The sequence below is a fragment of the Poecilia reticulata genome, chromosome 21, assembly GCF_904066995.2.
Source record: "Poecilia reticulata chromosome 21, P_reticulata-male-v2, whole genome shotgun sequence".
NCBI classification, from domain to species: Eukaryota; Metazoa; Chordata; class Actinopteri; order Cyprinodontiformes; family Poeciliidae; genus Poecilia; species Poecilia reticulata.
The window spans coordinates 8,402,828-8,471,097 of NC_088850.1; the positions used below are offsets into that span (position 1 = coordinate 8,402,828).

A 68,270-nucleotide genomic window follows, 5' to 3' on the forward strand; every position below is an offset into this window, starting at 1 on the left:
GTGCTTCTTGTGGATTTTTATGTTATAAATGCACACAGACCACTGAAGTGGACACTAATGCATCATAAAATGCACTACTGATGGCCATCAACTACTGGCCATCAGTAGTTGATGGCCAGTAGTTATTGCATTTACTTATTGCATCAGTAAATGCAATAAATTACTTTGTTAAATCCAATATGGCCGACAGACAAAAAAAGCATGCCAACCGGCCCGGTCCCTCCTTCTACTGTAGACGACTCTTGCAGGTAAAAAAAAATATTGACATCAGATCACCTCTAGAGAACAATAGTACTGATGTTAATTTTCAAATAACTTAGTATTTGGAGAAAATAACTGAACTAAAAAAAATTTAAAAAAATTGGAAAAAAAAATGTCAATATTGACTTCACTTTCAAGTGTGGGGAATACATTTGACCTCAAACCTGGAACCCTTTTCCAGTTATAAAGAAAAATAAGTGCAACAAAGAAACTGGCAGTATAAGAAACACAATACCCAAGATTTCTGTAAATCTTCCCAACTTCTCACCAGAAGAAGATGCTTTTAAAATCTAGTTAAAGTCAGTTTAAAATTCTCTGTCTTTACATTTTTATGTGAAATCAGGATTTCTAAGCACTTTTATCTGGTATAACCTCCACTTGTATCATAGGGCTCCCAAGATTTCTGTAACGAGCATTAAACTTTATCTGCATGCCGAGCAGTTATTTAGGAGTGATGCCAGTAAGCTGGCTTTAATCTGAAATAAAGAATAATTTGGAAAAGCACTGCTTTTTGCCCATGTAATCTCAGAGATCCTCAAGATATGAACCCTTTGAAATACCAGGACGATTTAAAATTCAGATTAAAGATTGTCAATGGGTCTCTCAGCAGCATATTAACCCAGACAACACAGTATCGGTTCAACAGACAAGGTTGCCCTCTCAAACCTAAATCCTGCTATAAGTGTGTGAAATGTTATAGGAGAAGAGTAAGTGCCATTCTACAGATAAAAGGGGATTGTACAAATTATTCACAGCAGGAGGACTGATAAGTGCCAGCAGTGACTTTGTTTTTCTTTCTTCCTGAATGAATGTATGAAGTCAAATCGATTTGTCTTTAAGAAAGTGTTGTCAGGAGACTCAAGTTCTCTGCAAAAAAAGAAAGCTCCCCCCCCCACCGCACCCAAAAAAATGTTAAAGAATTACTTTTAAAAACAGTTTCATATTACAGCATTTTATGAGATCAGTGAAAACTTGAGGCATGAACAGAAAATGCATAAAGATGCCTGACAGCATTTACAGGAGCTGCAGTTTCTGTGGAACTGTTTTTGCCGAGTGTTTCAGCTCAGTTTATGTGTCTTCACTGGCCGGCACCCTTCCTTCATTCAGCAGTCTCTCTCTTTCCGCATCGCTGCCTTCATCGTTCAGGTTCATCCTGGCGGCGCACCACGGTATCCTGGCCAGCAGGGGGCGGTGCAGTCCGTTGTAGAGCGCCGTGCCCGTCAGCAGGACCAAAAATCCCAGAACCTGCAGGCCGTGAAACTGCTCCCAGCCCAGGGCCAGGCTCACCACCCAGATGACCAGCGTACGCAGGCTGTCCAGCACCATCCGGGTGGTGGCGCTGATCTCCTTGGTGACGCTGATCCCGGCGAAGTTGAAGAAGGCAATGCTGACCGTGTTGCCCAGGAGAGCCAAGAGGATGAGGGGCTTGTATCCGATCTGACAGAAGGCGTCGAGCGCGTCCTCCAGGACCTGCCGAGGATTGTCGCTGAAGTCCCCGACGTGGATGAAGTACATGGGGATGAGCAGCAGGGAAAGGACGACAAAACCAAACAAACCTGACGGTAGAAAACACACATTTAACCAGCTGTTTAAGTGAAATCAAACCAATATCAGCTCAAATTTCACCTAATAAAAAAAAAAAAAAAAAAAGTTTTTGTGACTTGAGTGGTGCATACCAAAGTAACTTGTTACAGCTGCTGAGATCATTTCATCAGGATTTTAACATACAGAATTTATGAAATTAAAAGGAAATCATAAATGATTTTGCAATTTTCTAGCCTCTTTCCGTTTTTACCTCTAGCCATCAACTCTGATCAACTTTTCTAATGCCCTGCTTGGCCCGGCATTACAAACTCCTTACAGGGGCGGTAACCGAGAGTGCCAATTTTTCGGGGAGCCTCAAATGATTTTTTTCCCTTAGGGGTTTTGCAAATATTGCACATTACATAAAACTCACAGTATTAACATTTTGGGATTTTTATGATTATAAGCAATATTCCAGTATTTGAAAACTAGTGAGTTATGGTTGATTTCTTTGGGAACAACATGGAGTTATTGACTAGGGGACATATTAGACATATCATGCATCAGTTCATACCTGCTGATTTATAGGACTACCTGTTAATTTACATTAGGAAATCATCAACACAAGGTCACTGGACAGTGAAACAGAAGTGTGTTTGTTGCAACAGGCCTACTGATAGCTGAGAGAAGACCTTGAAGGTACATTTGTGCTCCGTTTCTCAGCTCTAAGATGATTATATTATTGCAAACAGTGGCTACATGAAATTCCATAAAGCTTACAAAATGCCGTCGGACAAACTAATACATCAAGTAACGGTTCAGACGCAGTCAATACCCAGTAAATGACTAATATAAGCTTAAAATGCAAATAATCATAAACAAGTCAATTTTAGTGATAGTTTTCCTTCAGGTATTTTTGCCACAAGTATCAGTAGATGACAGATTAATTGTCCCTTACCTGCCTGGTGTGTTTTTTTGGTATTCATGTCGCTGCCGAATTAGTGAACCTTTTTAAAGATTATTATAACATCACTTTTGTTGTTGTAGCTTACTTATCAACTTGTTTACCTTCAGTTCCAACGGCTCGAAGAGGATGCACATCGTGCTTGTAGACAAACTTTTCCTCCAGCACCATCTGCACCGAAACGATGATCTGAGCCATGATGATCAGGAGATCACCTGCAGAGCAGAAGGTGGACTTCAACTTTACTTTAAATCTAATTAAAAACATTTTGTCTTTATGCAAGGATTTTGCCTTAGAAAAAGTTTTTACCTGTGATGACATCAGTGAGCTTGTGGGAGTCATCTCTGTGGCCGCTAACAAAGTCGGCGAGTCCAACTACCACCAGGCCGAGGATGGTGATGAAGATGCCAAGCCACTGGCTGGGTGCGAGCCGACGACCCAGAAAAGCTACAGACAGGAGACCGGTGAAGATGATGACGGCGCCGCGAAGCATCTGGAAGCTGGAGGCGCTCGTCATGTTGAGAGCTAGAAGAGAAAAACAGTTCTGCAAACAAGACTCTAGAATTTAATGAATGCAGATCAACTGCAAAAAGTTATTTTATCCAATTAATGAAGAGAAATGAATTATTGATTTGTAATGTCCGATTGAAATTGTAGATTTCCAATCAGTCTCCTTGACTGAACCAGGAAACAAACCATACGAACCGCTCTGGTCGCTCTGCTGAACTTACCAACATACATGATGGACGTGGCCATCATGTCACACATTGCAGGAGGGAAGAAGAGTAGAGGGTTGAAGCTCTGGCCGACATTCATTCTCGGCTCTGGGCTGCGTTTGTCATGGAACAGCAAGATGTAGAAGACGGCGAGGCAGCTGAACTCGCCCAGAAACATTCCCACAGCCTGGAAAGAGAGAGACACATTCACCAGTGATTTAACTTAAATCTCACTTCTGCTGACAATGTTTCCCTGCACAGCAGTTTACTGAATGCTAATCTAATGCTAGCATTTTTCCACTACATTTTGATATGACTTGTTGATAGTTCTTAACATATTTCTTTGTGGTTTCCAGGCATTCCTTTGTGATAACACTTTAACAGAAGTTGTTCTCCTGCCTCATAAAATTACTACTTTATGAGGTCACACTAGTCAATTCAGTCTCGCTTTGACTGAACATAATTGCAAAAGGTGGAAAAGACCTACACTGCTCAGTAAAACACTGATTCTTCAGTGCAGGAGAATATAATAAGTTGAAAATACTTCAGATAGACAACCAGTTTATACATCACATGTGCCCTTTTCTGTGAACAAAATTTCTATCAGCTCCTTTACAAAATGTTGCCATTTAAAGCACATTACTGTACCTGTACAAACGGATGGGAGAAGGTGTGTTCAGGGTTACCATGGCAACCCTTTGCTGAGAACATGTCAGCCCATCTGTCAGAGAAAAAACACATCATGCAGATTGGTTACCGACACACAAGTAACCCGTAAAGCATGATAGCGGTGAATGTTTCGACTAGACTTCAAAAGACGTCAGGAAGCAAATACAGTAAAAATAATGTCTGACATACAAGTGTGAATGTCAGCAGGCCAGACTCACTGCAAACGCAGACAAAATGGTGATGACGTTGCATTTTACTTGTGTGGTTAATGAGTGCTTAGGTCATCATAAAGCCTTTGGCTAGTCACAAGAAGCATGACTGACACGCGAGAGTCGTGTCCTCGCATGTCAGTCAAGATTCAAATGCTCGCTTAAAATCCATCAGATCAAAATCTACAATAATCTGTTTTACAGCATCACTTTGCTTTTACATACGTTTCCACAGCACTTAAAACAAAATGCAAGCAGCCGCAGAATGACTGAGTTGCCATCTCTGCTGCCGGGAAGCAGCTCTGTGACAGGTGAGCCATCATGTGACTGTAGTGAAATCTAACCTGTAAGTAGCAGAGTTCCCCTCTGAGCAACATGACAGTGCAGGGATCATTATCATAATTTTTTCTTTTCTTTAGAAGCAAGTATTCTTTTTCAATAGAACCCGACACGAGGAAATGGAAGCGAGAGACAGGAAGGATAACGCTGACATCACAAAATATTGGAGAAGTTAAAAAAGCCAAATGTTGGGTTTCTCCAATGTGATGCACTTTCTATAGGCTCCTATAGAAAAAGATTATTTAATATTTAAAAATAGAATTGTTGATCATATGTACTTCACTTTCAGGCTGTTGCTCAAGAAAACCAGATTATTCTATGACTTTAGATGGAAAAAAGCACATCTGTGACATTTGAAAGTTTACAGTCAGACTGCAAATGAGGCGTTTCTAGTCAAGAGTTCCTCCTTCTTCAGCCTCAGATTTTAGTTTTAAGTCCAATCAAGACACATTTCAGTCCTGCTTCATAAACAAATAAAGCTAAAAGTTCACTTTTGTTTTAATTCATTTTCTTTAATAATGCTGAAATCAAAAATGTTATTTTTATAACAGTTCCCAAGAGAAGAGTTTAAGCTTAATGTGACAAATGATTAAGACGAAGAAACTGAAGGCATTACATAAGTTTCAGTAGAATATTTCATAGTTTGCTGTTTGAATAGATTGGAATTTATCATTTTGCCTCCGTTTTAATTTTTCTTTCAGTGAAAAATGTATTCTTGCTACATAAATCTTTAATGACAAAAGTAATTAAATATTCATCATTTTCTACTCTGGTTATTGGAAGTGATTTCTGATTAGGAATGTGCTAATTTCGCTTGGATGACGACAAAATGACTAAATAGGCTAAAAAACAAAGCATACTTGTCATTTATTAAAAATCAACACAAAAAAAACACTATAAAAATAAATTTTGGAAGGTAGTAAATATTACTCATTAAAACTTTAGTTAGATTTGTTTACGAATGTAATTTTTGATAATCTTTTAACTCCAACAGCATATTTTCTTATACAAATCAAACATTTTGATTTGTATTGAGCTGAAAATTTTGGTCTAGTTACAGTTTTTTTAAATTTGTCATGTATGCTGCCCAGCTGAGAACAGCGAATATGTTTATGTGGGTTGTAAATGTATTTATATGTCAACTTAGCCAAAGTCACAAGACTTGTAGTTGATAAAGTTTTTGTCTGGGAGGAAAAATATTGGTTTGTGTCCAACATTTAACTAGTATATTAACAACACTAATGCTGAAGCCAAACTTGCTAAAAACCTGAGCTTCTTAACTCGGAGGCTGCTGTTGCCAAGTAATTGTTGTTTCCAGGGGGGAATAAATTAAAAGTCTTGGTAAAGTTTAATTAATTCAAGAAGTCTGTAAAGAGGCAGATTAAGATATTTTAAATCGATGCCCTGATCCCTGAAATGCTGAACTGAATTAATTAGAGTGAAATTAGTTGAAATATAAACGCACTGTTGCTGGCAATTTTTCCCTTTTCTTTAAGAAAAATAAAATGCATTTATCTAAATGAATAAAGACCTGTAAAATTTACATAATTTCTGCTCAAAAATAATTAAAATCTAGCGAAATAAAACATAAATGCAAATTCTAGCAGTTTGTTTTATTGTTGGATATTAGGCTCGATACTGAGAATTTTACGACCAAATGGCAGCAAGTCATGCGTTGACCTCAGTGTACCATATAGTTAGCAAAGCAAGGCTATTCATTTGAAGCCCTGCGAAGTAATCGAGCTTCATTCAGCACAGGTGCCTTAAACCATCTTAGAAGAGATGACCAATGCTGACAAACGACCCAGTTTTTGCTCACCACAAGGTAAGCAAAAACTGGGTCGTTTGTTTCTCATTAGCAACAGTTTCCTGTCTAAACCTTATCAACAGGAACATCTGCGTCAATATTTCACTGACTGCTGATGCTTTTTACACGAACATCTAAATAGACGTTGTTTGGCACCTAGCTTGACAACAAGACAAAGTATTTTACTATCTGGCGTTAACTGCTAACGGCTAGCTACATCTGTGTTGTTGGGGGAAAAAAAACAGAAACACGACTTAATGTATGAAACTACTAATTCACGTAGATAAAACGGAAGAAAATAAGTGTTGAATTTATTATGTTGCACTAACCTGATTTAAGTTATTCAAGTATAATGTAACCAACTAACTATAAACACGTAACACTATTTAAAAATAAATAAAGTTAAATTTACTCACTTTGCGGATAAGGTGTTGATGGAGCCAGTGGTGAGCATCAGCCCCGCCAGGAACAGCTGATATTTTGTCCAAGCCATGTTGGAGGACAGAAACGAACCTGTAACACAACAACCACCGAGCTGTGTGCTCTCTTTAAAGGGAGCCCGGTTGTTTATTGATGCACTTTCCGCATACTCTCCGCTGTCTGTGAACACCACATGACAGCTCATAGTCAGCTGACCTAACGGCGTGCTGCCTTCACGGACATCCGGAAATGACGGTTAGCAGAAACTCACTTGATGTGACTGAAAACTGCAATTCTGATTATTGATTCTCATCAAGATGGACTCGTGTATTTTTTTTTTTTATATTTCACTACTAAATACTACAATTGAACACAATAAGTCCAAACTGTGGCAAACTACAAATCAGTCTTTTTAATACATGTGATTTTTTCAAGAACAGCTTTTTTTCAACATTCTTATTCATTATACTTAACATTCATGAGTCCAATTTGATTCTCACCAGAGTTGTAGACTTCTGCAGCTCCTCAAGAGTTACCACAGCCCTCTTGGTAACTTCTTTTATGATCTAATTGCCCAGCATGTTACATTAAACAGCCACCTCATGGTTGGTTTTCATGTATTAGTTTTTATTATATTATCTGCTCCTATTACTGATATTGTTAGGTTTCCTTGTCATTTATTGGACCAGAAAATAAACAAAATAAATAAATAAATAAAGACCTGAAACATGTCAGAACCTTACCTGACATGTTTCAGGTAAAGCCCTTGGGCCATGACTCTTTAGGTACACACCCATCATTAACCCATAACCTCAGTAAGAACTTTCTCACAACTGCTTTTTGCCTAGGTATTAAACTGTGAAACTAACAAATACAGAACATTGTTCCAATTCTTTAAGAATTTACAAACTGCTGACTGATATTTGCTATAGGCCTATATATACAAAAAAAAAAAAAGACTCCAGAAATCAAAACATTTTACTGACATGTTTTATGTTCCACTCACTTGTTTGGTGGGCTTTGGGGCGTCCTGTTTCTGAGGCAGATTAAATTAAATAATATGAAGAAGCAGAACAACAATAGCTGCTAACCGTGTTAGCCTGAAATGTGTTATTTTCCACAATTGATTTTAGTTTAAGTAATTGCCACTAAGACATTAATCCAGTGGAGGGCAACTCCAGGCCTCGAGGGCCAGACTCCTGCAACTTTTAGATGTGTCTCAACTTCAGCACACCTGAGTCAAATAATGAGGTCGTTAGCAGGACTCAGGAGAACCTGACTGCACTTAGGAGGTGATTCATCTGTTGGATTCAAGCTGTTGGACCAGGGAGACATCTAAGAGTTGCAGGACTCTGGCCCTCGATGGACCAGGATTGCCCAAATTTGAGTTTACATCATTCTTTAAATTTATTCTATAAAAGTTTGAATAGTTACAAATTTGCATTTGATGAAAAATTAAACACCATTGGGTTTGAGCTTAATATAATATTTTTTCGGTATTCAAGATGGGTTGATATTTTAATAGCTGATCCTATAAAACTAGATTTTAGACTTTTTTTTTTACACCTACATGCATCGACCGAACACTGCAGAGGAGGAAAATAAGGCTGCGTGGACAGCAGGTGGAGTCAAAGTCTAAGGATCCATCAGGTCTGAAAGTGGGACCACAGTATTTTCTTCCCCTGTGTGGCCTCACGTGGTTTAAAATTAGAACACAAATTCTACTTTCCATCTGGAAGTGGCATTTTATGAGGTCAGTCTGAGGCTTTCTGAACCACACAAAGTACAGGCTATCATTCAATAAGGGTTTAAGGCAATTCAGTAACTACTAGTAAATAAAAAGTCATTTAAATGGGTAGGAGGAAAAAGAAGTCGCTATATAAATAAAAAATTTAAAAAAAACAACCTTTGCCCGGATGCTTGACCTGCCCCTGTTTTGAATTCAACACTGACGTTGCTTTAGAGATATTTTCAGTTTTGTGCCTCTGGTGTTAGAGAGTGCTAAAAAGGACTCCTGGTGATTTCACAGACAACATATGAGAACAAGAAGTTATTGGCTGATACTTCATATGAAGTGTGTCATCTCTTCTCAGGAAACAGCACTAAAAGCTCAAGACACATTTCACTGTCACATTTAACAGTCGTAACTGTGATAAAAATGAAAATTAGCACATGACACCCAAAAGTTGGAGGGTTCCTGTTGGTCTACATGCTGTCGTATGAAATTGTAACATTAAAATCTGAGCCTCAGTTACTGTGATGCATTTTAACCAGAATGTGGAAGTTTCACCTTCAAGGGTTTTTCTGTTTGCTTTCTGCTCAGTAAACTGGAATACATCTTAGTTCAGTGGAAAGAGACACACAGCAACCTTTGTCAGTTCTTTACCATAGGAAAAATATTTCAGTAGAGTTTTTTTTTTAATGACGCTTTCCTGTTTTGATGAAATATAAACTAAAAAAACAAGTCCAATTTATTAAGTATCTTATGAAGAAATGTTCATGTATCAATGTTTAAAATATTTGTTTCATCTCTTGAAAAGAAAGGAACTGAATTGTACTTCAACAGCAAAATCAACCAGATTTTACACATTAAACAAAAGATATCAAAAATGTTTCGGTAGAAAAGAAATTAGGACATCCTATCCCATTTAGCTGAAATAAATCAGCTCCTTGTAGTTACCTACCACTCTCTGTCTGAGGAAACTTGATCTCACTGCTCACTTTCAGCTGTGAGATATTTGAGGCATTTCTTGCACCTAGAGCTGGTTTTGAGTTACCGCACAGCATCTCAATTAGACTGAGGGCCGGACTTTGACAACGCCCAACACTTTAGTTTCAGTTTCTTTATTTCTCTTAATTCTCAACCAGACCTTTTATATATTTGGGTCATTGTCGTGTTACATTGTTATTTCTTTGTTATTCTCATGCACCTTCCAATAAATAGTAAATGGTGAGCTGACCAGGTTCTGCAGCAGTAAACCATCCCCAAACCATGACATTTCCAACTCTGTGCTTCACAGTTGGCATGGTGTTCTAATTCTAGAGTTTATGCCAAATATATCCTCTGTTCTGGTGTCCAAATATTTTGAATCAATCCAGTAAAATGTTATTTGAGAACACCTGGTCATTATCTGCATTCTCACATGTAAAGTTGAATCTAGCCTTTATATGTTTTTAGTGAGCTAAGGTTTCCTCCACACAAATCTCCTTTTATAGTTATACTTATGCAGCAAGGCAATGCACATGGCCACATCGGAAACAATGTTGTATGTAGAGTGTGCCCCCTTGTGGATGACAAATGACACACATGTTGAGATTAAAAACAAAAATCAATGACTAAAAGTCAAAATAACTTCAGTACTATCTACTTTTATTATGTAAATATAACCACAAAAATGTTTTGTTCTGTTTTTTCAATATGATGCCACTCATAATGCATAAAGCACAAGGCAGGAAAGTAGCCAACAAGCAGCAAATTTCAATCTCACTTCAAGTCCATTGAAAAACGTTTTATGGAAAATCTGTTACCACGGCTACGACGAAGCATTACATGTAAACAGATAATGGCTGCATTATATCAAGTAGTTTCATGGTCTACTTGATATAATGTGGCTATCTGACTCCAATAGATAATGTCTTTGAGCAGAAGGTCACTGGAGTGATTTTGTTTTGATCAAAGATTGCATAAATCATATTCCAAGAGTCTTCACAAGAATCCGAACCACAATTAATAAATACCAAATCTAATATAAAGTCTTTAGAAAATAATCTTTTTGTCTCTGTGTTTTTTTTGTTTGTTTGTTTGTTTTGTTGTTTTTTTTTATAAATGCTTAACTATTAAGAGATATAAATGAAATGGTTTGCTCACAGGGACGTTGGAGGCAAAATGTAGACATTTCATCCTAAAATTAAAATGGTAGCATTTGTGCTACAAAAAAAAAATCTAAAAGAGTTTGCAGATGTATACCTTTAAGATAAGCAAAGTCTAACAAATGTTATCTAGTACTTTGCCAGAATTGGTTTGCAAGTTGAAATGTCATTCCTAACAAACGTCTGCGAAGGTTTGGAGGCAACATTTGACACCTACAGCTGATCTGATAGGCTGTTGTTCAGCCTCCAGGGGTAAAGTTCGGCTTAAACTCATCTTACATATTGACATGAGATGGGCCGCAGAGCGGAGTCTGTTTCTCCTAAAGATCCGCGGTCTCTCAAATGACTTTGTTGTTGAATTCGAGACACATATTAAAATTAAACAGGCACATCCCTGAGGAGCTAAAACATCTGGAGCTGTCATGCAAAATCCATGAGTCCCCAGAAGCATTAGAGTTTCATGTTCAACGATCTGAATGTGTTTGATTGACAGCCGGCCCTTGGTGGCATGAGGTCTTGAGAAGGGTAAAGTGGTCAGACAGAGTCTGATTTAAAGCCGCTGATATGTCACATGATCGGGTCAGACTGAAAAAGAAAACACATCTTGAGAAATCTATCTACCTTCCTGTTTACTGCCTAAAAACCTCCTGCTGACTATTACTTATTTATGCTGTTACCCTCCTGCTCTGAGTAATTTGTGTTGTTTTTTTAAAGTACCAGGTCGAAAGAAATCTCAATAAAATTTGTTTGTGCTCTAAATTTAGATTTATATGCAGTTATATCATACTGATCTTGCAGTGTAAAGAGAAAAACTGGCTGAGCAGCACTATATTTTGTCGTTTTTGCTCCATAATCCTCCCAAAGGGATAATCTATTGCAGTTGTACAATGAAATTTCAAGTACTTTCTGACAAATCCTCTTGAGGTTGATCATTTTATTAATTCACATGCATTAGTCCAAGAAATTCTGATGTTGTTATCTAAATTTTCTAAGCTGTACACAAAAAAAAAAAGAAAAAAAAACCCTCAGAAGATTTCACAGTGAAGCAGCTGTTGACATCACTGGGACATTTTTAGCATTTTTACTCTATTTGCATATATTCCTAATCTTTCTGGGGAAACGTTGTGGTTTAGTGAATCCAAAGGCAGAACCTTGGAGACAGAAGAGGTTAGATGAAGCATTTAGAATAAGAAAATGAGAGGTAAGTCCAGTGGTTTGGGTGCAGGTTGAAAGAGCATGTAGGGAAAACTGAAATGGAGGTGAAAAAGATAGCGGGAAATGAAAAAAAAATGTGTAAAGTCGGTTCATTAAACTTCTCAGGTAGGAACATTTTTTTCCTAGGCAATACTTTTGGGCTCATGTTTTCATCCAGATGAAAGAGAAATATGATCTTGTAAGAGCGAGCAGACAGGGGAACTTAAACGCCTCTACTGATGGATAGGTGAGAGTCAGTTGTCTTAAAGGACAGTCAGGGGTCAAGTAGGCATCCCAACACACAAAGAGAGGAAGGACACAGGAAGGTGACCCTAAAAAGAAAACTGAACGTCCAAACTCGTATCTCGGGCCGCAGGCTGTTTTAACAGGAGCTTATTCTCCTCATTAGATGATTTGGTCCTACCCACATGTGTCCTAATACAATCTGTTAGAAGCATCAATAATTTGGGGCTTATCTGTATTGTCACTTCTATGCATACTGAAGATACTGCCACACAGGGTCATCGACAATTTTGTTTTTTGCAGAGAGAACCATTTTTACATTGTAACTGTAAGGTTTTTTGACAGTGTGAAATGCCTTGTTTCAGAAAAGTGCTGTAATGATTGATTGATTTTCAGTTTAATAGCATTCCCTCGTCTCTGTGGCCTTAGACTCCTAATTACACGGTATGCTTTCACATTGATTTAATAAGGTACTGTACCTTTGCAGAAGTGATATTTTAGTATTATAGTGCATTTTCTTTTCAAACAAAGGTCACAAGACAGCTGGAGCCACGCTGATTGAGGGAAATCTAATTAATTATCCATTTGCATTGCAGATTAAGCGGTTGTGTAGAATCATCCAACTGAAAAGCAATGAGGAAAAGTAAATTGTTACAGGAGAAGAGAAAGGTAAATTAAAATAAAAGTCAATGCTGTATGAAGAATGAGTGTGGAGATCTGCGAAGTAAAGTTATTATTTGCTCCAATGGTGGAGTAATGGTCGCTGATCTAGCTCCGTTTTTCAAGAATAAGGGATGCAATCATTGTCAGGGAGTGATTGTAAGATATGAAACATCATTGTTCCCCCTAGTGTGGCCAAACTTTAAATTAATCTTCGTGCACTGCAGAGCTGGAGGAAAAGATCAACACTGCATGCTCTGGAATACATTCATGTCCTTCAAACAAAGCTCCCCTGTAAGAATGGACTGTAAATAGGAGACTCGTTGCTGCACATCTGACATTGTGCAGGACGTTGCAACAGCGATGCCAAACGTCACTGTAGAAAACAGCAGTAAGTGTTGTTTCAACACGGACAGATACTGTATGTTCCTATAAACTTTTTCCCTACCTGGAAATGAATATGATCAAGTGGAAAGAACATTAACTGGAAAGAGAAAGAGAAGGAGAGAGAGCAAGACAGAGGTAAGGTAAAACTGAGAAGTTAGGACTCATCTAAAACTTGGTGCAGTTGAAATGGTGAAGCAGAGGAAACAGGTCTGTGTCACATTGACAAAACAAATAGGTAATTACTATTAACAGATTATATTATTTAATATTCTTTGTCTAATAATGAAACACATGAAAGTGGGCATTTATTAGGTCAATAGAAAAACAATAATTTCCTAATTTTTTAAAAATAAAAAATTAGCCCAAGGCATGAACTGGTTCCTGTCTCTACAGCTCTTCACCCCTAAACAGAATGTGTATGAAAATGTTTGCAATCAGTACATATTGGACCGCATTTGGGCGCCCAAACAAAACAAGCTCATAATTTATTTGCATATTGCACAATAATCGCATATGACAAATCTGCTCTTATTGTAATAAGAAATTAACAATCATGTGTGCTTACCTTTAAAACCCTGCCTCGTTTTTTGTTGAAACTAGCTTTCAACAAAAAGCTAGTTTAGGATACCTGTCATCTGACTGTCAAGTTTCTAAGTGTATGGAAAAAGATACGTGTAGCTGTAATACAGCCCCTACAAGGACTGTATTGTAGTCCACTTTTATGTGGATTTGCTGATCTGAATTGACATGACGCCACCTGCCAATCATTCTAGTGCAGTGTTTCTCAACCTTTTTTGGGCCAGCGTCCCCCTAACCTTTATCCAGGTCCCTCACCGCCCCCCACCAAAGAATTTGTAGGCTACTTTGCACTGATTATAATTTATCATTAATATAACTATCAATATTGTAGATGTTTTAATTTTTGTGCTTGTTTCTGTATTTATCATCAAAAATAATTTCCCAGAGAACAAAAAAGTCATGGGAATAGAAATTATTTTCACAGGTGTCTACGAAAAAATGCAATGGACATTCAACTTAAAATCGGTAACAGCAGCCGATCAGAGTGGAAAAAATATTCTTATTCTTTGCCATTTTCTAATTGTTAAATATTCCACAAAATGACCAGATAAAAGATGTTCAACATGCCAGTTTAAACTTTGATCTATTTGCAAAACGACTGAGCTCTGCAACATTAAAACATGGATAGAACTGTAACTACATTAATCATAGCTCTTCTTCTCTTCAGTGTTTGCCAGTTTCTGGTGGTGCAGCTCTGTGCTGCCTTCAGGAGAATGGGACATCAGAGTATCATCCATAAAACTTCACCCACATGGCATTTATTGAGTAAACCAGAGCTTTCCGTAAACGCTGCCGTTCATTATTGCTACCGCTATGGTTAATAGCGGTCATAAAGATTTTCGGGAAAATAAAAGGAAGTCATGGATCCAACTATGTCAGTGGGAAACATGTAACTCCTACAACTGTTATCCAGAAAGCTTAGAGGGCAGAATACAATTTATTACATTTTCAAAACCCAAATGGAGCCTGGAATACTGCAAGAAATGGATAAAAACCTGCAGCTTATTTCATGTCCAGTTGAATGAAACTGTGATCAACACAACTACCACCTGCTCGTCTGTATCAAGGTAACTGGTTACAAACATAATTTTTTGTCATATTGACACTGTATGACAGTCAAATCAAAGATCAATAAGTAAATGTAGTTACTCTTGATTTTTTGTGTGTAAATTCCAATGTTAGCGTTCTACACAGCCTTCACACTCATCCAAAGAGACTCGGTGCCCCTCATTCTTCCTCTGACTGGTAAAGACTTGGGCTTTAAGTTGATTTATCCGTTGCACCCGCAAATAACCTTATAGACCTGATGTAGGACTCGGATAATTTTCTTGGCTGTCATCTTTACCTCAGTGTTGGCTGATAATATAAAAATGACTCGGATGTATTGAGTTTCACTACCTCTACCATTATAGCCACTGTTTGTTTGTCTGAGGTTTGCTCTACTTCCGCATGGGGATGGAGCCGGCGTCATGTGGGCAGACTTTCCAGGATGAGTTGTTCATTCAGTATTTGTTTTTCTTCTATGGGCCAAGATAATGAACATTTTTAATAGAATTTCAAGAATAATGGTAAGAAACAAGAATTGCAATTTTGCCATAATTCTAGACCGAAATCATTGTGCTCTGTGTGTTTCTGGAAGATCCGAAAAGATCTTGATTGAGTATGTTTTTTATTTTTTCACCCATGACTAAATTGGGATTGCACAAGAGGTTAGAAAACAACCATATTTGGACACTGTATTGCAGCCGGGATGTCCTCTTTGCTTGATGGAGGGAAGTTACTAAGCTTTAAATCTGCCTGAAGTGAAACTTTAAAAAACAAATCCTGGTTAGGATTTCGCTGCTGCTTTCTGGACCAGCAAGGAGAAGCTGCATTGCCTAATTTATCTAAGTGTAAAGAAACCTCAAAAATCTAGAACTTAAAACCATTGTGTATAGTCTTATTTTGCTTAATTAAGCAGTTTTATTTTTTTACTGCTAAACTGCTGTGCTTTTTAAAATGCAAAGCCATGTGATGGAAAAAACGCTGACCTGTGACCTGCTGTCATCCCTGTCTGCCCGTCTCCTCTCTAACTACTGTATCAGCAGCACAGCGGGACATTGGTTGTGATTATGCATCAGTCGCTGAGGGATGTTCTTGGTTATGCAATCGCAGTCCAGTGGTGCTCAGCATCTCAGGGGAAAGAACCTGAGCGCTTTTTATCCCTGGAGTGACCCTAAGAGTAAATAGAACTTGCTATGTACCTCACTGTGTGAAAACTTATAACACAGGATATTAATATTGGATTTTATATTTTTAGGTACTCAAATTTTGTATTAATCATTTCAAATATTCAAAAGTTTTACAAAGTTTTACAAATCAACTGAACAGTGCCTGAAAATGAAAACATTAACTTGTAAGTTCTCTCAGATATTATATATTGAACTTATTTTACCTATTTCAACCTCTTCAGAGTAATAAAACATTCAGCAGGCGTCCAAGATTAAATAAGGTCATTATTAAATCCAGCCATCCCGAGAGCAGCAGACTAACAGATTAAGCCCTGGTTTGTTTTGATGTTTGATTGTTAGCTCAATTTTGTCATAGAACAATAATATTATCAATGTACTACAAGATTACAAGGTTTTTGATCATGTACAGATGAAAGATATTTATAGTCAGCTCATCATTCACTGTCGAGATCTCATTTTCAGCAAGCTGTGCCTGCAAAGTCACAGACACATCAGCTCATATCTGGGCTGATTATCTAACCGTCAAGGAGCTTCTGCACCAGGGTGGCTGGGCTGTGCAGAGTACAGACACATTTTCCTGCAGTTCTTCTGGAGGGACACCGAATCACAAGTGACAGAGAGGCACAACTGGAAATTTGAAGGTAATTTATGTTGAAGTCAGGAACATTTCCAAGTCTTTCTTCCCCAGACAAGAAATAAAATATAATTGTGACATGATGCTGTATATTTTAGGCATTCACACACACCTTAAAGCTGCAGTATGTGACTTTTACATATACATATTTGTTGAAACTGTCTCTGTGTCATGGTAGTTTGGTATGAGACAGATAATCTTTGAAAAAAATCAAGCGCTAATCTCAGTGCTAACCGGAAACAACCAATCATAGCCAGTGCTGTAAATCATTCCTGTGTACACCGCTCATACACCCCTTGCTCTCCGCTGTATCTCAACTTTAGAGCCTGTTGTGAATGCTAAGTCTAGTTAGCATGGCCAACAAAGATGTGGATAAACTGTTTTCCTGTAATGGTAAGTTGTTTCTCTGCCATCACCACAATGAGCAGGGTGTACCCGAGGGTGATTGACAGCTCTGACACCTTCCTCCTGGCTCTGATTGTTTGTTTTTGCCATTTTTCCAGATGGCAATAGTAGCTCAGGGAGGAGGTGAAAGAGCTTGTTTTTTTTCCCCCATAAATAATCTGCCTCATATTATACTGTCACCATATTGTGACAATTTTAACAAATATGTAAAAAAAAAAGCAACTTTTTTAATTTATTTTTTTATAATAGTTACACACAGCAGCTTTAAAAGTGTATGGAGAATATTCTGACAAATATTGTTGAGTTTTTTGCATTTTGGGGCTCAGACAGTTTGTATGAATGCCACAAAATCAGAGAGAACAGAGTTGCGTCACTCCTAGAAGAAGCTTCAGAGGGGTTGGCTGCAGGTATGATGTCCACTTTGATGCTTTGTTGTCTCTTCCCTCTTTCCTGAGTGCTGACGTAGCAGCTGCATGTGTTCTTTTTGATGCGCTGTGGCTGTAAATATTTCCTTTGATTCTCTCTCTGCCGTGTTGTTCAATCAAATTAATCTGGGCAACAGCACCATTAGTCAGACCAAGTCTCACACAGACCTGCTGATGACGCAACACCTGATACTTTGATTAGCTGAACTCACATGAACCTGCATGTTACAAAAAATAAGAATGTCACCTTTTACATCACTAACACTACTACTACTACTACTGCTACTGCTACTTGTATTTATTTGACATAAAACCATAAAGTTAGGTGCAGGTTCTTGCAGAAACGTCAGCATGTATTGGCACCGCCAGTGAAGAAACTAAATTAATCTTTTATTAATCTGTGGGAAAGCTGTGGGGTGAGTTGAAGAGAAGAGAGCATGAGACCCAGTTATCAGATCATTGGCCAAAGTTTTCCTTGATTTCTAACACCATTGAAACGGAAGAAGACAAAATGATGTCCTTTTAGTATTAAGTACCAAATTGCACCGATAGGGGGCAGTGCTGAGCTGATCCCCATAGGTACAACGAGCAATAGAGGCTTTTCTACTCATTGAATAGGCTGAAAACAATTAGATAAATACAAAAATTACAGTCGTAATAGAACTCTTTCATAATCAATCTCCTCCTCGTTTCCATTGAAGAAGTCAGACTTCTAGTAATAAAGCCAAGCAAGGAAGATTTTACAACATTAAGAAGGATATGCACATTATGTACAAACAAAGCTAATATCATCAATGATTTTTAGTTTTAATTAAAAAAAGAAAGCTTGACAAAAAATAATAAAAGATTCTTATTTCACATTATGCAAAGTTTCTTTCTTGCAACTGTATTGATGATCATTACGAACTTTATTAAGGCATAAAGAAAAACTTTTAAAACAATTTTCTAAAAGGTCAAAATTGAAATTCCAAAATTCTGTTTTGGATTTTATATATTTGTTCATCCGATTACAGAGGAGTCAGAACCCGACCCTGAAAATCACCGGACGTCGGTGCTTTTGCGTGGGTGGCACCAGATTTGTGTCTTAAATGTATTTTTAAACTAATTCTCCTCGTGGCAAATCCTGGAACAATGTGTCTTTTCACATGTGACATCAACGTTAACATTAAGTCAAAATTACGCATGCCGACTCTGACCTTCTGGCTACGTTGATGTGCAAATCCCTCATAGAGCATCAGCGCTAGTTTAGTCCCAGACCAGAGTTCATAACCCAGACATGTACTTTCAACCAAGAAAGTTGTAAAATTAGTAACATGTGCTTCTGAGGTCATTCTGTGCTCCTGTTGTTCCCGTCTCTGCTGACAGCATAATCAGCCGTGATCAGAGGAATATCCCGGCGAGTGTCAGCCGACATCTTGCTTAGCCACAAAGCTGGGGTCACATCTGAATCCACGCAAGCAGAATGATTACATAGAAGATGGTGTGGTTGAAGGGGTGGGGAAGGATGACTGTAACAGAGTCAGCAGCAGCAGCAGCAAAGCCAGAGGTCACAGTTATGCAACAACCCTAAAGTTAGACCTTCACAATGGAGGAGACCTCAAACAGCAGCCTTGTTGCTGGCTGCTGTTATCTTTCAACAGAATTTCAAACACTTATTACAGCTTATTTAAACATGGAGAGTTTAGTATGTCAAACCAGAGTGACCAGTTGATTCATTTATCATTTATTTTGACAATGCTTGCTGTTTATTTTTATTTATTTAGTCTTTTTTGTTAGGAAAAAGAGCACAATATTCTTCCATGAAGTTAGGCCCCATAAGGGTAAACTTGTACCGACGGCCTCCTAGTGGCAGCAGCGGTTCTTGTTATGGGCCACATGGGCAGTTTCCCAAGACAGCAGAGATGGGAGGGTGACCAAGAACTAGAAAATAAAATACATCTTATCTGTCAGTTGTGTCCTAAACAGGTTTGCTCCTACCTGTATGCATATGCAATGGGATAAGTTTTCCTTGCTTGCTGCTGAGTACTGGAAGACCAGGCTGCTTGTTTCCTACTGGGGAAAAAAAAAGTTCTGATAATTTTGTGCATTTTAATTTGTTGGGGGCTGGTTTTCCCAGGGCACCATTCCTGTTAGAACCGCCCCTGCCTAATGGAGATCTGAAAGCACTGAGGCTGCAAAGGTGAATGTGAGGATTCTCTAAAGCAGGGGTGTCAAACTCACATACGCATTAAAAATTGCGTTTGAGAAAATTGTATAAACCTAAAAGAAAAACAAGCACATCTTAATATTATTAGCACACATATATGTTAATATATGTGTTTAATACAACATAAATAAAATTACCCTTTTATTATATACTAAATAAAAGGCACATCGGTGTTATTTATTTTGCTTTCTCACTATTTCTTATCTTCTAGGTTGAATTCCAATGGTAATCTTTTATTATCACACTATAAAAAAATGCCTGTACTATAGCTGCAGTAAATGCCTGTACTGCAGCTATAGTTATATATATAATTTTACCTGGTACAATTCTGTCAACCATAGCTGATGGTATTTTACTGAAAATTAGAGACTGTTTTTTATTATTTTACATTGTTGTTAATGATAATGATGATAATTTCTGCAAGGAAAGTCCAGTAAGAAAAGTTTCTTGCACTGTCATGATCTCTCATTCTCACAAGTCCAAGCCACATGGCATCTCTTCTTCTGCCTGAAGCCACTATTGGAGGTTAGCAGGGCACAGGTGGCATCAGCAAAGTATTCTGGGGTTTGTAGTGTTAGTGGTCCACATTTGGATTTATGTTGTAGGCCAAATATAATTACTCTGAGCCAGATTTGGCCTGCAAGCCTGAGTTTGACACCTATGTGTTCTCTCTTCCCCCTAAAGCTCAAAAACATGTACGTCTCCAAATTGCTTGAGTGCATGCATTCATGGCTGCATCCCCTGTGCTGCCCTCTAAGAGTGGGAATTTCTCCAGGGTGCATCTTGCGTCTCACCAGTGACCAAAAGAAGTAAACAACAGCCGCACCGTCACCCTGGGTTGATAAAGGTGATCAATAAAAGGACCTTAAATATCTCACCTCTTCTTCTACTTGCTGGGATTGGTTTGAAAGAGAAAAAAAAACATGCACATGAATAACAGGAGAAAGTTAGCAATTAGACATGTTTGATGGTTGACACCTTCAGTTTGAAGTGACAATTAGCTTATTTGCCGTCACCTCAAAAGAGAAAATAAATTACCGAGTTTTAAGCATCAAACAACGCATGTCTTACTAAAAAGCAAACTTTAAACATCAATTATGACATGTCAGCTGGTAACACACAACTTCCTGCTGCTTTATTTCGAACAAATGGCTTCCAATACTTAAAAAGACATTTCCTCTCCATGTGATTACCAGCCAAGAGAGGAAAGGGCCATTAATGGGATTCTCCACTCCCAAGATAAAAGACCTGGTAGACAAAGTTGAACTTTCAGCTTCCTGTCAAAATTTAAGTTGGCTTGTGCAATAAAACCAAGAAGTGAGTGGAATTGAGCACTTGACAGTCAAAGGTGGAGGAAACTCCACAGTTGGGAGCCACCGTCAACCTCCCTACTTTCATTATTACTGTGTGTATGCTCTGCTAACCCTGAAAGGGACTCATCTAGAGATTATTAGGGGGAGGGAAAACTGTTAATTCAACAAGTTGTCAATCTTAGAGGAAAATTAAGTGAATAGTGAAGCAGAGAAAGAACAGAAGGGTGGAATAAGGGCGCTTGAATCAAGTCTATTGAGGGGACTGACACAGAAATCTATAATGATTTTATAAATGGCTACAATTCATAAAATGCTGGGGGTTTAAACACTCTTTTCTCATAAAATCAATGGCTTGCTTTGACAGACTGCTGGCTAGTCAGAGTCACAGATGTTTTCCACTTTGACAAGAAAAGAGAAGATTATTCTCCTTCTGCTAATATAGAGCTGGTAGAAATGACTATTTGAGTGTGATGTATTGCCTTGCGCAGAACAGAGGGTTTTATATCCTCCCTCTATTGTCCAATTAAACTGAAAAACGTTTAGTCATCATCGATTTGGCCTGAGGTTACGTCTTCACATCAGTCACCGCTCAGAAGGCTCATTGTGTCTCAGCGGGAGAGCAGACAGCAGGTCATTAACCCTCTGTGGTGTTCACACATCACAAGCAGAAGCATCACTGCAGACTGATTTCCTTTTCCTCCGCTCATTTTGTAATGCTTGGTCATTGGAGCATAAAGAACCGCAGCCTGTCAGATGTCGTTTATGTTCCGAAACGCACCGAGCCGTGGATTCTTCGCGTTGTTTCCTACAGTTTGGTCTGATAGTGTCCTAGAGGAGTGGTCGTTGCAGGTTCTTATTGTTCTGCCGCGTGCTCTATGGTGCAGCGGCTTGACAGCTGAATGCATCTGGGATCGAAACAAGCAAAAATAAAACTCCACATGATCACTGAAGCTGCCACAGGCCACAGAGAGGACAGGATGTCCAATAGAACAAAGTATTTGTATTATTTTGGTAAAAAAAAAAAAAAAGACCTAATAATTAAAGTAAAAAAAAGAACAATAATGAAAGGTCACCATCTTTTCTAAATGTGAAGGTATATAAAGTTCCAGTATAAGATGCAAATTGAATGTAAATTGACTTTCATCAATGAGTAGGTTTACATTTTTGGTTCAAAATATAGTTGGCAACTTTGTGATGGAAAACATGACTTAACTAAGCAATCTATTTTTATATATTCAATCACAAATATTATTTAGATGCTTAAACATTCTGACCTATTTAAAAAGGTGCATCATAATGAAAAAAAAATTCCTTGGAATTGCTGAGCTTTTAAAAATGAGACCGTTTTCCCCAGTTAATAAATGTACTCAATTTAAGATAATAAAAAAAAGTTTTATAAAGAATGAAGAGATCAAAAAACACTTTTGTCTATATGTATTTTGCAGAGTTGAGATGAAGAATCTTGGTCTTCAGGAGAAATGTAAATCTCTACAGACTTTTACCTGTTTCCCCTCCATCTTCCACATATTCAATTCTCTGACAGAAATGCACATCTTTTTATAAAATGTTTTCTCTATTTTTACAAACGTGTAACCTCTCTTGAATTTCTGAAAATGAGAGTGCTCACAGAAGCAAAACATTAAGGAAGGCAAAAATGTTTTATTTTGATTACCAGACAGAAAAATATTGTTGCCCTTGATGTAAAAACTTAAATGGAATGTTTTTCTAATATATGCATAGCAAAAGTTACTGACACAAAACATCTTGCTGCTCCTCTGGGAATGTTTTTTTTTCTTTTGTAAGAATGTTTATGTTTTAAACTTACTTTCTTTTTGGGGTGAGTATTTCCTTTCAATGCACTGCTGTTTTTGGCTGTCCTGCATTGGCCTTACATTCCTCTCTCTGTGCTGAATCTTAACTCTCTACAGAAGTCCTTGAACAGAGCAAACAGGAGGAAGGATGTAATAAAAATGTATGACACGGCGCTCGTTTCGTCAGCTTTAAGTATCGAACCTGATCACCGCTTGCTAGTGTGTGCTCTGATCTTATTCATTCTCACCTAAGCATTGACTGGTTAAGTCTTGGATGTCTGTTCTGGGAGTTTGTATTTTTTTCCTCACATGAAATCCTTAACATCAGAGCAGCAGTGCATGAGGGCCCCGAAGCAAACCCCAACAAAAACCCACTGAAGCACTTAAGTCTCAGAAATCTCTCATGATATTACAATTCTGACTAGAAAGCATTTAAAGTTTCATTAGGGCCACAGTTTTAAGTGCAAGTTTATCTGTTATATAAGTCAGAATAACCAGTGATGCGTAGGTGCAGATGATGTGGAAAACTGTCAGCCAGAGGTCTAAAGAGACAGCGATCGGCTTCATGATCTCAGTGCAGGATTTGGGCACTTTTTGCTGAATATGAAAGGGGAAACTCCTACAACAATTAAGGCGCAGCATGACAGTTGCATAATGCGCATCATAACAGGGACGAATAAAGTCTGAATCATGCATCTTTTCTTTGGTCGCATAACCTTTCACTGTGGCTAAAACGTTAGCCATGATGGAAGCGGTAGTGGCATACAGATTCAAATATCAGATTAGCGAAGGTGTTTTGAAGAACGCAATGGATTTGCCTCATACTTTTGTGCTTACAGGTCAGAAAATCTATCAGGCAGCTGCTGCTCATCCAAAATGCTGCTGCCAGAGAATATGGATCGCATTACATCGGCCCTTAAATCCATGCATTGGCTCTGTTTGTAAAAACAGAATGTAAAATGTAATTGATGGTATGTGGAACCCTTTGGTCATCAGGCAGCTCTTCAGTCTGATTGGTATCTTTGCTCTTCAGCTCTGGGACAAACTGCTTGAACACCTGAGATGTGGTGAAAGTGTTGCTTACTGCAGCTTTACTAAAGCATTTCTCTTTATTTCTATCAGATTTATTTATTTTTCTTCTTTTCATTCATAGTTCTTTTTACATATCTGCACGAGAAAAGTCTTGTTTTGTATACCTTATTATTATCTCAGGATATTGCAGTTTCAAATACGTTTTTCAAGGTTTTTAGTATAACTATTATGAAGTAAACACTCCTGTTTTGGTTTTTCTGTGCTGGTTCGTGGAAAGTAATGTATTGTCCAACATTGAGTCACCAGCCTTGCTGATGAGTTCACACAAACCAAAATCCACATATTCTAATACTTCAGTATTCAACACTCAAATACAGTTGTCATTTTAAATTAAATAGTATTTTATTATGCTCAAAAGAAAACAAAAACATGTACATGTAACACACACAGCTCTTCTCATCAAGTAGTGAGTTGCTGAAAAACGTCAACAGGTTTACTGTAGTCATGAACTGTCCAGTAGAAAAGAAAAACTGAAAACCGTAATGACTCTCTGTGACGATAAACTACAGAAATACAATAAAGACAAATGTCAGTTCTTCAATGAAACAAAATGAACACTGCATAAAAGACCTCAATTGGTTGAGTCAAGTGAATGTGGGGCCGGAGAATGCCCCACCGCCCCTTTAAGTGCAAGACGTGCAAAAGCTGAGGCTGTTTCTTTGTTTGTGAGGTTCACAAAGTACAGAGCATCAATGGAAATGCCTCTCACTTCCCCGACAAGTTACATGAGTTAGGTCTTATCACTTACATAACAGAACATGGTGGGATTCATTTAAAAAGAATCAAACATGTCAGACACCGAGTCCCAGTGTCTGAAAGCACAAACAGTTCTCTAAGGTGCAGCAGTGAATACGATATGCTTTTCTACAATACACAGGTGAGCTTACATGCTCTGATTTAAGATATCAGATTATAGTCCAGCTACACAAAAACATATGATGAGAACATGTACATGATTCAGATTAATGCATAAGAACAACCTATGAAAATCTAAATTCATAGTAATTTTATAAAGCTGAGGGGAAAAGTGGCAAAGGAAGCCTAGTGGTCAATGGTGACATTGCATGTCGGATCTTTATGGCGCTTTGCAGATGTGTTTTTGCCCTTTTACTTTTCTGTCATGTCATAATTTAAAAATGTTATGCATTTTATTGGAATTTTATGAGGTAACACAACACAAAGAACTGCTGTATTACACAGTTTCAATTTTTTTTTTAAATATCTGAAAGTCTTTTATTTGGATTTCGATTCACCCCTCTTTACGTTGATACCCCTGAATAAATAAAGACAATCAATCACTCCATAAAGCTCAAGAATAACATTATAGAGAAATTCAAATAAGTGTATGGCTATAAAACTAAATCTCAAGCTTTGACCCTCTCACAGAGCACTGATTAATTTACCAATCAGAGAAGGAACCAGGAAAACCTGAAGAATCTGTCCTCGGGACAAATACTGGCGTGTAATCCAAAAATCTGAGTTTAGTGAAAGAGAAGCAAGAACAAAATCATTCTTAAACAACTTGTGTTTGCAGGTTGTCATAAACCATGAAGGGCACATGCAGAAAAAGGTGCTCTAGTCTAATGAGATCAAAATTGTGCTTTCTGGCCTCTGTGCAAAACGCTGTACACACTATCCCCAAATTAAAATATGAAACGGCAGGATCCTGTTGTGGGGATAATTATGGACAGGAACGCTGGTTGGAACTTATTGGGAAGATGGATGAGGGAAATGAGACGGCAAACAAAAACTGTCAGCGGCTGTAAAGCTTTACATTCCATCATGACAAGGATCCTAAACTTAAAGCCTGAACAAACCTGGGAGTGTTTACGATTATCAGTCTGCGGACATTAAAACCGATTCCAAGGATGCTTTCCCCACCAACCTGACTGAGGCTGAAATGTTTTTAAACAGAGTAGTCAAAAGTTTCAGACAAAAATTTGCAGATTGTCATGGCAAAACGAGGTCGTTTAAATTGACTAATTGAGATGAAATAAAAATACCCAACTTTTTAAGGCCTTTACTCACAAAATTTTTGAATGCCGCATTCACATTTGCAAGCAACTTTTCGCTTGCCATATTATCCCAGTAATATGCTTTGAAATGTATGGTTCTGTTGTGACAAGCATGAAGAAGTTCAATATACTTTTGCAAGGCAATGTTTATGACAGCTATCTTAAACCAGTGAGATATTATCATTTGATCTAATGTTTTCTCATGGAAGAAAACATAATCTTAAGGAGACCAGGAGGTTTGTTTGAAACTGCACTGTGCAAACATAAACACAGGAAAAAAAACTTCTTTTTTTAAAGCTCTCACTGAAAAAAATAAGTTTTATGTGAAGTGTCCAAATATTTACACACATTTTACTCTGGCTCATCAAGTGAGTTCCTTACCAACAAGTTTTCTTTTGAGATATTATTTTATTTTATTAAATTCTCCTCTTAATACATATCTCTGTGCTTTTCCTTCTCTTTCAGATTGAGGTTTAGAAATCCATACTTGCTGACAAAGAAAATGCTCATTTCAGAGTTAAGATATTGCAGATGTGCAACAGTGTCAGAAGACGTGTAGTAAACGCCACTCAACCATTAGCTTTAGTGTGATTCTTAATACTCTTAATACTAGAAGAGTCACACTCCGTCAATGGAAGAACCACGTCTTGAGTCCAAACCACCAAATTATTTAATTCCAAAGCAAAACCCAGATTGGTGGAGTTAGATCTCTGTAACGTTGGCATTTTGTTCCTTCCATGTCCACTGTATTTCTGCTCCAGCTGGACTACCTCACATGGTGATGCACGCAAACAGACTGTGAAACAAAGTTTTCCAGATGCTTAGATAGAGCTTCTGCGTTTATTCAGTCTCCTGTAGGTGTTGATGCTGTGCAAACCTGTGGACACCGAGCTGATGCCTGAGTGATGGTGCAAGCTGCACACGCAGCCGTTCGAGTGCAGAGGGTTGGAGAAAGCCTCTCCCTGCTCCATGTAGGTGTCCGACGTGGAGAGGTCACGTGGGATGATCATGGGGATGGAGTACTGCAGCTTCTCTCTGCTCTTATACCAAAGGCAGGAACACATGGACTGGAAGTGGAGAACCTCGGCGTAAACGTTACGTAAGCCGCGGCTCGCAGCCCCTCCGCTGCTCCCTCCGATTGCACTTCCACCGCCACACCCAGGCGGCGTGGAGGAGGGGGAGATGGGGTCTACGGAGCAGTTAATGTGCCCACCCACCTGGCCGTTATGGGCAAGAAGAGCCCTCTGCTCGGCGTCCCTTTTCTCATCCTCGGCATTCATTGTCATGAATCTCAGTACTGCTAAGTTGAGGAAGGCTCCAATCACTGCCAGGCCTGTCAAGATGTAGATAAAGCTGAAGGCCACGTACTCCGGCTTGGTCTGCAGGGCATCCTTATTCTGCAGTGCCACGTAGTCCCCAAACCCGATGGTGGTGAGCGTGATAAAGCAGTAGTAGTACGCATGAAAGAAGCTCCACTCCTCAAAGTGAGTGAAGGCCATCGCCCCCACGCATAGCGTGCTTATGCAGGATATGAAACCAAAGGTCACCATGTTGGCCAAAGAGACTTCGGTGCGCCTCATTCCAAGGCACTTCTTTAGGCGATGGAGCAGGTATCTGACGAAGGTGTTAATCCGCTCACCAACGCTCTGGAACATGACCAAAGTGAGGGGAATGCCTAGGAGGGCGTAGAGCATGCAGAAGACTTTCCCTCCTTCTGTGCTGGGGGCTGCATGGCCGTATCCTGTGGGAGAAATGGGAGAAAGAAGCAAGGTTACTGGGGTGAAACTAATGAAAACTACTCTGCAGATGACAGAGGTCTAACAAGAGAAGGCTGAAACCTGGACTTGAAAGAGACAGATGATTTGTATTCTCTGAGTGGCTCTTCAGATAAATTCAAACACTCTTCATTTCACAGTGGCAGAATGCAATTGGAGATGAGAATGCACAGGAGTGTGGAAGCAGGAAGAGCCAAGTATTGATGTCGTGTATGGGAGAGAGGTCTTGAATAATTCATTGACAATTGGTCTCTGCAGAGTGGCTTTGGCTAATGAGTGCATTTGCACCTAATTAGAGCTTAACATTGTTCCAGATCAAATAAACAGGACACCAAAGGCTAGGTTGTAAATACCCGTCTGTATTTGTACATCTGAAAGAAAAAAAAAAATCTCTTTGTCTTGTATTACTCTGAATTTTTAAGCCATAAAACAGCCAGCAGAAAGGCAGCGGTACACTTTGAACAGCGAAAGAGCCCAGAGCAAGAACTTCTCAGAGAAGACAGTTTTTAAGAGGGTTGCACATCAAAGTTTTGGGGAGAATTTTCTTTAAATTTAGCTCCCAGAGAAACTAGATATTTATATACACTGCATAAAAACACACACTACCTTTCTTTCCTCACAGTCACATTAGATCACACTCAATCATTCTTGTTTTAGTTAAAGATTGTCCAAATTATTTTAATTTGTGAAGTGCCACAATAATAGATATTTTAATGAGACTTCTAATTTTTGGCTTAAAATTTTTTAAATGCAGGAGTTTATGTACAATCTATATGACTTCAAATGCTCTTGGTGTCCTTCAACAAGCTTCTCATAAAGTTTACTGGAGACTTTTCTCATTTCACTTGAAAGAACTCATGTAAATTAATCCTTTACACCTAGATTTTCCACTTAACTTTGTCGTCTTTTAGCCACTTTATGACTAATTTGGTGGTACGTGATGGTGTTAGTTAGTTATGGGTGCAATAGACAGATTCTGTAAGTACTTTTGTTGCACCTGATTGTATATTTGAATATACGTCACATTCAACGTCTTTGACTCCCTTGCCCATCCTCCTGACATGTGGAGCTGGTGCAAACAGAAACAGAGATAACCCCCTGATAACCACAGGTTGCGCAAGTCAAAGAGGTTGATCGAGAGTCCAAATGTAATTACCGGAGGGTTGATTTAATTCTCGAAGCTCTGTTTTTATTGGAACACAAATCTATTTCGTCCTACCATCTTTCCTTCTGGTGCCAAATCTGTTTAAACATTCCCCCCTTCATTCAGCAAAAGCAGGAGCCACAGTTAATGATGCGATTTGAGTTATTTTATCTTTCTGGAGAACATATCCAATCCCATATTGAAGCCCTGGACAGAAAGATCAGCAATTTATTTATTTTGTATAGAACCAAATTACAACAATTCTCCATTTTAAGGATCAACAATCCAAGCTGGATTTAATCAGTCAATTCCATTCAGACATTTTCAAATTATACTTGCAAAATCAGTTCAGTTCGATTCTGTATGTCAATCATACAGCTTTTGTCTAGACTAGCTAATCTACAAAGCATGAATCTTTAATCTGGTCAGTCTGTTCCCTGGGGTCACAACTAAGATCTGTGAATAAGACTTATTTTTAAATGAATTTCACTCTCTTTATAGTTATTTTCATTATTGCCTTCCTTTTGTGAAGGCATTCCAGCTCACTTCCTCCATCACTGCACCATTTAACACATGCTGTGATCTGCTGAAACAACTACAGTAGATGAGAACAGAGACCTAACATGTTCAGCTGTGGGAAAATAAGTTCTCAGCAGAATATGAATTTAACACGATGGCTTGTTTCGCTTTGAGATTTTTGTGCTCTACCAAAAATGTTGCAGCGCTCATTAAGCAAGTCAGCAGGACAGTTTGTTCAGGTGAGCTGCAGACGAGGCTGCAGGGCTGTCACATTGCAGTGGGGAGCGGCTTACTGAGACGCAGGGATCACCAGAGTGACAGCGGGGCTCATCAGCAGCAAATGCTGGCGCTTGAGGCGACAAGCCGCACACTCATAGCATGGTGTGAGGGAGTAAAGAGGTCCTGCATGACAAAGTCATCCCGCTTTCTCAGGTTATGAGAATGTTATCATGAGACAGACCATGACTCCTGTGTTGGCAAGAGTACCATTCGCTCCTCAGAAAAAGAAAAAAAAAACTCTCTAATAATGTGTTACTACCTCCTGGAGAACTCACAGTCCTTCTGGTAGAAGATTAAATATTAACGCTTAGTATGTGCAATCGTGTCACTACAAGGGTTTGATGATTGCATATGTACTTACTATTACTGGGTTGGACCCGTTTTTTCCTTTAGACGCGTTTTAATTAGTAGTAGGGATGCACCAGTATGAAAATTTGGGCCAATATCAGTAACTGATATTAATATGGTTGTTATGGTTTTATTTATTGAATTTTAACGTAAGAAAATATCTACGCTTGTTCATAATGACGTATACAAACATTAATGCATTGTACCAGCCATTGATATGGATATAGAAAATACCAACTGAGAAGGAAGAGGGGTGACTGTAAAAAGGAGTTTTTACTTTCTCCCACTTCTTTAAACATGTTAATATACTTTACCACTGTTCTTCTTTTGCTTGCTTTTGTTCTAAATTTATTTTCTGTGTATATAACTTTGTTTATCCCTTCATTACACGACGTTCAATAAAGTCAAACTCAACTAGAATCAAAGATTTGTAAACTGAGAATAAGTGTTTAACTATTATCCGAAAGAAAACATTAGATCATCAGATGGTAGAAGTTCATCTTTCTGTACTTGGTCTTGTATTTGGGAACGGCACTTCACTCGTCTCTCCTGCTAGTGTTGGTCAGAAATGTGATTGCGTGACGTCCTTGCTTCTGTCAGGCATCAGGGCAGCTGTGGCTAAAATGTAGCTTATCACCATCAATGTGTGAATGTGTGAATGACTGAATGTAATGTGAAGCACTTTGAAGTCCTCCAGCTAGATAAAATGCTACACGAGTACAATCCACTTACCATTTTTTAAAGCACTTTGGGTTTCAGTTTCTGCCTGCTGCCTCAACCAGTCAGGTGACCTAATGTGTCTTTCTGATTATAATTCAAATAAATCTTTTCATCATTTTACTAAATATGAGCCAATCTGAAAATACCATCAGCCTGAGAGGATTCTTATTTATTTTTAAGGCCTCAAACCAAGCGTGCAAGTCATTTTACCCACTCCTTTCATTTCAGTTTTTAATCAAAAATGGGTGCACATCATTCAGTCTCTGATTACTCAGTCTGATTTTGCAAATTAAACGCCCCATATCATCTGAATTCACTCATTTATGGCAGCAAAACTACAATTACTGATCCAGGTTTTTTTTTCTTTCATATTTCATCTTTTAGAGCTCTGATTGCTTGTTTGTCTGCTTAGATGACAGCTCACTGTATAAACTTGGCTCCCCAGGGCGTCTGCCTCTAAAGTACTAAACACACAGCATCCGACGTCTTCATTGCGCTGATTAATTGGCCTTGGGGGGGGGGGTAAAAAACGGTCTTTGAAAATAGATCAAAGAGCAGCATAACGTAGCTCTGAGGGCTCAAGCTCGCTGTCACTCAATTAAATTTCCATTGATTACCAAGAACAATTTGTTCTCGCCAAGAAAAGACTGGAAATGTGGCTCATTGGGGAGAGATTCTCAAGTAGAAGATGCATCATCTTGTATATTTGATGTTTATAATTTTATTAGTTTGTTAACATGATGCTGTAGAGAGAACATTTTGAGATAAGCCGTATTGCGCGCATGTAAAACAGTGCAAGGAGCACAAGGAACAAGATGACGCAGAGACCTAAACGGCAGTGGTGCTGACAGCGCTGATGACACTGGGCTTGACGGATAATATCCTCAGACATCTCTGCAGCCTGGAGAGCAGGCAGAGTCATGCTACATAATACTCTCGGCAGTGTGTTCTTGTGTGTGTCGTGCAAGATTTCACACAAATGTAGCTGCTTATTTTCTCTTTGCACTGTGCAAAAGTTTTCGCACTCCTTTAGCCTTCCCGCAGCCACTAACACTCAGCAAAAGTGGACATTAATTTATCAGTCCTAATGAGAATTTTCTTTGTAGAATAACCTTTAGCTGAAATTGAAGCTGCAAGTTTTCATTGTGAAAATAGCACCTTCACAAAATTTTTGTCATTTTGCTGCGACAAAAACCATCTCTCAAAAAACAGTCAAAACCCAAATAAGTAAAAAATATCAATATTTTACTATACTATAGGTTACCTGTATGGATAAAGTAGAAAATAGAAGCACTTGAGTATGTAAAAAAAAAAAAGATATTCTGATTATTCAGGCACTGATATACAGGAGACGGAAAGTAAGTAGTTACATTTACTCACATTGCTGTAATTGATTACAATTTGTCTATACTGTGTACTTTTTGAAGGAGTTTTAAAAAGCCTAACTTTTACTTTTACTTTTATTTTGATTATTTTATTCAGTTACATTTGAAATTGTAAAAGGAAAAAGAAAACACCAGATCCTTCAGCTGGGTTAGAATTAAGATCTGCACTAGGAAAACCCATCAAGTTAACTTCTGAGAAAAAGAAAAAAAACCAGGAGGGACCGGTTCAACTTTAAGTATGACTCTGGCACAGAATCTTTTAGTGGTACTTTTACTTTTTTTTCACCTGCGCACGTCACACCTGCTAGAGCACAAACAAACTGAAGATGATATATATGACAGCTTTACTAAGAGGATATGATATCAAGGCTCTGTAAACACATTCTTTCTGCAAGGCTGAAGTGAGTTCAGAGGTGTTACACACATTCAGCCTTATATGGCCAGCCTAGTTCTTCCACATACAGGTGGCCCGAGGAGGCGCCCCTGCGCGACGTCACCATTATCAGCGTTTACGGCCTCCCTAGAATGCTGAGCAGATTGGGGAATGTTCTGGTTACCCATGCGAGTAAACACTGATCATGTCCCCTGATTGGTACAGCCTGTCTTCGCACAGCAGTCCACTCTGCTCCCGCAGCAGGCCTCCCTCCCCGCTCACTTTCATCTCCAGCTGTGCCTGGCCAAAAATATCATAAACAAGACTCTGTGAATTGTGAAACTTCTGTCCACTTGTGTGTAGCAGCAGGCATGTCTGCTAATGACACCCAAAGAAGTTATGGTAAAAGATTGCAGCGATGCAGTGTTTTCCCACGAACTGTGTCTCATCCCCGTCTTTTCCTTGGAGCCGCTGGTCCCCATTAATTCTCATGCACAGACACCCCAAACTCTGTGATTGTTTGCACAGGCTCTCAGACACAGCTCTGGTCCTCCCATCTGCCCTCAGTTTGGCTTTTGACCCAGAAGGCCTCTCTGGCAACTGCTGTGTAATGTCCCTTTCTGTGAAAGTTGCAGCTCCTTGGCTGAGTTTTTATTGGAAACACAGCATCCACAATCCTTAAAATTACATTTTAATTCAATGAAAACACAAAAAATAATGGAGGATCTAACATTTAATTCAAAAATAACCTTCAGATTTTCTTCCTGGACACAATTATAACACTGCAATAATTAAGACTGCATGAGAAAAAAGTGCTTAGGAACTTTTCATTTCAACTAAGTTCGACTATAAATACAACAAGAACAATAAATAGATTTAACTGATAAGAATCCAAATTCACATTTCCAACACATATAGTGGAGAAGCAGCACTCAGCTTCTATGCATCGCAGATCTGGAATAAACTCCCAGAAAACTGCAAAACAACTAGTACCTTTAAATCTCAACTAAAAAACCACCTGCTTAGAGTTGCTTTTGAAACACAATCAATGAAACATTAATCAACATTTTGATGTTTAATGACAGCACTTGACTATTGTTGACTGTATGTTCTACAACTTTGAATTTCTTTCTTTTATGTAAAGTACTTTAAATGTGCTACAGAAATAAACTTAATTGATTAATAGTGAGGATTACAATGAGAAAAATCTGAAGCTCACTATTAGATTAGCAGAAGCAGAGTCTCGGTATCAATAGGACGCCATGATTATGACCAGACCCAATAATCAACCCCCTTTGAATTTATTACCATTTTGTGACCTTCTGGGGTTTTTTTTAGCCTCAATGGCAAAAAAAAGAAGAAAAAAAATGAAATCTGTGCAAAGCAATGTCACTCTTTTAAAAATGGCTATATAAATATTCACCTCCCTGAAGTCTGCATGTAGTTGATGTGACTTTGGCTGCGACTGCAGCATTGAGACTTATACTGATATGTCCCAATCAGGCTGGAACATCAGGGCAGGGCAATTTTTCTCCATTCTTTTTATTTTCCCAAACACAGCTAGAGCTCTTATCAGGTTGCTTGAGGGCGTGGACAGCTCTTTTCATGTCCAGCCACAAATTCTCAGTAGGATTGAGATCTGGGCATTGATCTTGTTGTCCAAACCTCATGATGTTTTTTGTTCTTTTTTCCCTTTGCAAAATGCTTTGTGTTCCCCTCACTGTGTATGCATAGAGTCCATAAATGAAGATTGATTGACTGATCTGTTTTCTAATTTCATTTGGACTCTCCCGTATGTCCTTGGGCAAATTTATATAACAGTGACAGTCATCTTCATCTTTGACTGGTGGAGAGCAACAGTTGTCTCTTCCATCTGAGTCACAAAGTGCATATATTATTTATACTTAATATATTTTTTGTCCACCAAAGTGGAAAAGTGCTGTCAGCTCATCTATATGCAAAAAAAAAAAAAGATTCTAAAGATTTTAAAAAATAATGAGAAAATTATTTTTAAACTCTACTTTAGCTTTGGATAAGATACTTTTTTCCATGTTATTGTCAAAATAGACAAATTGCATTGAATGTGATTTCATAAAAAAATCAACACAAGGAGAAAAACATCCAAAGAGGATGAATATGTTTACTAGGGATTGTGATGTTTTTCGTCCTCCTAGAAACAATGTTGGAGTGCATTCTATCACAAATATTTCTTTAAAAACAGGACATTTTAGATATAAATCTGAATGCTTGTGTCAGAAACTGAAAATGGAAATAATAATCCAGATCACAAATCAAACCAAAATGCTTCCCTCGTGACAAATTCGACCTTCCCAATCTTAAAAAAGATCCGTGGGGGCCAAATGTTGTTTAGAATCTTTCACCGGATCGAAGAAACATAAATCTTAAAAAATAATAATCTGCTGCTTCTGCACATCCTCTGAAAGCCAGTTATTTACAAAGATTATGACTGCAATAAAAAATGCCTCCTACTTACGCTCCCCAGCGGTGACGCATCAGTAATTATACACAAAACTACAAATGGCCCCAGACACCATATCTTGTGTTAGAACAAATGCTTTTCCAGTGAAGACAATCTGTGTGCTAATATAAACAAAACCAAAATGAGCAAGAATTAGGCCAAAAAAAAAAGAAGAAGTGATGGATGATCTCTATCAACTTTTGTTTCTTTTAGTCATGACCACAATCACCGCCCAACCTGAAGGAAGTAATTATTCCAATCAGAGCTATCATGTTTCCTAAATGCAAGTTACTCTGAATTCTAAATATAGCATATTTACCATCGGCACGGGTTTTCCATTAATCCTGCTATTGTTTTCACGGGGAATTGGACCTATCTAAAATTTTCTATTTTTGCTGATGAGGATTTAACTACTGAATCCCAACAAAAAAAATGTTGAGCTAAAACAGTGCCAGAGAAGAAAACTGTACCGCCATACCACATTTTAGAAGTCATTTTTAGCACCTATTACTCAATAGGCCAAATATTTTCATCATGTTTAGCAGCAAACTTTGAAGTCACTCATTTCAGCCACTTGTATTGAGGATATTGTTATTTCAGTGAGGGTTGAAATAACAATATCCTTAAAATAACTTTGTTTTTTTTATCCTTGTTTTCTTCTCCAATCCCTCTTCCACTAAAGCCTAGCATCACTTGTGAACAAAACATATAGATACCTGAACTGAAGATGACCCCAAACCCTAAGAAAATAGTTCACCCTGTTCCAGTCTGTGGCGCCAAAGTAAGTCTTTTGTCAGGTTTTGTCATGTTTTGGTTATTTAGTAAAAGTGTGTACCCTTTCAAACTCCTAGGTTTAAAAAAAATACCATTATGGCTCCCCCTCTCTCTATAGTGAAAAGTAGAGATAGGTGATGAATGACAACCAATAGGTTGATGTATAAACCCTGCATACCTCTGTTTAACCCTTTCATGCATAGTGGTCACTACAGTGGACAGCTGTCTAAAAGCCATTTTCTTGTGCTTCTTGTGTAATTTTAGGTTATAAATACACACAGACCACTAAAGTGGACACTAAATGCATTATAAAATACACTATTAACTGCTGGCCATCAGCTGAAAATGCAAGAAATTATTTTTGTTAAATCCAATATGTCCAACAGACAAAAAAGCATGCCGACAGACCCGGTCCCTCCTTCTACTGTAGACGACTCTTGCAGGTAAAAAAAAATATTGACATCAGATAACCCTAAAAAAAAATACTACTGATGTATTTTTCAAATATCAACTTTGTACTTAGAAATAATTACAATTGATCACCTAAAAAAACTTTTAGAATTTTTTTTTTCTTTTACAAATTTTTTCCTACTTTTATAATGCCTTAAGAAAAAAAATTGGAAAAAAAATCCTGACACAAATAATCTTAATTCATGCATGAACGGGTTAAGAAAAAACAGGAGAGTTCTGCTATTGGTCATACTTCCATTAACAGAAGCATCTCAATTAATTTGATCATTATAGAAAAGTTCATTTGTTTCTGCAACCCCATCACTAAATGAAACATGTTATTTAAGCCTTTTTATTTATGTTTATTATGATTCTCTTCCACTTACAGGTAATAAAACCATAATTTGAGATTAACTAATCACCTCAGACCAAAATAGTACAGTAATGTGTGCTCATCAGAATACATAGTTTAAATTATGTACCCATATGTTGGAGATTTTAACCAACTTTTCTCAAGTGTTTAAACACAACAGCAAAGATCAAGCCAGAGTAACTACAAAATGGAAAATATTTGACGAGTCATTGCCATTTACTGTAAGTCAGTCAAAGAGCACATAAGGTATCAAACGTGTCTTGGCTGGAAACGATTCCACAGATTTGCTTATTCATTCTAATAATGACTTGACACCTTCTAGGTGATTCAGCTGATGCTGTTGGCGGGTTGAAAGGGTTAGAGTAGTCTCTCCAATCAGCCCTTCATTACATGCTTCAGCAGCTAACAACAAATCTGTCCAGAAACAGAGAGCGAGAGTGAAACGGAGAGAGAGCACAAGGGTGATGTAGCATGTATTTATCAAAAGCAATCTGATGTAACGCCAGAGGAGACAGCACATTGGTAAAGCGTCTGGGTTCGGTTTAACTCGGTTATCCTGGTGTGGGCTTCACATCGGCCCTGGGAGCATGTCCTCTCATCCGGCACACAGCTGAGACCCAAACTCTGCAGCGTCACAAGCCTTCAGATCCAGATGACCAGGCGTTGGATCTAAGAGCCATGAAATATCTGTCAATGTTTTACTTTTGTGTGAAAAAAAAAAATCCAACAGGGACCACTTCCAGACGCACAACTTTAGGTTCCTTTTTAGGGGATATGAGAGGAAACCTTGGCAGGCCAGAATTTTCCATGAGGTCAGCAAGCGAGGCAGTCCAAGAAAAGTGTGAGATCTCTGGGAGAGTAAGCTAATTAAATAAATCACGTGAGTTAAGTACCTGACACACAGTTGAAATGAACAGGATGAAGGAGGAGGAATTAATATTAAAGAATATGAGGCAGAACGATGTAAAATGAAAACTGAAGCCGCCTGTGGAGATGAAAAAAGATCCACTTGAAGAAGAAGAGCAACACATTTTACCTCATTTAATCTTAAATTTAGCTTTAAGTCTTTAATTTACAGCTGCTGCAAATGTAGGAAGTCCAATTTGGGATTATTTTCAAGGCTTTTAGGAGAAAAACTCATATGACGAGTATCTGTTTCAAGTTCTCCATTTGAGTGTTTCTCTTTGGGCGGCGGAGAAGTGTGGGGGTGGGGGGTGTTTTGTAATGTGATACAGGAATTTGAAATGGTCTCATTTAGACTTAGAGCTGCAGAGACATACTGCATAATGAAACAACTGTGAAAGGAGTGGGCTGAGTTTTCCAACCAATCTATGAACAAATATGGGTAAACCCAAATGAGGACATTTGAACTGAACTGGAAAAACTTACAAATGTCTAGAATAATAAGAATAAAAAAAACTAAAGTGCCGTAAATGAGCGTGTACATATCGGAAGCAACACCAGTTTGCCACCAGTTTGAATTTTGATACTTTGTGTCTTGTGATAATTATATGATATTAAAATTTATTTCTATGCATTTAGGATCAATAAAAAAAAAATAATAATAATTCAGCTTTTTCTGTGTGTGTTCAGTTTTAGTGTCCACCATCATTTTGGGAAAGCACATTTACAACCTTAGATGTCTTTGTCTACGGTCAGTGATTATATTTCAATGTTTTGTTATGCTTTATAAGACTTACATTAATTATAGTGACACTATTTAGTATTTTAATGATTAATTACTCCTTTTGTGCCAAATCATTATCGTTTAGACCTGTTTTGTGTCTGCCCACGTTCAATTCTGTTTTGATTATCATGCTTACACAGGACTCTTTTGTTTTTGTTATAACAAAAGTTAATCTAATCTCTACCATCGCAGGCTTCTCCCATCAGGTCTGGGTTTCACTCCTTTTCAATCATGGGTTAACCGACCTCAAGCACATCAGACACTGTTTAAAATACCGGTTAAGCTACATGGGATTTAAACTTAAACTATTTTTACTTGTTTTGCATTAACTTCTATGAGGTAAATTGTGAAAAGGTTAACTGAAACACAGAGACAAACTGTTTAAAATGTTAAATCAAGATGGCCGTTGCTGTTGGAGAGGAGGGGGGAAGGAAAAAGGGTTCTAATCGTAGCATTTAGCACTCAACTTTTGTCTTCCTAGTGTATGTGGTTACATGTTAGCTGAAGCTAAAACTGTTTCCTTAATTCACCTCCGGAATCAATAAAGTGTTTTTGTATTGAATTGGAAAGCCATAAACCTTGTGATGGAACATGACAGCTAGAGTTGTTAACAGGAGTTCAGTCATTCATTTCAAGCATTGCAATCCTGGTATTTTTTGAGACAGATGTGAAAGATTTATTGTCAACACACCCCATTTAATTTCAAACTTTCAGTGGATGTATGATAAACATCTGATTTCAGCTGTATTACTCTGGAAGATAAACCCATCACTTTGGTAAAGAATATGGATGTGGTCTCAACTTTTGGAACAGTCCCTGATACCTGACCCATCACTGCCCATTATTGTTGTTGCAGAAATGTAACAAAAATTCAATAACATACTAAACAGGTTGGAAATTGTCAACAAAAGCCCAAGGTCAGCTTCTCCTTCTAGACAATTTTGGTTTTCAGTGAATTTCATTAGTTTTCATCATTGAGTCGGGTTCAACAATATTTAAAACTAATTCTCTTGGGCATCAATCAGAGAGTGGAATCAAAATTCAGTTATACATAAATAGGTTTAATAATATTCAACGTAATCTGATTCATTACTTTCCAATTAGGGGTCTCTTCTATTTGAAAGTCAGTAGCTGTGTTATCCACATTTGTAAGTCAAATAATAAAAGCTTTCAATTCATTTTTTGTAATTTTTCAGCTTTGAAGAAGATTTGATGCATATCAGCGGTCATGGAAACATTTGAATCACTACTTATTTTGTTGGAAAAAGGCCAAATTTAAAGAAGCAAAACTTTGTCCTTTTCTGAATTTTTGACTTGGATTGTTAGGATTTTGACACATGAATCTCCAAGCACACAAAAGAAGCTCAGCCTCCACAGCTCAGGCAGCCCTGCTTACTTTCAACTAGGCTCATGCAGAAGTGCAACAATTGAAAAATTGTACTGCACTACGGTGTGAATTCCAGGTTAACCGACAGTCACTGCGGAGAAGTGCAAAATCTCAGCCTGAATACAAGAAATCCTCCTGTCAAAACTGAAAAAGAAATATGCTCCTGATTACATAAGCTATGAAACTTCCACACAGCAGTGTCACACCACTCAGCAGCACAGTCCTACAATGTAACAGAGGAGTTACAGCAGACTCATGTGAGATTAATTAGACTGCAAATCTAAACTGAATCTGAGCAGCAAAGCTCTACACAGTAAGAAGTCCCAGATGTCACGGCTAATGGTGGCGTAAGGATGACGAGGATAATTTTCTGTGAAGAATATAAAGGGCAGAGGCACACTTATATTTAGGGTAGGAAGTGGGCCAAGTGTGAATGGGGAGATGGATAATGAAACTGACAGACAACAGAGTTTTGGATCCATTTGCTCTGAAGACAGTGTTTTATCACACATCATGGTAAAAAGAAAAACAGCTGGAGGAAGAAGAAAAAAATGTGATGATTATTCCTGATAAACTGCAGCGGGTCTAATTCTTACTCCCTTTGTATGAAACTAAGTGTTTAGTCATACTATTGTGACATTAGGATGAAAAAGAGAAAAGTTGAAGCCAACAGTGAAGTACAGGGTGGCAGCATTATGTTGTGTTGCTGCAGGAGGTAGTGGCACGCTGCAAAAAGCAGACGGCAAGATTGAGGAAAGACGTCGAAGCAGCGTCTCAGAACATCAAGATTGGGAACAAATGGCTCTTCCCACCAAAAAATGTCCCCAATTATATCATAAAATAGTCACAAAGTGGCTTGAGTTGGGATCAGAAAGCCAAGATTTCAGCACTACACTGTAAAACTTTTGAAGGTGGTTTAACTTGAAAGTGAAAGTCCACCTCTGCCTTGAAAATGTAAATTAAGTCCACAAGAAAATTGTTTTAACTCAGAAATTAAAATTCATGAAGTTGATTTAACAAGAGACGAGTTGTCTAAAAATTGTTTGTAAGTTGATTAATCTTGAATTGTGAGTTTCAACTTAACTCTGCAATTTAAGCCAAATAATTACTTCACAATATGCAAGAAAAAACTCTATTACTAGGTGACATCTGTAAGGTGTCACAAGGTGTCACCTAGACACCTAGGTGTACTAGGTGACACCTGGAAGCTGAAGTAATAGAGCACACATTTCTCTATTATTTTACTCACAATATGAAGTTAAAAACTTACTTATTTTACTTTAGAATAATTTAAGCTCTTGTTTCAAATTGCACAAACAAAATTTCTGATCTGATAATGAATTGTATTAAATTCTGCTCAAAAACATTTAGTGTGAACAGGACATTATCCTCAAGCACTAAAATGAACATTTGCCTTAATAACACACAAGAGTCAGATCATCTCAGGATACAAAAACATGCATTCTGGGAAATAGTTCCCACTCCTGTGTTTTTCTTCTTTCAGTGCCAACCTAAAAACTCGAGTTTATTCAAGTCCTGGAGGTCTGACAAAACTAATAAAACGTTAACACAACTTACTGCTGTAAGTTTATCTTTCACAAGCTCACACATTTAGGTTTAAAATCAAAAACTTGCTAAATTTATTTGACTTAAAGAGTAGAAGATAGCAGACACAACTAAATGCGACTCAAATGTTTACAGTGTAGAAACATTGTGGGCGGAGCTTAAAAGATGTTTGCAAATTAGCCAAATAAGTTTGTGGAAAAATACTCAATACAATATTTCAACTAAGTGTACATACACACAGGTTGTTCTACCAAATACTAAGAAATGTATGTAAAACTTTGAATTTGAAGAAAGCAGAACATTTTTAAAATATATGTTTTTAAATACTGACTAAACGTAAGACAAGTTATATGACTTTATGCGCTATATGCAAGTGTTTAGTTTCAGCCACGAGCTTATATTGTTTTGTTTTGTTTTTTTTGGATGATTTGCAGTCCTTTGTGTATCTAACCATCCAGCCTCTCATTAAAATCATAAATTTGCTCGGCCTCAGTGTACTGATCTCTATCACATGCGTTCAACCCACCACCTCCCCTTCTCCACCCACATCCTTCGGCTCTAGGAAGGCACCCTTTCCCGACCACCACCACCAGTGTCGGGCCCCGGGGGGAGAGCATCCCTAATCAGTTATCAGGATGTTCATCGAGTTCACATCAAATCTCAGCTCAAATTAGCTGCCGGGGTCCGAGCGCCAAAGAACTGTTATTCATTCCTGTCATTAAATCTTTTAATTGTTCCCCTTTGTCCGTCTGAGTCTCTCCAGATTGAACTGATTTTACGGATATGTTTTGGATCAACTTCAGGTCGTGCTGTGCGGCTGTTCTTGGGAACCAGATGCTGTCCTGATCTGACTGTGAGTCTGTGGAGATTATTGTCTGGCACATAAAACACAAAGCTGAGTTTGCACGGCAAAATGGGAAACCACTTAGAAGAGAAACCACTGCGTGAAATGAGAGATCAGAGAAACACCTGGGTGGACAATGATAATCACTCATGCCTGGTTTAACATTGATTTGTTTTTCATTTAAGTGTGTGAAAGTGTGTGTAGCACCTCTTTTTCCCACCCTCACCTCAGTGTTTAAAAAATGCACATTTCAAAGTAGCCAGGTGTAAAAAAATAAAAAAAAAGTATTTGAGAAAGATTTTATCATCCAGACCCATAAAATGATGCAAGCAACAAATATTTGTCTTATTTTTAGCCAGCTTTGGTTCTCATCTTACGGCTCTCTGTGATTTTATTATTGCCCATAATAAAATCCTTAGTTTAGCTGAATAGACTGTTAAATGTTCATTCGACAGCATATTTAGTTTGGCTGTTAAAAGAGGTTAAGCTAGTAGTTTTTTAGTTTATTTCCCGTTTTCTTTTTATTAGAAGTGTCTCAGTGAAACGCGGTTCGTTTGTTTTCAGAGTTCTCTATAGCAGGAGTCTCTCAATCATGCATGAACACGTATATAAATGTAAAACCTTTAGATCGTTTGAATCATTGGTTTTCAGAATCAGTGCATCTGCTTCCCACACATCCGGGAAATCTTGAATGAAAAAAAAAAAGAAATATTTATTTAAAAGGTAATTTTAGTTGTTCTGAACATTTATTTCAACATGACCACGTAAAACAGTTGCTAAGCTTGCTAAATGCAGGTGATCTTAGATGAGTAATTTTTGAAGTAAAAAAAAAGCTAATTTTCCCTTTTTTTTTTTGCTATTTTCTTTGACCTCTATCATTTTTTTAAACCCAGTAAGCATGGAGACTGTTTTGGCATTCTGTGTTCCCTTCTGGCTGTACTTTCTAATGCTGCCCTTCAACCTCCCAGTCGCACTTGGCTCATTGCCACACTGTACAGCTATCATGTGTCACTGCATGAGTCTAATCCTGGCACCTGACTTAATGGCCAGAGACAATTAAGTCAAGTAATGGATCTTGTGAAGGTGCTACATGAACCTTAAAGTGAATTAGTTTCTCATCTGCGGCTCTATCTGCAGTTTATTGTTTATTCTTGTGTTATTATTTGGGCTTAGAACCAACATGATCAATTATTTATGAAAGTTGTTCAGCTTTAGAGCTGTTTCGTAACAACTCTAAAGAGTGCATTCAGTGTTTTAACTGAAATACCACGACAGAGTGTAAAGTTCAACTTGAAAGACCAAAAGCACTTTTTAGTCATAAATGTGCCATTTTCTATTTTTACTTAACGGTTGACTTGGTAACCTTTTATAACACTCGTGTTTTGTTAATTTCATAGTGTTTTGTGCTATTCAGAGTTACATTTTCTCCTCTTCTGTTCTGGTCATTTTGACATTGTCACTGACTTTTATTCAAGTTAAATTTTCTGGACAGATCTGCAGCAAATGCTGAGAATTTTGCATGCAAATACTTTTGCTAAATATGCAAGAGCTATAAAAGACTCCATGCAGACAACACAGGTCTTCCAGTCACCTTGGTTAGATAACCAGCGCCTCAGGCTGCCCATATGGTGTGAGCAGACAGACTAGGAGCTCCTCCTCCACTCAATCTGCAAGTTCACCCTTCCCAGATCTCACTTCACCAGGAAATACATTGGAGGGTTTTTGTTGTAACCTTCTTCACATTGCGAGCATGACAGGCTTGACCTGATTTGTGTATCTGATACATGATATCAACTGTATCATGAGAGCAATGTATATTTTTTCTTCTTTTTCTCTTGCAGCTGACCCAGTCAATTTTACATCCTATCCTGCTATTTCATCAGAGTCAGCTCTGATAAGAGAATTTCTATTCATTCAGAATGGAAAAGAAAACACAATGATAATACTTCTGCTTATCATTGGGCACCAACAATGACTGTCTGTGAAAGCGATTTCAAAAAAAAAAAAAAAAAAGAAGGCTATACACCAAAATATCTGATAGTAGTTTTTCATGGCAGTCCTGTTTTCCTTTTTATCCAGTAAATTATGCAGTTTGTTGGAAAATTAAATGCTGGGCGGAAATTAATGTTTTGCACCAAGATGGACGTTTCTTGCTGTAGTGACAACAATGACAAAATCACACCAGAATGAATTTAAAAAAGAGATACCTGCTACTGTTATGCTGGGTTTGTGCTTGTTTTTAAAAGGTGACTCGTCATATCCACCTCATTCTGTAGTGAAAATACAAAATAGGCTACATTTTTTACAGATTTTTCAATGTCTGTTAAATAGACAGTGCATAATAACATAAACTCAACTCTTCAAAATTCTTGATGTGAATTTTACCATATTCAACAACAAAACATGGTCACAAGGCAGCAGTCACTAATCTACATATGATCACTGATTGGATTTTTTTCATCCAATGTTTAACGGAAACCCAGCTTTGTTCTAAGATTTTTTAAAAGATTGGACTGCAATGGTCCAACTCAAACATCTAGATACTTTTAAATTATAATCCTGTCTAGTTGTGTGTCTTATAAGTGCAAAGTTATCAGTTGAGCCAGAAAATGTGAAAATCATACATTTAGTCTTTTTGGATTAACTAAAAGCAGCAGGAGACAGCTCTGTGCTTTGGGCGTATAATCAACACTCAGCTGGCTGGCGTTTTTATCCCATTCTTGTTTAACTTGGCCAAAGAATTTTGGCCAAGCACTTTTATAAAAGACACTTTATCAAAAATTGTTTCAGCTGCTTAAAAATAAATTGTTTATGGATCTGGGCCTACCCAAAACATATTTTATTTAAGTAAAAAAAAAAAGACACAGTTCCCAAGACTCAACCTGGAGAAACACCTGTCTTTATAGCTAAACCTGCAGAGTTGTGGTTATCTGTGGACACTGAGTCCTCCCAGTTATTAAGTCCAAAAAGTAATTGAATGCAGCTTTTTAAACTAGATTTTATTTTACAAAAGAAGGCCACTGGAAAAAATAGAAAGATTGTGAAATGGTTAAAACTGATTTTTACTCCTCCATGTAAGGTGTAGCATGATTAGCAGACTAAAACATGGTGGCTTTGAAGACTTAATGCATGTTCTCCATCTAATCTGACTGAGCTTGAACAACTGCACCAAAAAGAATAGGCAACACATAAAGCTATTCAAAATCAAATTGAAGTAAAAGTTTGTTAAGCATGCCTCACTTTTCAGATTTCTATTTCTTAAAAATAAAAAATGTCAAAAACATGCGGCGTTTCCCCTGCATTTTATAAATATACTCTTCTTTGTAATGAAACACTTCAGGGCCCATGGTGGTCATATTAAGTGCTGTGATTGCAATATGCTGTATCCCCCCTACATGTGAAAAATTAGAGCAATTCCAGAGAAAGCAGGTTAGCATCGTTTTGTTTCAGTTCAAGTTTCTCACAGGGGGATGGGTTTGGATTATACACCCATTCTCTGATTCCAGGCCTGAGGCGTAAACACAACTCACCCATCAGTGTTATTGTTATTATTATTATTATTACTATCATTATGTCCTCCTGTCTGACAGTCCATTTCATTCAGGTTGGCTTGTTGAAAGATTAAACAGATGCTGGAAAGCAAATAGAAAAATAAACTCCCCTGAGACAAACCACATCCGCTGGGCCAGCTTCGGTCGCTTGGCGCTGTCGAGCCGAATCATTCCTGTGCTCGGAGCTTGTTGGAGTAGCACAAAGCTAACGGAGCAGCCAAATAACCAAAGCACTCAGGAGGAACACCATCGCAGGTTGAGGAGGAGGTGGAGGTGTCAGGAGCAAATGAGATGTGAGAAAACCCCTTCAGGTTGTTAGGATGAGGGATTTTTTTTTTTTTTTTTTTTTTTTTTCTGTGAAGCGAAAACATACAATATTTACTTCACACGTTCTCACTTCGGTCTTTAGATGCTTTATGCACAGCTGAGAACCCGGCAATGCGTCATGTGGGCATTTTCCACCCCCTTTTTTTGGCACGTGTATACGTACTGAGGCAGAAAAACCAAAGGCTTCTGAGGCTCCAGCGTCTCTGGGGGCAGCGGGAGACAGCTCTGTGCTCTGGGCTTTTTAATCAACACTCAGCTGGCTGGCATTTTTATCCCATTCTGAAATTCTCATGATATTTTTATTTGATTTTCTTATTAAACTGCAACAGCGGCTCCTTTGTGCCGCGTGTGATTATCTAACTGCTCTGGTTACACACTACAGCGCTAATGTTTATTGAAAGGAGGTAAAGAGTTCACATGCGCACAACAGTGGCTCCATCACAAACCTGTCTATTTCCCATCAGCGTTCAGATATTTCTTTAAGACATAAACCCAATTTGCAGCTGAGTACAGGCTGTAATGTTGTGTCTCTTAAGTGTCGTTGAGGGGAAACATTGTCTGTGCCATCTCCCGTTTAGGCAGTTTATGTAAAGTAGCTCGCATTAGTGTACATAGTGTATAAGCGTTAGCAGCCGGAAAAACAATTTCACTTTCATTTATGTAGGAGTAGAATCTATTTCAAGACTTACTTTTATGACATCAATAAAATTTGGTGTGTTGAGAGGGTAACTGGCAACAATTCTGACTAATAGAAAAATGTGGATGTGTATGATAGATTTAACAACCTCTAAAATAGCCTGCAATTTAAACCACCAAGTGTTGCAAACGCACACACGCCTCTAAGAATTTCACAAATTTGAATGTTTGGTTTTCTATTTGACGGTTTCAAACGATGCATGTGGCGTCCTCCGTTCTGCGTGTGCATGCGCGACTTCCTTCCACAGTCCAAAAAAATGATTGCTATAAACTATAGAGACGTACTTTAATTGCATGTATCAAGAGGAACATGTACTTAATCATAATTGTGATGTACAAAAATTACCATGAGCTAATAACTGGAACTCAATATAGTTGAACTACAATACTGAGAACTAATTTGTTGGTGAGTGCATGACGCTAACCCAGCAGCATGACTTACTATTTTAAGAACAGAGGAAAGAGATCCTGATGGAGATTGCATCAGAAACAATCCTCGGGGTGATGTAATGATTTTTGTTTCTCCAATTATACAAGAATCTTAAATGTTTCCCTCGAGTAGAATTGGAAAATAGCTGCAGTATGACTTCTGAACGTTTCCCATACTGCTCTCCTGGTGGAATCGCCTGTCAGAGAAACAAGAAGCTAGACTTGTCACCATACTACCAGAAGTTTCCAGTTCCTTTTCCTTTTCACTTCGTGAGAGGAAGGAAAGTGAAACAGACTCACTCAAGAAACTTTTGAGTGAGCTTGTTTCACTCAAAAGCTTTAATTCCTCCCCAAGAATCTGATCAAATACTTAAAAATTTATATTATTTGGTCGTTTGGTATGTTGTAGAAATGGGATGACGAGTTTCATTCAAAATTTAAGCTCCACTTAAACATTTCTGAGCAACTGGTGCCTTGTTCAATCTTTTCAAGTCCACTGCAAGCAAAATGATTCAACACATATAAGCTTTCTCACAATTTGACTACATCATTTGATACTTCTGATGAAGTACGGGGGAGCCTTGAACTCTACTGTGCTGAAGCCTTTTCAGAACTGAAGATGCAAAACATCTTTAAGAAACACGAGAAGGAATCCAGTTTCCAAACACTTAAGCACTTAGGATTGTCGCCTCCTGCTGACTGAGACTCTACACTATATGGATCGAGCCAAATCCTGGATGAAAACCTGTTAGAGGTTCCAAAAGACTTGAGGTTTGGACACGAGTTCACTTCCCTGCAATACAACAAAATGAAATGACTTAGAGCAACATATCCAACGGTGTGAATACTTTTATAATACACGTGTCACTTCACTTTATTGTGGATGAATTTGTGTGTCTTGCTTTGTTTTGTTAAGTTGCACAGCTACAGTGATGATGGAGTCATGCGACATGGTTGACTTGGTAATGCTCATGTCTGCGTATTCTCAAATTTACACTGAAAGCATTGGGATATTAATTAAACAGCTGTGACCAACCCTCGCTAAAAGCTCTGTGTTGTGAAAGAAGCACGTAATTCAATAAAGCAGGACAAGAGACTGTAGGCAACATTGAAAGCAAAAGAGAGAGACAAAACAATAGAGAAGAGCTCATGTTTCTGATCAGATAAACCTCGCAGGAGCCAGTTTGCAGTCAACTCGAAGAGACTTCACATGTAACGTGGTTCATGTTTATCCAAGAGATTCACAGGGAAACACCGACTGAAAGAGATTCAGATCTCACTACATTGTGTGCAGTTTCATTTAGCCAAATTCCCGTCTGGAGAGAATGAATTATGAAGTTCAGTAATGCATTACGCTTTGCTCTGTGAGTCAGGCAAGCAGTCAACTTTCCATTCACACACTGAAGCATAAACCAGACACACAGCGGGTAAACAAAGCCTGGTCACACAAGTGAGGCAGCAGTAAGAGTCACTATCGGAAACTTTCTCAAAAAAACCTCCAGAGTGAGACCAGCAGCGGCTTTCTCAGTCGGGAACAGCGGTTGATGTCGTTTTCATTTCTTTTTGCTTTATACTGTAAACGTCATTTCCCAACGTCTTTCACTTACAATATTTAAAAACTATTACAAAGACTTTCAGATTTAAATAAAAAACAAAAAAAACAATAAGAATTTATTTTGTGCTGAAAATAATTAGTCTCTCTCTTTTTTTTCTTTTTTTTTTCCATCTCACTGGTTTTCATCTCCATGTCACAAAACATCTTAGAGCGCCTGTGTGATGGGTTTGGAGGACGCAGCCTCACTGCAGAGTGCAGCTCTGTGTTATGTAAGGTAATTTGCTTGGGTGGATTTTTTTTTTATTTTTATTTTTTTTTCATGCTTGCATCCAGAAGAGTTACCTTACCCACCATATTCTTCACCACGCATCTGCTGTTACAGACAGTGTATGTTTGTTACTCGTTAGATTCTGACAACAAACGACAACAACTACTGGAATTAGAAATAATTGTATATCAAATAAATAGTCTTGCTACAAATGTGATAAAATTTAATCATTGTTCTCACAGAAATAAATATACATAAAATCTAAACATTCACCACAATACTGTCTTTAAGTTTGATACATTTATTTCAAATTATGTGCATTTCATGTATTACTGTGCAATCAGGTTGTTTTAGCCAAAGCTTTAGGACAATTATCTCACTTTTTTTTAATAACCAATATTCAGATATAAAGTGTTTGTTGTATACTTTTTTCTGTAACCTTAACTCTGATTTTGACTGCTTAAGGTGCACTGGATTTGAACAATTCAACTTAGATTTAAGTTTCTTCCCTATTTTACTAAAGCAACCTTTAAAATAAAAGCACAAATCCCTGGCGATATAAAGTAGCAAAGTATCTTAATTTCTGCAGGATATTTTTGCTAAGACAAAGTTGGGAGTGGGAAAAAGCACAAGATAAGATGAAAGGAAGACCTAAAAAAATTCAAAAGAAATTGACAAATTGACAAAAAACAATGAAAGAATGACGAAGCAGGAGTAAAGCTTAGGTAAAATAAAACAGCTTAACAATGTCACTGCCACATGACAAAATCTCAAATGGATTTGACATTGTGTGTTTTTTCTAAATCAGTAACTCAGGTTCTGCCTGTTAGTGAGAGATGAGGAAAAAAAGCTTCAGCCTTGATCTCTAAGATACGGTGAAGACAGTTGCAAAAGGTTTTTGTGCTAAATTATCTTCAAAGACAAATGAAAACGATTCTCCAGGAGGAGATGGTGGTAGTTTTGACTTCTTCCTGGGGCTATGTGATACCACATGTTATGATTGGTCTGTAATTCTAAACATTGGTCAATGTGGAAAATAATTTTGGTGAAAATTATTTCTCCAAAATCCCTTCTCGTTCAAAGCACTTTTAATAAAGAGAAGACTGATCATATTCCAATACCAATATTCAAACAGGAAGCAATCAATTTCTGATTAAGAGTTTGTCGATGAGAATAAACTGCAGCGATAAATTGTGTTAAGTACATGTACATATTGAAATTTGAAGATGTTACATAAGGCGATCTCTTAACTGCTTTCTAGGTTACCATGGTAATGATCCCAGCTTTCTGCTGCTGAAAATCCTGGTCAGAATCTGAAGCTGCCTAGATAGTATAAATCAATGAGAACTCATTAAGAATGAGCAAAAGAAACCGGCCATAAACAAGAGCAAGAAAGACATATCGGGATGCAAAAAAAAAAACGTATGACATAAGTGTCAAACTTCACATCTGCAATAAAACAACAAAGCATGTTCTTTCCTGCAATGTGTTCACTAGACAAATAAAGAAAACAAATAGCCTCTTCAAAAAAATGATTTCTTTCACGTTTGATTTCCTCTGTTGCGGAAATGCTGTTCAAATGTTACATGAAAGTGCATTGATAAACTAGCTAAAACAGGCAACATAAGTGCATTTAAATCCAAAAGCACAGCTCAGTTATTTATTATTTTTGGCCAAAGTTGTTATGAGCCTCTGTGGAGTGTTAGAGGAGTAACTTGAACACACAGAACGAGGAGGAGCACGATGCTTAATGACATTAGCAGTCAACATTCTCTTTGTGAATAAAATCTCACGGCCCAACATCCATGTTTGGTAAAAAGAAAAAAAAAACAACATAAAAATTAAAAATCTTTTATATTTTTCATTACATTTCTTCAGCTTATTAATCAGAGAAGTGTTGCTCATGCCAGTTTTTATTTTAATTTTTTCACACATATGCAGAAGATTGCATATGTGTGGACATATTTTTACACTCTTGTAGATAAAAAAAAAACTTTATAAAATTGCCACCAATGACTGTATCAATGCTTGTATCAGTACTATTATTATTATTTCCTTACTTCCATTTCAATTCATTTAAAATGAACTATTCCAGATTAAATAGTTAACATTTGCAAACTAACGACATTTTTAGGTGGAAAATAACCACCAAGATAAAGTATTAGTTTTGAATTTTAAAGTAATCTCAAGTGCAAAGCAGTTTTTATAGAATAGTCTCTATCTGAAAATATTGCGTTGCAGAAATTATACGATTGCCAAAAACTTAAAGAGGGGCTTGTCATAACTTCTACTTGAAGATTCAGTTATGATGTTACCTTTTTGTTTTTCATCTTTTCAGCAGCGACACGCTGTGCCGTCCTCTCAGAGGAGTTGAAATATGTCTCTGCATCAGTCTGTTGAAGACCTCTGGGACTGCTGGTGAGAGTTTTATTCCTTATGCACTCCACCACTCACTGCTCTAACCTCTTAAGCTGACTGAATAATAATGATGATACTAATGTAAGTAATTACCATCAGCGATTCAGAATGTGCCCCGATTATGCAACAGCTGGGAAGTGGATTCTTGTCTGCTGCCAAATCAAAGCTGCTGCTGCTGCCAGAAATGAAAATAGAAAAAATAAAATATATTATTCATCGTCCGTCCACATATAGAACCGACGAAGAGCTTGTCTGCTCGTTTTCAGCCACAGCCTGTGTCACATCCATGCACTAATTGACTTGGTAGCTGCCCAGGACACAAACATCACCGGTGGTGACGGAGCGGCTAAACCGGGGAGGGAGTCAGCGCTCTGATCCTAGCTACTTTTAATATGATGGAGACGTGTTCGCAGCAAGCGGTCGCCCTCACCAGCTGGCTTTTCCCTGCCTGGATGTCATCTTGGGATTACAGTGACTCAGACAGATTGAATGGCCTGGATGCGTTTACATTCGTTTTCACTGTCCTACACAGATTTTGAGCTTATTGATGAACTATCGACAACCGTCTTCTCGGCCAAGTCAGTAAGAACACATTGACAAAAATCTAATCATATTCAACAATATGTTTGAAAATGTTTTGGGGGGTTTTTTTGTTGTTTTTTTTGCATGTACAGTAACTAAACACGTAATTTTGATGATAAAATTAACTGGTGTAAAGACCAAATATGAAAATTATTAAAAGAAATTGACATTTTACACATTTAAAAATGCATTTTTCTCGCACAGAAATTTCTCCAATGTGGAACAATAAAGAATATATCTATTTTATTTTAAATTGAAAGATTTCTGTTGCAAATGCCTTCCCTCCAATCTACCTGAAATGGAGCTTTTTAGCGTCAATAAAGGGGCAAAAACTTTGCTCTGTAGTTGTGGAAAGCTGGTAAGAACAAAGCTGTGAGATAAAAATAAAAAAAACTTTGGCATTTGAGGCAAAATGGGGTCCTAGAAAGACATGCAAATACCAACATCTGATGAATAAACAGACTGAACTATCTCATTAGTTTATAGTTACAAGCTGTGGTTTTCTTGGAGTAACAAAGAATAGTTACAACTTAGGAAACTCAACAACATGCTGACAACAGCTAGCGGTAAACGACGCTGCCTCCTCCCATCTGTACGCTCCCATCAGAAAATTACCCTTACTCTGTATTTAATGGGTGTTTTTTTATCAATCGGAGGCTTCAGCTCTTCTAAATAGTCAAAATGACTGGATTTTTAGCTTAAATTTGGTGACAGCCTACAACTTGGTCAAGAAGAAAAAAATGAGCAGATTTAGGATGAGGAAGATGAAGAAAAAATAAAGAAAAATCAGCAAACTTTCTTTTTCTTTGTGTACTTTTAAGCTAATCTTTAAGAACCAGAAACTGTACAGCTTCTCTTCATGCATTATTCTACAGCATCATGAGGAAATATATTTGTGCAATCCGGGTGGTCCAATACTTTTATTCGTCTTGCATAAACATTCAGTGATATCATATTCCTTGTCACACAAAGACTGCTTTATTTTAAGGTCAACACATGTTTAAATAAAAACCGGCTCATGGAAAACAAAACAACTGCTCCTCACCTCCCGCAACTGCAAGTTCGTGTCCACGTCACATGTCAAACAGCACATCAGATAACGCAAAGGACATGTGACATGTCTTATTATAAAACACTGTGTGCTGGGAATTTGTCCTCTGTATGCAACAGACGATCATGGCAGTGACAAGACGTTCACCCCTGGAGGAGGGTGACAACCACTCAGATGCAGACACACCCCCCCCAGAGCCCCAGAATCTTATTACACCCGCTTCCCGAACTCAGCTTGCTCAAAGCTCTCTCTTTTTTCCCCATTTTGTGCGTCTCGCATCACTTAAATCCATCCCTGATGGTGCGTAAGAGGACACTCTGCCCTCCGCCTCATCCTTTCTTCTGCGGAAAGTGTTGTCTAATTACTGATTGCGGTTTGACTCGGCACATACGTTTAATCAAGAGTAGAGCACGGTGCGGCCAGGGTTTGCCGGGAAATGATAATGCTCATTTCTTTTATGTGAGAGCATTACTGTAGGCCATGGTTGCTTGATATTGTGTTACCAGTGTAGTATCCACAGTGTTGCTGTTGTGCGCCAGGACTGTAGTGGAACAAGAGAGCTCTGGTGTTGTCATTAATACTTAATGGGAGACTGAAACGCCAATCACTGTGTTTCTGCCATCTGCAGGGCTCACAATTGCAGAATGTGAACACGGACACCCGGGTTTCGGTTAGTGTGCAATTAGCTTCCTGCATCTGATACAGTCACTAGTCACAGGTCATGACCGACAACTGCACCGGTCACCAAATACAGGAGGGAAAAGTCAGATAGGAAGTCCTGATATGAGCAGCTTCCAAACATATAGGAACTACATAATAGAATGGGCCTGCAGCTTTAAATGAGGGAGGTACTTTATGTTCTGTCCTTGCTGTGATGCAGATTTATGCTTTGAAAGGTAAATATTGTTAAACAATTTTTCAAGGGAAACGTGAAAAGAGAGAGAGGGAAAAAAACTTAGATAAAATGCATTGTAACCAACTGACTTCAAAACTCTGATCTAATTAGTAAATAGTCCATCTGTGTGTAATTTAATCTGAGCATAAATCCAGGTGTTCTGTGAAAGCCTCAGAGGTTTGTTAGAGACCATTAGATAACAAACGGCATCATGAGGAGCAAGGAACAGAAATTTATGGAGAAATTTCAAAAGTGTGAGGATGTAAAGTAGTATTCCAAGCTTTGAATATCTCTCAGAGCACAGGTAAATCTGAAAATGAAAATATTATGATTCAACTGCAAACTTTTGAACACGTGGCTCAAAGGAGACAACAATATTTGTAGAAGATTAAATAGGGCGTTTTGATTATTCTAGAGGAGTCGCTGAGATCCTGAGCTAAGGTAGGAAAATCTTTTTAATGAGTAACTACTGGTCATATATGAAACAGAGGCAAGAAAACAGCCAAAAGGATACATGCCACAAACCATATAGGACAAACAGCAACATAAGGAAGAAAATGAGCTGATAAAATAAGAACAACCTGAAATTCATGTGAGTTTGTGGATGGACCAAAATGCAGACAAAATGGGAGCGTGGATTATATTGAACATTTTAATGAAAAAACTTACAAACACCACAGGGAGCCAGAGCATAACAAAAAATAATATTACAAGAAAAACAGGAAAGTAACCTGATATAATGAAATCAGATGGAAGTAAGCAAAAATTAGTGAAAGGAGCAGAAGTGTTTAACTACTGGGAGTGTGAATGTGGAACAATAGACCTGGGCTGATTGGCTAATTAACCAATTAATTAATTGGTTAATAAATTAATTGGTTAATTAACCAATTGGTTAGTTAACCAATTGGTTAATTGGTTAGCCAATTAACCAATTAGCGACAGAGAGACAGAGAGAAAGTCACACAGGAGGGGAGAGAGAGTACACAAGGGGCTATAATAAATCTAACATTAAAGAATAACTAGACCTAATAAACTAAACTAGAGAAACAAAGAATAGCTAGACTCAAGAAAAGATCATACTAAAGAATCACTAAGGACTGAACTAAAGTAAAACAGAAACATCACTTATCAAATAAAGGAAAGAGACAAAGGAACACCCAATAAACAAACCTGAAAACACAGAATCCTAACAAAACTAACACTGCAACCTAAAGCAAAGGGTCAAATCTGATGGGAAGACGGATCCAACCAAATACAGGGGAATCCTGGTTGAGAGAAACTATGACAGACTTGCAGCTGGGGCTATAGTTCTCCTCCCACCAATAATGACTTAAAACATACAGCCAGAACTATCATGGAAAGACTTAAATCAAAACATATTCATGAATTAACCCTTTCATGCATAGTGGTCACTACAGTGGACAGCTATCTAAAAGCCATTTTCTTGTGCTTCTTGTGTATTTTTAGGTTATAAATACACACTGAGCACTGAAGGGGACACTAATGCATCATAAAATACACCATCAACTACTGGCCATCAGCTGCAAATGCAAGAAATTATTTTTGTTAAATCCAATATGGCCGACCCGGTCCCTCCTTCTACTGTAGACGACTCTTGCAGGTAAAAAAAAAAAAAACATTGTGACATCAGATCACCCCTAAAGAACAATACTGCTGATGTATTTTTCCAGTAACAACTTTGTATTTGGAGAAAATTACAATTGATCACCTAAAAATAATAAAATATATATATATTTTACTATTTTTTCTTGCTACCTCTTTTTTATACCTTAAGAAAATAAAAATAAAAAATTGGAAAAAAAATCCTGACACAAAGGAACATAATTTATGCATGAAACGGTTAACTTGTCCAGACTGAAAATCCAACAGTGAATCTGTGGCAAGACTTGAAAAATCTAACCTGAGCTCGAGCTATTTGCAAAGAATAATACGCAAAAACTGTAGTCTATGTATGTGCCAAGCTGGTAGAAGCACACCCTAAAGTGAAAATTTTAAAATTTCTAGAAAATTATAACTCAGGAGCTCTGGATATAAATTTTTTTATAAACTTTTGTTGAAAAATGTTTGAAAACCATCTATTATTTCCTTCTCACATACACTATTCCTGAAAATCCCAGTAGAGCACACTGTAGTTTGTGGTTGTTATGTGACACAGCAAGAAAAAGTACAAGAGGTATGAATACTTTATTTTTTTAAAAATCCTCCTGCTGCACTGAATATTTTTACTAAGAGTCTTGTATCTCCTCGAAGTTATTAAAAAACAATTTCATGCATGTCAAACGGTGGAAAATTGAGTATATATCACATGTTCACAAAGAGCTATTAAAACCAATTGAATAAAAGTGACAAAGACAGAAAATTCAATAATTTTTTTTACTGCTAAAAAAGATTGTAGTGTTGAGTTTAGAGCCAGGCAAGCATAGATAGTTCATTTTGCTCGTATAAAGTGAACAGAAAATTAAAAACAACAATAAGAAAACCAGAGAAAACATTACTCAAAGCCACTTTTAAAGATTAGAAGCAAAAATAAAAACAAATGAGGAAAAGCTTAAAATTGTACACAGATCAGTAGTTCCTTAACATAATCTCTGCTTCCATGACACATTCCTTTTAAAACTGAATCTTGAAAAAAAAAAAATAGAAACAGTGAGTTAATGGAGTTTGTGAAGTAAAACATTGGAAAGGGGCAATATTGAAATTGTTAAAATGACAGAAGAGCTGTTTTCAGATCATCTCTATGATAAAACCAAAAACATATAAAGATAGATGTAAATATATAATGTCTCAAAAATCATTGTTTTTAGGGTTATCACTGAAATATAATTTTACTTATTGTTTTACTGAGATTTGACAACTTTGTTGTTTTGTTTTCTTCTACACACAGACATTAAAAGATAAAGGAAGTGTTAGATTTGCTGTTATTATTTATCAGATAAGAAATCAAGTAATTAGAGTATGAAAAGTTGTTGCTTGAGATTCTAGACATTTATATTCATCCTATTATCCAAATTATAAAGATCAAAATTGTAAGAATTAAATACACAAAGAGCTGTTTGGTTTCTATGTTGACACTGAAATAACCTAAGTTGATTTAATTGTGAGGAATAAAGGACAAATCTTTTGTGGAGCATCAACTTGTGAGAAATTCAAGTATGCAGGTTGAAGTTCACAGTGTCCTGTTGCATCATGAGTGGGTATGTTACTTTTCAGGAACAGCTCTGGAGAAAACAAAGAGGTCACTGCATTGAACCCCATTGAAAACCTCCTGGTTATTCCACCAAATATTGATGTCTGAACTCTTTCTGAGTTAAAAAATTAGTATTGTTGTTTCTAAATGATTATGAACTTGTTTTCTTTGCATAATTTGAGGTCTGAAAGCAATGCATCTTATTTTGACCATTTCTCATTTTCTGCAAATATCTACAAAATCTTTGCTTGAATGTCAGAGACATGTTGTCAGTAGTTCATAATGCTCTTTTTACTCAAACATAAACCTATGAAAAGTAAAATCAGATCATCTTAAGAGGTCTCTTAATTTTTTCCAGAACTGTATGGACCAGGACATTGCCAGCAACTTGCCATTTTCATAATTTATGAAAAACAATAAAGCCAAATTCAGTAAATGTTTCGCACTCAAACTTTTTAAAAATCTTCAATACAACTTCTGTTAGTAGGAACCATTTTGCACACCTTTCCCACATTGATAGTGAATGTTAGGATATTCTGACAAGGCAATATTTACAGAGCTACAGCTCAACCTGTCAAGCTGTTTTTTTTACTAAGACATTTGGTTTTTACACGTGTTTATAAAGTTTAAATGAGCAACAATTTTCTGGAGACAAACCTTTTTTCAAGAAAAGTCCTCAATAATTTTTGATCCATTAATTGCCCCTAATCTTCATAAACCTCCTTTCACTTTGACATAACTTTCCATCAGCAATTACCTTAGACGTGCAGGTCAGCTGCATTCTGCACTGAAACAGAAAAACTAAATGCAGAGTTTCACGTGCCTCTGAACGCCTCGTGCTGTTGCACATGAATCTGCTGGGGCAGAAATAATGAGAGCACGACACAACACAACACAACACGCCAACGACGCCTCAAGTTTCCTCAAGTAGCAACTCTTAATAACCTTGTCTTATGCAGATGAAAAGAGTCCTTCTGTCGGCTCCAGCATCAGAGATATGTTTGACGCAGAAAGCATGTTGAATCCTATAGAATCAGCCTAAGTTTGTTAAATCCATCAGTCTGTGCTACCTGCAATTATTTATCAGTGTAGGATAAATAAAGACTATTTTGTGTTGGCTAGAGTTCAATTCAGATCTTTTTTTTTTTTTTAATCTGTACAATTAGAACAATTGTATCTATTTCTCTATCTTATTTAAAAACACTGAAGGGACCCAGATGTGAATTCTTTACTCAATAAAAATTTTCCCATGTGGCTTTGATTTCCGCCGTCATCTGCCAATGTGGGCTGAAATCCTCCTTCACCCCCGCAGAGCTTTGTTATCACTGATTTCAAACATGCAGGGAAAAGTTGGACGCAACAGGTTTGAGCATTCAGCAGCATATAAACCCCCCTGCAGTGATTTGACCTTGGAAGAAAAGCTCTCTGAAGAAAAAAGTAAGTTAGGGGAAGGGGAAATTAAAATAAAATAAAATAAAAACTTCTGTAAGTTTGCTTAGGGGAGCCGCTGTCTTACCTATGGTCGTGATCACCGTGATGGCAAAATAAAAGGAACCTGCGAACTTCCACTGCACGCCGGCTTTGTGGGGTTTCAGCTGCAGCACCACCTTCTCCAGCAGGTCAAAGTCATCTTTGGAGAGGTTGAAGGTGCTGAGCAGCTCCTGCTTCCTCATGTCCAGCGTCTCCTTCTCGGTTGTCTCCTCCTGAGACTCCAGCACGTCAAAGATCGCGGCGCCCACGATCAGGTAGGTGAAGGTGCAGATGATGAGGGCGAGGGTCCGCACGTTCTGCCTCTTCATGGTCGGTGGTCTGGTGCGGTCGCGGTGCGGGGTCAGGGGCGCGGGAGGAGAGGCAGCGCGGGGCTGCAGGTCGGGCGGCTCGGCTGGCTCATGGCTGTGGCGGCTCTGGCGGAGCAGCGGAGCCCTCTGCTTGTTTTATGATGGAGAGGAGCTGTTCATTCAGCACCACTCCCCCCAAACACACCTCCTCCACCCGAACCCTCCCCTCTTCGTGAAAAGCCCCCACCCTCCCTTTAGTGTTTCCTAGTTTTCCAATGTTAACGCAAAAGATGATGTTGTAATATTTTTTCATTAATGCTTTCAAAAGTGTTATCAAAGTTCTCATTTAGGATTGTTTTTTTTAAACCAAAATGTATATTGTTTGGCAAACTATTTGAACTACTTCAATTTTTTTTAATGTTTTTTGACAGTGCAAACGCAATATTTTTCTTTTTCTGATTTTACAGAATAGCATCATTTTTAACGGTAAACTATTTAAAACACACACATAAACCGCTCACAATTTTAAAAGCGCGGTGTCCCTATATAAATGTAACCCACATGAATAAATATTTTAAAGATCAAAACCGTATTTGTATCTGTTAATATACTTACAAGTTTTATGGGATACGTCTACCAGCTTTAGAGACTGACGCTCAGGCTCAGTTGGGCCGGATGGAGAGCGGCTGTGAAAAGTCATTTTCCAGTCTTTCAATCTCAAACTTGAAGCTTGAAGCAGCTATTTCGCTTTTCATTCTTTTTCACCAGTAGGTGGAGCCAGTGAACCATACGTACGTAAATAAAGAAATGGAAATAAGAAACTAATAAAAAGTACTTTTTCCGACACAAAAATGCAAATAAATTTGCAAATGCAGTTAAACAGTTATTTTTCTGTTAAAACTTTCATAACATTTGAAATGGCCAGATTACTGGAGTGCTCAACCAATAGCTTAACTTCTTTAGGTCACACTGGCTTTTATTTGGCACTTTCTGAGAAAAGTGGGATTTATTCAAGTGTTTACCAAATATATGAGTTTGTTTAAAATGTGTAAAACGAGACCCTTTGCCTTCCACTTCTTAATCATGAAGGATTTTTGTTAGTCTATCATAAAAAATAACACTAAAAAAACTCTCACGCACACATTGGACTCTGTTTTTAACATGACAGAAATACAAAAATAATCTGAATGTATGAATACTGTTTCAAGACACCATAAAGTTAAAGAGAGCCCCCGGTACAGCTGGTGTCCTCCCCACCTTTTGCCTCAACTTCCTTTACTGGTGTACAGTTTATAACTCCACTGTTATTATTGAGTTATTAAAAACATAGCAAAGACATTGATTTAAGTTTAAATCATAAAAAACACACTATTAACCCTTTAAGTCCATCAGGTTTTACCAGAAAAATCATGTGAACTCAGTTCACATTAAAAGTTTTTTGTAGAAACATTTTAATCCCTGAGGGACTATTTGTACCACTACAGCTTTGTTTGGCAGACCAGTGACATAAATCGTCAAACTCCCTAATTTCAGTCATTGGTGTGCATCACAAGAGAGTTTTATGGTATTAAAATGAATCTGGCTCAAACTAAGACTGATGCTGCCTACGTCAGTCAGCTCAAAGTTTCTAAAGAATGCAGTTGTTAATTTTAGCTCTGAGAAAAACTGAATTGTTTGCTATCAAACTTCAGCTCTTCTTATTTCAGGGAAGTCAACTCTGGAAGAAGCAAAGTTTGTTGGTTCAAAGGACTGAGTTGGATTTGTTTTATGTTGAAAAGGAAAAAGGAAACGGATCATCATGACGCAAAAAGACAAATGTCAAGTGAAATATTGACTGTGGTCAAGTCTGATGACCTTTGGAGTCGCTGGTTTCCAGTAAGTGGTTCCCTAATGCGTTGTGCGTCAGAGTGAGATGAAGCTGCGATTTGTTGAGGATGCTTTGAAGGCAGTTATGTTCATATATTATTGCATTTGAGTGCTTATTTTTATTTATTTATTTTTTTTGGATCGGGGGGTTATTCCCAAATATTAATAGAAACATCTCTGGTTACAATACGTAAACAAGCAAAAATAATATTTCATGATTATTTCTTTGCTTACAAAATACATTTAAAAGCACATAAATGTACATTTTCAACTTAAAGCAACCCTCAAATTGAACCTATGCATGCGCCAACCTGTTACTGACTAATAAATCTTGGCTAATCTTAAATTCCTCCCTTTGACCTGGGACAGAAATAGCTCTACTTTCAATAAACAGGTCAGTCAAGTCAGCTGTGACTGAGCCTGCATAAATCCTCGCTTCATAAATTGGAGTGCTGAAAGCCTCAGTCGATCAATGCATCAATTAATCCATAACACTTTAATACAGAATTTGGCCTATCAGAAAGAAAAAGCAATTCAAAAGAAATAAAAAAACAAAAAAGCCTAATGATATAATTAATTGCCTTTTAGGCCATCACATGTATTAGATTGAACATTTTAGGTTAACAAGTGCAAAAATATGAACTTTTTTACTTCTCTACTGAGCCATTAAGCTTTCTACGTCTGATCCATTCAAAACAATCGAACACACACAGAATGATGAAATGAGATTAAGGGAGTAGCCATAAGGCTTTCCGGTCATTGGAGTAGTGATGTCATTATTCAGAATGAGGCGAGGTTTGACAATGGAAAAGAGGAAATAGCACAAGAAGCTTTATGAGCCCTCACTGTTCAAGAAAACTGAACGGAAAAGATTTTTCATTCTGAATTTACAAAAACAAAAAAAGCCTCTTATTTGTTTAATGTCTCCTGTTTAGACAGCATCCGATCATGTCAGTGTCATGCATGAAATGCTCTCTTTGACTTCACAGATTTTCTTTTACTAATTGGCATCATGCAGTTTGGAGAAAATCAATAGGATTTACGCCTAAGGTTCTAAGAGAATCATAGGAGTTTGAATTTGTTTCTGGAGCGCCGTCTTTATGTTGAGTTGAATGTTTATTTTGATTATTGTTCCTGTAAAGGACCCAAAAACAAACATCTATAAGCAAATTTCAGTCGTTTACAGTTATTTGTTAAACCACAGCCAATACTAGGTGTTTACTGCATTTCTCGTTTATTCACTCCAGTTTGTTTTCAAAAAGCTCCACCTTTTGTGGAGCATTTAACTAAGAAACATGGTTCAAGTTCAAGTTGTATTTCATATTCTGCTAACAATCTAGTGGTATCTGTGTTTTTGATGGTAGGATAGAAAGCATTTACCCTGCTGTTCCTCTCAAACAAGTTATGACAGGATTCAATATCACGTGGTTGGTGCTTTATTGAGGCTTCAAGACCCTATAAAACCACTCTGCTGCAGTTTTTCACAGAGTCTCTTTAAACAACGTCATTACCCAGGTGAAGTGGAATTAAATATGGGGAAACTTTGCGGACTTTCCCACATAACTGAAATGTTTCAGACTCCTGACATTTTGCATGTGAAAAGCAGATACAGAAAAGTGCATGGTTACAGTCGGGTCTCTGAAATATTCAAGCGTATGAGAAAAAAATGTACCACATGCAAACTGAACGTCAGTTTTCTTGTTGAGTTGATTATGCTGTTTGCTAAATTAAGATATACAAAGTTAACAGACGTCATTTTTAGCTTGTTCTTATCATATTGTTTCTTGATTTTCTCTGACAAACTGCAAACTGAGATTTTTGGTTTCAGTACCGGTAATGTTGTTTGTTTCGATCTTGTTTAAAAGTGTAACACATGCACTGAAGTTTTCAGTCTCAGATAATTATTACAACTTCAAATTAAATTGCAGCCAGGCATACCAATTAAGTTGTAATGCCATTTTGAAAGCTGACACACGGAAACAAGGAGCATTTCTAACATGGTTTTCTGTTTCTGTTATTGATAATCATTACATCTTGGTCATTTTCCAATATTAGTCTCAGCTGTTGATTCCCTGTTGGCCTGCAGGCACCCAGCTGCAGGCTAACCAGTGTTTTCTTTACTGCAAAATCTCCATTATGTCCTTGTGAGTCACAGCTCTTCCTGCAGCTACAGACCCATTAAACAAAATTGTCCAGTGGCAGCTTCTGACCTCTGGCATGAACTGTGAGCATGGCATCAAGGCTGGACCCTCATTACTGTGATTCCAAAAAGGCAAAGCCTCGTCTGCAGACAGATTTCATATTGGTAACCCAGGAGTGAACACACAAGATTAGAAACATTGATGCAAGCCTTACTGCTAAAGTATTCACACCTCCCAAACTTTCTCACATTTTGACACCTTACGGACATAAGAATCGGGGTGTTTTACCATGACTTCATGCAAAATATCAACATTTTGCACCAACAAGAAGGTTGTGGGTCCAAGTCCAAGCCTGGTGTCTTACTGCATGGAGTTTGCATGTTCTCCTTCCTTCCCCGTCCAAACACATGACCATTAGCTAAGTCTGTCTCTTTAAATTGCCATTAATTGCTCTGTATCTCTGTATTTCTCTACAATGGAATGCAGCATTTTGTTGCAAACGAGCAATAAAATACTGCCTTGCAACAAAACGCAAACTAAAAATATATTTATATTTCTGTAAAATAAACTCCAGGGCAGAGATGCAGGTTGTCGTTAGTAAAAAACCACCTAACAAAATATTATTACATTGCCTTTGCACTGGAAGTGTAAACAGTAATTTACTTGTAAGTTTCACCTCACCTGAACAAGCCTTTGGGTTGTTGACCTACTCTTTAAAATTTCGATTTACGATGTGCAAAGACACCGAGGTACAAGCAAGATGATGAGAGAGCACTTAGCTGGACGTTTATGAGTTGAAACATAAAGTGTTTCAACTCATAAACGGTTCAGCAGGCTGCCATGCAAAACTGCAAATGAGTTTATGTAATGGGTTTCTACCTGTTTGCAACGCTGGTAGGTTTAGGCACCACTTCCTGTAACAGCTGGTCCAGACTTTCTGATGCATTTCAGTGGTCGTAGTGCATCAACATTCTGTTAAATCAGATCCTGGTTATCAGACATAGCGCTGTGAAAAAGTTTGTGCCCTCTTACAGCTTTCTTCTGTTCTCGCTTTTTTCTCACATGTAAATGTTTAACTTTTCAGTCGAATGGCTGCCACAGCAGATTAAAGCATTATCAAACATTCATAAACCAAAACAACACTCCAGGACTGTTCAAAAATGTTGATTCTACGTAATAGCCCTTTTATGTTGGAAAAAAAAAGTTGATTTGTTTCTATGTGAGAAAGTACCTGCAATTGTTAAATCATGACGTAACAGTGACCAGCTACATGCTTTGTTTAGTTTCACCACCTCCACCCAGTCTGATTACTGGCAGGGCTATAGAACCAATAAATCAATTAAATATATTTTGTCAAAACATTCTGCTGACCATGAACATAAAAAGACCTGAATCACATCTTAATCCCTAGAAACAGGGAAATAGATTCTGTTGACTTAAGATGACAAAAATACAACTCCTAAGGAAGGTGTGTTTTTTGTTGCAGCTAGCATAAACATTAGCATTATCCTAATGTGGTCAAACAAAGGTGTTGGAAGTGAGATGGTCTGGTGATGCCTCTGATTTAGCATCGAGAAAACTTACTATAATTGTTGAATGATTTTTTTTTCTTTCTAGAATGAAATCCAAGACACATCTAAGCCCACACCTAAATGTCTCTAAAAGTGAAGCTTCCTGATTGGTCTAGTTAAAGTCTGATGGAGATGATGATCCAAAAATGCCTGTACAAACTTGCAAGTATATTTTATCTGAGGTTGTGTTTTGGGGTCAGACATATGAAAGTGTTTCCCACCAAGCTTAAAGAAACTTTTCCAGCTCTGATGAGAATTTGACCCAAACGGGGTTAGAGGTTGAAGAATTCACTCAGTTTCTCCTCATCCTCAACATTTCTGGGCTCCATCTTAAATCCTGTTTGGGTTAGAAAAAAAAAAACTGCCTCATATTCATACTTAAACACCCACTAATTGTTTCTAAAACCCTCTGCAGTTGTACGCTGTATTGTCATTAAAAACTCCAATTTTTAATGACAATTAACAACATCTAATAATTACTGCTGTCATGCTCTATGCATGTGCATCTACTGAAAACACACACAGATGTAATAAATCCAGCTCCGCAGCTGATACTGTAGAAGTTGCCGGGAGCGCTGTGTGTGCACGAGGCTAACTTAACTTCACTGGAGAACATATTGCATAACACTGAGGACATCATTAAGGGCAATGCCATGCAGACAGGAGCTGTCCTACTCCTCGTTTCCACCCCCTGCCTCCTCCATATTTCCTGAAAGCATCTTGGGAGGGGTGCCCTTCAGCTGCCCACATCTCATTACATGCAGATCAACGTGGCTTGTAGCTTCCTGCTGACATTCAATTAGACTCTTTTTCCCATCGTTTGCTCTGCCACCGTTACTCCTGCCACGGCCCCTGCTGTCATTTGCTAATTATTCTAAAACATCCCTCCAATTAGAGCTGAACCTGTTCATTATAGCCACGACGCCCCAGTGAGCCCTCCACACCTGTGCTGCTCTGCCGGATGAAGATTATTGTGGGGGGAAATGACATGTTTGCGATATTCAGAAAATAAATAGCTTGACTGGTTAAAAGTTGTGGGTTTAATACCTCCACCCCTGAGCTGCAGACCTGTGGACGTTTTGTTCTGGATAGATTTTCCCTGGTTTGAGTCAAGCATGAACTGAAGGTTCAGGATATTTTTTGCATTATTTAAGAGAAAATGTTTTCTTAAGTTAGATCTAATTCAATGTTGTTAGCCTCCCATCAGTTATATTGTCACTAAACATTATGTATTAAATAAAACTTGTGGTTTTTGTGTACAAAAACAGAAAAATATTGGTACATGGAAATACAGTCTTGGTTGATTTTCCACATTAGAGAAGGAAAATACAATCCATCTTCATGTGTTAGACTAGTTTTATCCCAGAATAGTGCATGACCCAGTATTGATTTTCGAATTTCATAATTTAACCTTTAACTTTCTAAATTTGGAATTGAATAGACTGGTCAAAACATGAATGAATTCATCTACACCATTTGTATTGACTATGGAATATTTTACACTTGTGTTTTACAAATGTCTCTTTGTCTAAGAGACAAAGAGACATTTGTCTCTTAGACAAATGTCTACAACGGTTGTGTTGTTAAACGGTTGCGCATGCTCTCTCATAATTTCATCCTTTGCACTATCACTATGCACACATTTGATGTAGATTCATAAAAGTATCTTGATGATGATTAATTATCTCAGACCCCCCACATCCCCCCATAGTTCTACAATAAACACCGACAGCATATCTCTTTTTAGAACCAAAGTGAAAAAGGTCAGACGCAGGCTTTTAGTTACTGATTTAGCTCAGAGTGGATCGATGACGTGAGAAACACCGGGGTTATTTTTATAAATCATGCATAAATCTGATAGCCAGGAGGTCTTCAGGAATGAATGTGAACAACAATTAGAATGCTAAATTTATTGTAGGCGATTAGTCATGTTAGTGACAGTCACTTTTAAATGCAGTGCAATGAAATTTCATCACTTGAAAACTAAATGGTTATCGCGCTAATGGGTTGTTTTTTAGAGCAAAAAAATGACTGTGCAATCAGAAAAATCACATTTTTGCTGTTTCAAATCATGTTTTTCTGCTTCCAACTCGATGATGTAAACATTTTAGGGAAATGTTTTTGCATCTTATCGGACAAACGGTAATGAGAATGTTAAAAGCTTCCTGAATCTGACCACTTTTACTGTTAATCTTTTTTTTTTCCACAGTAAAAGAAAAACACGTTTTAATTCTAAGTGATCTTTCTGCAATCTTTAAGAGGAAATGACTCTTAACCCTTCGGAGACAATTCTAACTCATTCTAACTTTTTCTGTCTGATGACAAATGAAAACATCCAATAACATTTTACATTTCAAAACAGCTGCTCCAAAATGATGTTTTGAGTTTCTTAGCCGACTATTCTTGTCTCATTTCTCTGATTTGTAACATTTAACTCTCACTACAGGACACTAGCTTCTGCACATCTGGTCACTATAGTTCTCTTCACTGAGAGCCTTGGATGCAGCTGAGTAAGAAGCTAGTGACCAAAAACATCAGGAAATGCAAACTCCTCAGTGATTATAAGGAGATAGGTGACAGAACCTCCTTTTATACAATGTCCCTGTGGCAAAAGATCATACGATGAGCATGATAACTCATTGAGTGCAGGCTTAATTCATCCTCCTATACCATCTGTCTCAGCTGTAATTCATCAAGAACACCAAAAGAAGACCAGAGAGTCTCTTAAGCTGCAGGGATCTAATACCTCTAACAGTTTCCGTAGGAAGCTGCAGTTCCTCTATTTATTAAGGTTTCTCGGATGTTCTTCAGAAATGTGCGGTTTCGTCTGTTATTTGTGGTTTCTTCATGTTTTCTGAGTTGAGCGTCGCTAGGCAGCACAGACAGTGACGGTTTAATCTGCACTTGACTCATGTGTGCGCCGTTTTATTGGCATTAAACATGCACCGACAATGAGAGCATACACTGTTGTACTTAGTGATACTGAATACAACGAAGATAAAGCAAAAAAAAGAATTCTGTGCTGAAATGCTGAAAAAATACAATTAATCCAGTTTTTTAAAATAAATTCGACTCCTGCTGTCGCTGTTAGGAGTTACTTTTTACGGCAGCAGAAAACGTGCCTCGGTTGAATGGGAGGAAATGAGTGGTTAGCATCAGCATGACCACCAGCTGCCACTGTGACCAGACAAAACTCCTTTGGTACTGGTTCTTTCCCTCAGAATCTGTTTTTCTTCGCGAACGCTCGTCCTTCTTGAGCACTTGTCCTTCTAATGAATGTCTGTGAATGAGTCACACTTGTTACCGATTTAACAGTTGTCTTGTTTTCACTCGTGCATGAAAATCAACATGTTTTCTAAAAAAAAATAAAAATAAAAATGTCAGTTCTCAAAAGATTGATAATATACAAAACACAACATTTACTTTTCTGGTTGCAGAGAAAATGTGCAGCTTTAAACGCTAAGAGCAACATGTGTCATTTTTATAAATTTCAGCATATCTGCAAAGCTGAGAAAGTAGAGCTAAATTAAGTTAGACACTGAAGCCAAAAATAAGAAGAGGAACATAAGGTTGGACTGAACTCTTAAGCAGAGCTGGTTTTAGTGGCAGAATTTTATAGTGAGCTGAGAAGCTTTGCAGCTGCAAGCACGCTTCCACAAGCTCATTTATATGAGGAGAACTGTGGGTGCACTGCTGTCAGATACAATATGTCCCACACTGTCACTTCATGCTCTCTAAATTATGATTCCTGCTGCTCCCTCCATGCAGGGGTTGCTGCGGAAACACGTTCAGATTTATAATAAATAAAGTTTATCCCAAAATCAACTCAAGGGATGTCGATATTAACAAGAATTTGT

At 37.7% G+C, this 68,270-nt stretch overlaps 2 protein-coding genes across 2 annotated transcripts; both read right to left on the reverse strand.

The window, feature by feature from the left end:
* Nucleotides 1-1,197: 1,197 nt before the first annotated feature.
* Nucleotides 1,198-7,138, reverse strand: slc35f6 (solute carrier family 35 member F6). The gene is made up of 6 exons (XM_008397510.3): nucleotides 6,906-7,138; nucleotides 4,114-4,186; nucleotides 3,481-3,652; nucleotides 3,059-3,274; nucleotides 2,854-2,964; nucleotides 1,198-1,817 (listed from the first exon to the last, which is right to left on the reverse strand). The coding sequence occupies exons 1-6, from the start codon at nucleotides 7,112-7,114 to the stop codon at nucleotides 1,330-1,332; spliced, it is 1,269 nt and encodes a 422-aa protein (XP_008395732.1). The 5' UTR covers nucleotides 7,115-7,138; the 3' UTR covers nucleotides 1,198-1,329.
* Nucleotides 7,139-24,276: 17,138 nt separating this feature from the next.
* Nucleotides 24,277-59,109, reverse strand: kcnk3a (potassium channel, subfamily K, member 3a). The gene is made up of 2 exons (XM_008397511.3): nucleotides 58,574-59,109; nucleotides 24,277-27,715 (listed from the first exon to the last, which is right to left on the reverse strand). Exons 1-2 carry the CDS (start codon nucleotides 58,854-58,856, stop codon nucleotides 26,796-26,798), a joined length of 1,203 nt encoding a protein of 400 aa, XP_008395733.1. The 5' UTR covers nucleotides 58,857-59,109; the 3' UTR covers nucleotides 24,277-26,795.
* Nucleotides 59,110-68,270: the final 9,161 nt, after the last annotated feature.

What these genes read in the sequence shown, in the direction of transcription:
- slc35f6 (XM_008397510.3), bottom strand. Translation starts at nt 7,114, where the DNA reads ATGAGCTGTCATGTGGTGTTCACAGACAGCGGAGAGTATGCGGAAAGT. An exon ending in ATCAACACCTTATCCGCAAA is followed by an intron (nt 4,187 to 6,905) that starts GTGAGTAAATTT and finishes TTTCTCTGACAG; the next exon opens with ATGGGCTGACATGTTCTCAG. An exon ending in GCTCACTGATGTCATCACAG is followed by an intron (nt 2,965 to 3,058) that starts GTAAAAACTTTT and finishes TCTGCTCTGCAG; the next exon opens with GTGATCTCCTGATCATCATG.
- kcnk3a (XM_008397511.3), bottom strand. Translation starts at nt 58,856, where the DNA reads ATGAAGAGGCAGAACGTGCGGACCCTCGCCCTCATCATCTGCACCTTC. An exon ending in CACGGTGATCACGACCATAG is followed by an intron (nt 27,716 to 58,573) that starts GTAAGACAGCGG and finishes TTTCTCCCACAG; the next exon opens with GATACGGCCATGCAGCCCCC.